Source organism: Mustelus asterias, chromosome 5 (genome assembly GCF_964213995.1).
Source record: "Mustelus asterias chromosome 5, sMusAst1.hap1.1, whole genome shotgun sequence".
NCBI lineage: Eukaryota > Metazoa > Chordata > Chondrichthyes > Carcharhiniformes > Triakidae > Mustelus > Mustelus asterias.
In genome coordinates this window covers 147,055,917-147,128,005 of record NC_135805.1, presented here as the reverse complement: position 1 = coordinate 147,128,005, position 72,089 = coordinate 147,055,917, and the positions used below count along the sequence as shown (strand labels likewise).

General features: G+C 44.0%; 1 protein-coding gene across 1 annotated transcript; it reads left to right on the top strand.

Annotated features, from left to right (window-relative positions):
• The first annotated feature begins 31,415 nt into the window (after positions 1–31,415).
• LOC144494054 (scavenger receptor cysteine-rich domain-containing protein DMBT1-like) lies at positions 31,416–58,343 on the top strand. The gene is made up of 7 exons (XM_078213632.1): positions 31,416–31,520; positions 33,772–34,138; positions 34,674–34,988; positions 50,498–50,812; positions 53,351–53,665; positions 54,181–54,495; positions 57,291–58,343. Exons 1-7 carry the CDS (start codon positions 31,416–31,418, stop codon positions 57,299–57,301), a joined length of 1,743 nt encoding a protein of 580 aa, XP_078069758.1. The 3' UTR covers positions 57,302–58,343.
• Positions 58,344–72,089: the final 13,746 nt, after the last annotated feature.

Here is a 72,089-nt window from a genome sequence, read left to right as displayed (position 1 = left end):
ATGACTCACAGAACGCAATTTTATCTGCTACTGCAGCAGTTCCCAAATAACATTTTGGGAGATGTGCACACGTAATGCTCATTGCAAGAGAGTGGACTCGATTCAATTACATTATTTGCAGGTTCCCTATTTTCGAATTGTCAAATCCAGGTACACGTATATAAAATAAGATTACATAAACAGCTTGTTGGACTTAAAATGCCATTTGGAATTACTGCAGTGTAAATCCATTGCAATCTGCACGTCTATCAGTTATATGGTCACGAAAGTCAGCTTAGACCTTCAATTGACTCTGAAGCAGTATGTTTTGATACATTTGATCATGGCTGAGGTGATGTGCGGGATTCGATTACTTCTCTAAAAATTCCCCAAATCCTGCGAGACAACCGAGGCCCTTTGTCAGTCAAAATTTGCTCTGCAACCCTGGTTACTGAACACATTTCCTCGCCTTTGACTTGCACTCTCAACCGTAATGGAACACATCGTTTCAATTTATGTTTATTTGGATTGGAAAAATGCGACAGCCACGAATATTTTTCCATCAAATGGACAAGTAACGTCAAGGTTGAAGCGTTCCCATGAGATGTACGGCCAATCCTATGGATGGAGGTGTGCCAATTGAGGCCGGTTTTTCACACTCTAAAATGAAGAACACGTTCATGCATTGACTTCAATATCTTGATCCAGACTTGCATATTAAAATTAGCTTCTGTCGACCTCTTTCATGTGAACAATTCCAGTTCCCATAATGCAGTTTATTCAACACCCGTTCCCTGAATTATAAATAATGACTGCATGCCCCAAAGCAAACATCATGAAGTGATGATAACGTAAGGGCGAATGTCAGGTGAGACTAGTAAGACATGGGCAGTGTTTCTGGACATCACAAGTTCCATGACTTTGGATAAAGGTGGATGCACAAGGATAGCTTTCATGATTTGGACTGAGGCACTGCTTGTGTTCTACACGTATGCAAGGTAGAAGAAGATTGTGTGAGCGGAAGCCTCAAGGTTGACTGGCGGGTCAGCCTCGAAAATCCATTTATATTCTGCTGCAAAGTGGCTATTCAAATGTTATGTGTGCGCACACAATAGAACATAGAACATTACAGCGCAGTACAGACCCTTCGGCCCTCGATGTTGCGCCGACCAGCGAAACCAATCTAAAGCCCCTCTAATCTACACTATTCCAATATCATCCATATGTTTATCCAATAACTATTTGAATGCTCTTAATGTTGACGAGTCCACTGCTGCTGCAGGCAGGGCATTCCACGCCCTTACTACTCTCTGAGTAAAGAACCTACCTCTAACATCTGCCCTATATCTCTCACCCCTCAATTTAAAGCTATGTTCCCTCGTGTAAGCCATCACCATCCGAGGAAAAAGGCTCTCACTATCCACTCTATCTAATCCCCTGATCATCTTGTTTGCCTCTATTAAGTCACCTCTTAACCTTCTTCTCTCCAACGAAAACAACCTCAAGTCTCTCAGCCTTTCCTCATATGATCTTCCCACCATACCAGGCAACATCCTGGTAAATCTCCTCTGCACCCTTTCCAACACTTCCACATCTTTCCTGTTATGCGGCGACCAAAACTGTACGCAATACTCCAAGTGCGGCCGCAGCAGAGTTTTGTACAGTTGCAGCATGACCTCATGGCTCCGAAACCCAATCCCTCTACCAATAGATACTAACACATCGTAGGCCTTCTTAACAACCCTATCAACCTGGGTGACAACTTTCAGGGATCTATACACATGGACACCCAGATCCCTCTGTTCATCCACACTACCAAGTATCTTACCATTAGCCCTGTATTCCTGTTACTCCTTCCAAAGTGAATCACCTCACACTTTTCCGCATTAAACTCGATTTTCCACCTCTCAGCCCAGCTCTACAGCTTATCTATGTCCCTCTGTAACGTGCCACTTCCCTCCGCACTGTCTACAACTCCACCGACTTTGGTGTCATCCGCAAATTTACTAATCCATCCTTCTACGCCCTCATCCAGGTCATTTAATAAAATGCCAAACAGCAGTGGCCCCAAAACAGATCCTTGTGGTACACCACTAGTAACTGAACTCCAAGATGAATATTTCCCATCAACCACAACCCTCTGTTTTCTTGCAGCTAGCCAATTCTTGATCCAAACCACTAAATCACCCCCAATCCCATGTGTCCATATTTTCTGCAATAGTTTACCATGGGGAACCTTATCAAACGCTTTGCTGAAATCCATATACACCACATCAACCGCTTTACCCTCATCCACCTCTTTGGTCACCTTCTCAAAGAACTCAATAAGGTTTGTGAGGCACGATCTATCCTTCACAAAACCGTGCTGACTATCCCTAATCAGATTATTCCTTTCCAGATTATTATAAATTCTATCTCTTATAATCCTTTGCAAAACTTTGCCCACAACAAAAGTAAGGCTCACCGGTCTATAATTATCAGGGTTGTCCCTACTCCCCTTTTTGAACAAGGGGACAACATTTGCTATCCTCCAGTCCTCTGGCACTGTTCTTGTACACAATGACGACACAAACATCAAAGCTCTGCAATCTCCTCTCTAGCCTTCCAGAGAATCCTGGGATAAATCCCATCCGGCCCAGGGGACTTATCTATTTTTACCCTTTCCAGAATTGCTAACACATCCTCCTTATGAACCTCAATCCCGCCCAGTCCAACAGCCTGCATCTCAGTACTCCCCTCGACAACATTGTCCCTCTCCTGTGTGAATACCGACAAACAATATTCATTTACTGCCTCCCCTGTCTCTTCAGACTCCACGCACAACTTCCCACTACTGTCCTTGACTGGCCCTAATCTTACTCTAGTGATTCTTTTATTCCTGACATACCTATAGAAAGCTTTAGGGTTTTCTTTGATCCTACCTGCCAAATATTTCTCATGTCCCCTCCTGGCCCTTCTTAACTCTTTCTTTAGGTCCTTCCTGGCTAACTTGTAACTCTCAAGCGCCCAAGCTGAGCCTTCACGTCTCCTCTTAATATAAGTGTCCTTCTTCCTCTTCACAAGAGATTCAACCTCTTTAGTAAACCGCGATTCCCTCACACGACTGCTTCCTACCTGCCTGACAGGTACATATTTGTCGAGGACACGTAGTAGCTGTTCATTGAACAAGCTCCACAATGCAATTGTGCCCATTCCCTGCAGTTTACTTCCCCAACCTATGCCACCTAAATCTCGCCTAATCGTATCATAATTTCCTTTCCCCCAGCTGTAACTCTTGCCATTCAGTATATACCTATCCTTTTCCATTGCTAAGGTAAACGTAATCGAGTTGTGGTCGCTATCACCAAAGTGCTCACCTACCTCCAAATCTAACACCTGGCCTGATTCATTACTCAGTACCAAATCCAATGTGGCCTTGCCTCTTTTTGGTCTATCTACATATTGTGTCAGGAAGCCTTCTTGCACACATTGGACAAAAAATGACCCCTCTAAAGTACTCGAACTATCGGTTTTCCAGTCAATATTTGTAAAGTTAAAGTCCCCCATAACAACTACCCTGTTACTTTCTTTCCTATCCAGAATCATCTTTGCAATCATTTCCTCTACATCTCTGGAACTTTTCAGAGGTCTATAAAAAACTCCCAACAGGGTGACCTCTCCTTTCCTGTTTCTGACCTCAGCCCAAACTACCTCAGTCGACGAGTCCTCATCAAACGTCCTTTCTGCCACCGAAACACTGTCCTTGACTAAAAATGCCACACCTCCCCCTCTTTTACCACCTTCCATGCACTTACTGAAAATCTAAACCCTGGAGTCTGCAACAACCATTCCTGTCCCTGCTGTATCCATATCTCCACAATGGCCACAACATCGAAATCCCAGGTATGAACCCATGCTGCAAGCTCACCCACCTTATTCCGGATGGTCCTGGCTCTGAAGTATACACACTTCCAACCAACTTCCTGTCTGCCAGTACACTCCTGCGACCCTGAAACCTCATCCATGACCTCACTACTCTCAACCTCCTGTACAGTGGAGCTACAATTCAGGTACCCACCCCCCTGCTGAATTAGTTTAAACCCTCCTGAAGAGCATTAGCAAATTTCTCCCCCAAGATATTGGAACCCTTCTGGTTCAGGTGCAGACCATCCTGATTGTAGAGGCCCCACCTACCCCAAAAAGAGCCCCAGTTGTCCAGGTATCTGAAATCCTCCCTCCTGCACCATCCCTGTAACCACGTGTTCAACTGCTCTCTGTCCCTATTCCTCTCCTCACTATCACGTGGCAAGGGTAACAAACCAGAGATAACAAATTTGTTTGTTCTCGCTCTAAGCTTCCACCCCAACTCCCTGAATTTCTGCCTTACATCCCCATCCCTTTTCCTACTGATGTCTTGAGTGCCTATGTGAACCACAACTTGGAGCTGGTCCCCCTCCCCCTTAAGGATTTTAAAAACACAATCTGAGACATCATGGACTCTGGCTCCTGGGGGGCAACACACCAACAGCGAGCCTCTCTCATTCCCACAGAATCTACTGTCCGTCCCCTTATCTATGGAGTACCCAGTGACTAATCCTCTACTTCTCTCCCCCCCCCCCCTTCCCTTCAGAGCAACAAAGACAGACTCTGAACCAGTGACCTGTACACCATGGCTTACCCCTGCTAAGTCGTCCCCCTCAACAGCATCCAAAAGTGTACTATCCCCAATTTCTACTACATTACTTATTTATCCCAGCACTTGAACAGCTCCCTATACCATGGTGCTGTGGTCAGTTTGTTCATCCTCCCTTTCCCTACACTTCTGAGCTGCCAGGCCGGACTCTGCGCCGAAGGCACGGCCACTGTTGCTTCCCCCAGGTAGGCTGCTCCCCCCAACAGCACTCAAAGAGGAGTACTTATTTTTAAGGGACACAGCCACTGGGGTACTCTCTAGTATCTGACCTTTCCCCTTCCAAACTGTGACCCACGTGTCTTCCTCCCGTGGCCCCGGTGTGACCACCTGCCTGTAACTCCTATCTATCAGCTCCTCATTTTCCCTGACCAGACGAAGGTCATCGATCCGCAGCTCCAGTACCATAATGTGGTCCCTTAGGAACTGCAGTTCGATGCAACCAGCGCAGATATGGACGTCCAGGAGGCTAGCTGACTCCAGGAACTCCCACATCCAACGCCGAGAAAAACAAACTGGACTTTGACTCATAATTCCCCTTCGAGTACACTGGTAAAACTACGTGATGAACCTACCGCGCCTCGCCCGTTGAGCCAAAGCCCGTTGAACCAAAGCTCATTGCGCCAAAGCGCTTCAGCCTTCACTCTGCTCCCTCTCACTCCGCCGTCCGCTCACAACGCTGCCCGCTGGATCGTGCGGCCTTCTTTTTAAACCGCCCGCGCGCTTATAAAAAAAGTTGTTTTTCTTTCTTCCCAGGTCACGTCGCGCCCGGCCTACTTCCGCTTTTCCCTTAAACTTGTAAAACAAAAGAAACCCCGCGACAAAGTAATGAAAATAAAGTTAATCATTTACACTTTTCACTGCAGCCACAATCGCTCCACTCTCCCTTGCTCCGGTTGAACAATATAAATGTCCAGCGCTACAATGTGTTTGCAAATGATGAAGGCATGCCTGTGTATGGTGAGAATATTGAGGCGAGTGTTGGCTGATCAGCCAGCAGCGTTACCATCCTAACAAACAGGTACTGATGAAATGTTGCGACTTTGTACAGTCCTATGTGTGTTCTGATGCTAAGATAGTTATGTTACTTCTCATCCATTTGCGTTTGTCAGTTGTCCCGTGTTTGCAGTATTTCTGCCCACCGTCCAGGCCAGCAAAATAATGTCCTGAATCCGGAGAAGTGGACATTGTTCAGCATGCCACACGAGGTTAACAGTAACCGTGAATTCTCCACAGATGCGTATGGAGTCCTCTTTTTGCAGCACTACAACATTGGATGTTGCCGATGAACTATGAGGGTAGGTAACAAGACTGCTATCCTGACCAGGCATTCAAGGTGAGCTTCGAATTGGTTTTACGGTATTTTCTTCTTTCGCAATGCTATAGACTTCTACCCAATTCTACCCAGAATTCTACCCAGCCTTGACTGTTCAACTAAAGCTGGATACTTATTTTGCACCATAAACAACAACTGCTTAGCAGTTTATCTATTTAGTTGCACATTTAAATATGTTCTGTCCATCGTAAGTACAAATTATTCTGTATACATTTTCAGATTTTTTTGGAAGCGTCAATGGGAGATATACACCGCACTTGGGAACAGGGAAACTGTTTCTCCTATCTCCCGTTCCTTATATGTTGATTAGCTCATCAGCAGCGGTGTTACCGTGAAGCCCCGAGACCGTCTGTCACTTACAAGATGTGAAGTGATACTTAATCTTCAGACTCTTTCAATTTGCTGTATATCGTCCAGTTGTTATTTCTTGCCAAGCCATAATACATGTTTAATTTCCTAAGGAATGCCTTGCAACTTCACTGATTTTTTTTTAGCTTTCGCAGGCAGGGTCCATGTGCATGTTCTTGCCACACTGATAGCATTCAGCGCCTCTGCACCAGCATTCAGGTGGATGCTAACGAGGCACTCCACAATGCCAACGTTATTGGCTCCTTGCTCTAATTTGTGCGTGCTCAGCTGCCAGGTTATACACTCGAGTACAGGCAATCAACAGCTATGTTTTTCTTGACAACCACCTCAATTGAGACTCCAACACTATGGCTTTCTGTAAAGTGTGGTTCGACTCCGTCGGGAGGATATGATTTTATAAGTCCTTGAACCCACAATGCTCAACAGCTTTTTAAGTATTGCAACATAATGCACAATGGTTTCCCCTGTTCTTGATTTATTTAGCTATATGTATATATATATATATCTGCTGTGACACCTAGTAACTCTGGGAAAATGCGTATCCAGGATCTTTGTTGTGAAAGGCTGCATCATGCTTATCAATACGCCAAATGTTTACGCTCTTTTGAAAGTTTAAACTGTTGCCACTTTCCTACCAGTATTTATGTCATTTGCAAGAACAGAAAACTCAAATCGTTAAGCAGCGGACCATTTTTCAAAAGTATCATCCAAATGCCCCATAGGTCCACTGTGACGATACTGTGAAACTGTGGATTTAAGAAATATATGTGTACCATGTTACTCGTAAAGGGTATGTTTAAGATTCAGATCTGCTTCGCAAATTGCCAAATTGTCTAAGAAATACTTGAGGTGGATAGTTGGGAGCACAAGATACGTGCACAGTTTAGAACTGGAGTGTGAGTTTTCTGCCATGCAAATGCATTTTGTTAACTTATATTTCCCCAGGGGTTTCAGAGTAGAGTATTGATTAGGTTGATTGGCAGGGACAGAATAATGTGATTAATGGGAGGAGCTAAGCTTGAAGGAGAGATACACAGTTGACCTATCTTTCTTGGAACAGCAGTTACTGCCTGCCTCTTAATGCAGCTGTCTGACTCTCTCTCTCCTGTCGTGTATTCAGAGCTCTAGGACTGTTAATCTAAATATAAACAAGTTAAGATGTGTTTAGCTGACTAAATGTAAAGGTGGTGTTTAGGTCTATGAGAGGAAAGTTACTTTAATTGGGACTTATAATGGAGGGTAAATGTTAACGACTGCATCTTGTGTTGTTAACTTGTGTCTGATGGCTAAACATTATGCCAATTCATTTGTTTAGTTTAACTCTGTTAGTGAGTAAAATTTGTTTTGATATTTGCTTCCCAGTGTGTCAGTAGAATCGTGCCGAGTGAAAACAAAATCTTCCAATTAATTCCAAAGTCGCAAATTGTTGGGGTCTAATCTGGATTCATAGTATACCTACGGATTTTTGAACCTTTCCCGAATACCACTAAGTGCAGTTATTTGTTTCTATGCTTTGGTGAATGCTTTGCCGCTTTAAATGTGATGCAATTTTAAGCCAGTGGCAATTTTGGTTTTAACTTCAAAATGCCACTGCAGCCATTTGCTTTCTGTGCTGTGATTTTCCGGCGATTTTACATGGGACTTTGCCGGGTTCACTGGAAACAAGGCTGCTTTGTTATTATTTATCAAATTCTGAACTTTGTTTCTCCCTGATAACTACATCAATCCCGTTCTGTGGTTTTCAGCTCGCAACTTCATTGTGATTCTGTTTGCGTAGGCAACATTCCTATTTATTAATTTGAATTTCCCGCTCATCAGCTCGACCAGCTTCATGGTCCCGGTACTCCCGCAGCCTGCTGGGATGCTCGTGTTCGTGGTTGATTTGGTTCTGAAATCTTGTGAAACTATTTCCTTCAAATCGGTTTCGGCCGTCGTTTCTTTTCTTAATCCTGCATCCTCTTTGATGTTATACTCTGCCAACCTTAGTATTTGCAGTGTAGTTCAAATACAACTTCGATTTCAGGGCTGAAAGATGTTTGTTCTTTCTTTTGTTTGGCTTTTCGTGTGAGATTACCGTGACGGTTCATTGTCGTAGTTACCGGTTTCTTCTGTTTAAATATTGCTGTCTGAATAATCACGCCTCGGCCCTGAAGCATTGAGCATTGCAAATGGCATGTATTCCAGTTCAGAAATCGAAGTTGCAACATGTATCCTGCGATCCCGTAAGGAACTGGTGTGATAAGTACCGCAATTTAAACAAGGCATACAGTACATAACAGTGTATGCCTCTGCATTTTTGTGTCCGTGAATGTGTATGCGCGTGCGGGTGCATAGATGTATATGCATCATACTGTGTCTGTGTTTTGTTAGTGTATGTGTATCTATGCATATCCGTGAGTGTAGTTCTTTCGTGAATTATTTTGTATTTCCATACTGATAATTATTAATGAAACATACCCAGAAGCTTCTATCTCACCATAACCCTGAACAGCTCCACTATGACTCGCATGGCACTTTAGTCCTATGCTCAAGCAATGAAACTTAACATTCCCATTACTTTCCTCATGGCACAGTAAGTAGTCTCACAACACCAGGTTAAAGTCCAACATGTTTATTTGGTAGCACGAACTTTCGGAAAGCTCCTAAAGCTTGTGTTACCAAATAAACATGTTAGACTTTAACCTGATGTTGTGAAACTACTTACTGTGCCTACCCAGTCCCACGCCGGCACTCCACATCTTTGCTAATGGCTGGCGGCAACTACATGCCTGCTTTCGCTGACTTGTGCAGTGTGACAGCATGTCCCCTTTTAGTTCAGCATTTCTAAATCTATCACAAATAAAATAATAATATGTCATACTCTTTCTGCATCTGAAGTGGATAGCACCATATTTATCCATATTATACTGCATCTGCCCCATTTTTGCCCACTCTCGCAACATGCTCAAATCAGCATGAAACCTCTGAAAATCCAACTCATCTCTTGCATTCCTGTCAAGTTCAGTATGAGCAGTAAACTTTTTGAAAAATGACATTTGGTTCCCTCATTCAAATCGCTGTTGTATATTGTGAATAGCTGGGTCCATGCATTGATCCCAGCGGAAATCCACTTGTCAATTTCTACCAGTTTGAAAAAAATCCAATATTCTTACTTTTTGATTCCTGTTTGATAACTAACACTCAGTCCACGTCAATATATTATGTATTTTAAGTTTGCACACTTAACTCTTGTGTGGGCCATTATCAATAGTTGACTGATAAATAGATACATCACATTATTCGGTTCACTCTTATTGTTTATGCTATTTCAATCTTCCAAAATACTCCATCCGGTTTGAGAAAAATGATTTTCCTTTCTAAAATTCTTGCTCATATTTTCTAGCCCCACTGATATTTCCTAAGTATCATGCAATTGCCTCCTTTATAATAGTGTCCAGCGTTTTCCCTACAACTGATGTTAGGTCAAAGAGTTTCAAATTTCCTGCTTTCCTCCTTGTTTTTATTTGAATTAGTGGGGTCATATCTGCCGCCCGCTAATCTGCCGGGTGTACTCCAGAATCATAATTATATTCTCCTACACCGTATGATTTATCAGGGTTTCTGTCAGCATTCATAGCCATGACGTTTTGCCGAGATTCATTGATTCCTCCATCAAACTTCAGCCTTCCTTCCCGACATCACAACTCTGCTCTCCGCCAGATCCTGCTCTGAAATATTAGTCTGGTCTTTGGCCTACATACATCTTCCTCAAAATATGTTTTCAACTGCTGCTAGTTGTATTTTTAACTGTTCTCTTCAATGTACTTCTGGTATTTTCTGATTCATTTCCTATTGATATGGCCAGCATCGTTCCGTTTTTCATGTTTTGCACACTGGATAGCGGTGATGATTTGCAAACATTGTTAAAGACCCATTAAATAAATATCGTTCTGAAAGTTCCATAAACCAAAATGCAATCACCCACGGTTATTCTGTTATGTACTTTTTCTCATCTCGCATATATCTTTATTCATATAGCTCGGACAAGATGGTGGCCTGGTGGTAATAACACGATGGTGCTCACTGGAGCTGGACTCAAATTGGTATGATCGCCACTATAATTTGTGTTCTGTTAAGAAGAGTACCTGAAATATAAAGTGAATATGAGTAATCAGTAGGTCATAAATATGCATTGGTTCCCTTCTGTCCATGATAAAATGACATATATCATTCTTATGCCATCTGACCTGTATGCAAGTCCAGACCTACACCAACATAGGTCATTTGTAACTGCTACCTCAAATTGTTCGCAAACATCTGTATATAACATAGACGTGAGCAACATACTACGGAGGAGGGAATCAAAAACACGAACATGGGGCGTTTTAAAATAAATACAGGAGAGCTGCTTGGATCTACCAAGAGAGAAACTGATTTAACGTTCGTTTGAGTCCATAGCTACTCCGTCACGAGGGAGAATGTGTTAGAACTGTACACACTAAAACAACAAGGAGGAACGTTAAGAACAAGACAGATGTTATGGTGTGAAGTTGAAAAGACGTTTTTCATTGATGAAATACATGTATGTTAGATTAGAAAAAAAGAATAAAAGAGCAAAAACGAAGGAAGAATTCTCCCTTAAAAATGCCACAGATATATTTCCTCAATGAAAACATCCCTCTCCTCGCTCACGCCAGGCTGTCTGTCTTTTGACCTTAAAATATTTACATTTTTTTGCAGTTTCTATCATCCTAATACATTCTCTCCCGCTTTCTTTTCTGAACAGGATTCTAGTGACTCTTAGAAGCTTAGAAACCCTACAGCACAGAAAGAGGCCATTCGGCCCATCGAGTCTGCACCGACCAGAATCCCACCCAGGCCCTACTCCCATATCCCCACATATTTACCCACTAATCCCTCTAACCTACGCATCCAAGGACACTTAGGGGCAATTTGTAGCATGGCCAATCAACCTAACCCGCACATCTTTGGACTGTGGGACGAAATGGGAGCACCCGGCGGAAACTCACGCAGACACGAGGAGAATGTGCAAACTCGAAACAGACAGTGACCCAAGCCGGGAATTGAACCCAGGTCCCAGGAGCTGTGAAGCAGCAGTTCTTACCACTGTGCTACCATGCCGCCCTCGGAATGTTAACGCTGCTTTGAGTTTGATATTCTCGAAGAGCTGCCGAGTCTTCCCAGGCTCCTCTTCTTGTATTTCAATGCCATGTCGCGATGGGCACAAGTGCTGGCAATGAACGCCAATTTCCTGTGAAATTAGAAAGAAAAATCCGAGAACGAATACCCAGCAAGGATATTTACATTGCATAACTCATTTAGCATCACACATGGATTAATTTGTTAGTTTCATGGGGATTCGTTTTAGAATCACCTATGACTCTGGGACGTTTGAAAGCAGTTGGCCAGCATTTTCGAGAATAAAATGCACAATCGACTGTGCATCGCACAAGCAACGCGTCGCTGCTCAGGAGTAACGGCTCTCGTGCGAGAGCCGCTGCTCAGGAATACGCTCCTCCAGCCGTATGACTTCAGGTGGCTGGCGGAGTGGAGGGCTGTGGATGCCGGGGTGACCAGAATCGGGGACGTGCTCGATGGCGGAGGGGCGGGCTGGATGAGTCCCCGCATGCTGGCTGAGCGCGCGGGCCGACCGTCCGGCACGCGGCCAAAGCCATCCTAGACCTTAGGACGGTTGTGCTCGGCCCCGAAACTGCACGCAAACTCGAGGCGGCGCAGGCGCGCGGTGGGATCCCGGCCGAGCGTTCCCCTGAGCAGACGGAATTCCACATTGGCCCAAAACCTCAACCCCCCTCCCTGGGTGAGGTGCCCCACAGTCTGAGCCGCCTCGCGGAAATGTCCTCCGTGCCTTTTTCTACCGCGCGGAGGCGTTTCCTGTGCGGGCTGCTGCTGCACACCTTCCACTACCGCCTCCTCGCCTGTCGCCCGGATAGACCTTGGCGGGCCTTGTTGCCGCCGGGCGGCGGAGGTCCCCGCTGGATGTCCCTCTACGGAGGGATCTCCCCCAAAGACGTCGGGGACCTGGGGTGGAGGGTGATGCATGCAGCAGTGCCGCACAACCGTAGGATTCACTGGTTCATGGGCTCCGAAGACTGCCCATTCTGTGGACTTGTGGAGTCCGTGGATCATGTCTATGTTGTGCATCTTAGGCTGCACTCCCTTTATGTTTTCCTAAAGAACCCTTTATTGATGTTTTGTTTGCACTTCAGTCCCACGCTCCTGATCTACGGACACCCGGTGAGGAGAGGGGAGGGGAGGGATGACGACCTCCTCGTGAAACTGCTCCTGTGCCTGGCGAAATGCGCCATTTACCGTCCAGGCAGCGGGAGATCGAGGGGGCCGTCCATCCTGACTGTCTGCCCCTCTACCGCGGCTACGTTCGCGGCCGGGTGTCCCTGGAGAGGGAGCATGCGGTGTCCACGGGCGCGGTTGACGCCTTCCGCGCCCGCTTGGGAACCGCAGGGGTTGGGGTGCGTTATCGACCCTAATAATCACATTTTAATTTGATGTTTTTAAGTTTCTTTTGTACTTTGATTTCTGTTCGGGCTGTTCCCCCTCCTTTTTGGGGAGCTGCCCCTTTGTCCTGACTTAACCTGAGTTTGTTTATTTGGTTTGACCTAAAAAGAGGGCAAGGCGTCGCTGGAAAAACATGTATCACGTGGGAGCTTGCAGTAAGTTATTCCTACTGACTTGATGAGGTCGCAGAGCAAACTGGTGGAGAACTGGGATAGAAGTTTTTTTGACTGCAGAGACACCAGCAGGTTGGGTGCGATGAGGAGTTGTGCAATCCCATGGCAAAGTGTCAGAACTGCACGTTGTTGTTCTTTGGATCTCCGAATGTAAGGGGTGGGGGAGGGCGTGAGGGGACTGGTTCTTCTTTCAATCTCTCAACTACTTATTGCCCACTGCAGCATGTATTCAAAGTGGTGCAGCTGCCCCATAATTAGTTGCACAACCCCAGTGTTCTGGAAACCCAGTAATGTTGCTGTCCTTGCAGCTCTAGCCACTGATGGTGTAAAAGATATTAAATGTCTGGAAATTATCACACACCTGAACCCAAAGGTCAAATACATAGCGGAAGAAAATCAATGTTGAAAACGTTTAACCATATATCAGTGGCGTGTATCTTAAAAAGAGCGAGTTTGGGACTCGGTGTTCATTTTTTTAAATGAAATAAAATGAAACGGGCTTCGTGGCTTCTAAACTGTTGAGTTTAAAAGTCGCCGAGGAACGCAAAACAGCTAGCGAAGCAATGTTGCAACTTTCAGAAATGGGGAAGGCAGTGCTGAAGGCAAACACATTGAAATGATGTCTGATCAGCCAAACTGCTTCTTAACAAGACTTGAGTTCTCAATAAGTTCTCATTCCTGTTCCACGAAGTGCTGACCTTAGTGAAGCTACTTAAGTTTAGTTGCAACAGCAAAAAGTAATTTCTCCTTTTGCTGTGGACATGGAAACTGAATATATCTTCACAAGTGCGAAGTAGCAACTAGGAAAAGAATGAAGGAACACTTTGTTCTCTGAATTCGTTTACCCGGATTTCCACGTGACACAGATCATTTTGGGGTCGCAATTCAGCAACATTAGCAACTCTTGTAGGAATTTACGTCCTCAGCACTATACCTCAATTTAACAAGTAGCTAATCTCCATTTTCAAAGCGGCGTGCGACCTCGATGCACTACTTGCTGTGATTAGCTGGAATTGTTAAAATAAAAGATAAACACTCCTGTGTGATGGGCGATTTAATGAGGTCGCATTGAAGCAAACAGTCGTTGCCTAATGTATTCCTTTGGAATATTTTGCGTTTTCCCGAACGACGGAAAATAAAATGATCGCATTATAATTCGACAATGTTTAAATAAATGTAATATGATCAAGTCCAGATAGACTTAAGTGTTTGCTTTTCTGTCTGTACGTGAGTGTGCATGGGTAGGTCTATTAGTATGTGTGTTTGTGTCTGTTTGAATATACGTGAGAGTGTGTATTTATGTGTCTGTTTGTTTTTTGTGTACAGATAATCATACGTGCCGGTAAGGGCATATTTATGTGTGAGTGTACCTGTCTGTCTACGTGGGCGGCACGATAGCACAGTGGTGAGCACTGCTGCTTCAGAGCTCCAGGGACCTGGATTCGATTCCCGGCTTGGGTCACTGTCTGTGTGGAGGTTGCACATTCTTCCTGTGTCTGCGTGGGTTTCCTCAGGGTGCGCCGGTTTCCTTCCACAGTCCAAAGATGTGCGGGTAGGTTAATTGGCCATGCTAAATTGCCCCTTCGTGTCCTGGGATGCGTAGGTTAGAAGAATTAGCGGGTAAATATGTGGGGATATGGGGATAGTGCCTGGGTGGGATTGTGGTCGGTGCAGACTCGATGGGCCGAATGGCCTCTTTGTGCACTGTCGGGTTTCTATGATTCTGTCTTTATGTGTGCCTTTCATATGTGTATTTTTGTGCGTAGGTGTGAGTGTGATTGTACCTGCGTGTGTGTGTTTTGAATGTGTGTGTGTGATTGATTTTGCATCAGGATATGTGCATGTTTCTGTATACATGATCGTCTGTTCGAGTTTTTGAGCATTCGGGTTTGTGTTCATGGAAGTGTGTTTGACTCTTTACGTGTGTGGGGCAGCGTGTTTTCAGTGCAGGCGTGGGTGTTTGAGTGCCTGTGTGCATGACAGTGGTAGGATGTTAGATCAAGTGCATGTTAGAGCATGTGCGAGCATGTGTGTGAGCCCATATGAGTCTTGTGAGCATGGATTTTTGTGTGTGCCATAAAATTAATACAAGTTTTACAGGACAAGACAGGGTAGACGCAGAAAGGATGTCCCCAATATTGCCGGTGCTTAGAAATAGGGTCCATAATCGAAGCATATCAGTTATACATTTTAGATATGATAGCATGAGAAATTTATTCGCCCCGATATTGGTAAGCCTATGGAATTCGTTACCGCAAGAAACGGTTGAGGCGTAAAGATGAGATGTTATCAAGAAGGAGGTAGATATTGTTCTTGGGGCCAAGAAGATCAAATGATACGGCGGAATGTGCAATTTGGCTTTTCAGTTTGATGATCCATGATCATAATGAACGACAAAGTAAACTCGAAAGGGCTAATGGCCTACTGCTGCTGCTTTTTTCTATGAGTCTATATTACAATGTGCGCGATTGAATGTAAGCGTATGTTTGCAAGTTAGCTAACGTAACCACATGACTTAAAAATTGACATAGACATAACAAATGCAATTATGGACAGGTCAACTAGACGGTGGTAGTGGACAGGTTTTCGAGTCCATTATAAACGCTTGAATAACAGCACAGTTGAAAGGACAGTGGCTGGAACAGACAAAACCAACATGGATTGAAGGAAGGGAACTCATGATTGACATATCTGCAGAAGTTCATCGGTATTGTTACTAGTAGAATTGACGAGGTTGAACCAGTGGATGTGGACTTTCGGAAGACTTTCGACGAAATCCCACTTAAGATATTTAGGTATAATGCTGAAGTGCATGGTAGTATATTGAGATTTGAGATGAATGGACAAATTGTTAGCTGACAGTAAGCGAAGAATCGGAACAAATGATCATTTTCCGAATGGCAGCGAGTGACTAGTGGGGAACGTCATGGATCAGTACGAGAATTCCAGACGTTCGAAATGATACCAATGATTTAGCTGAGGGAACTAAATTAAATATCTAAATTTTGCTGGTGACATAAACTGGAGAGAGGATATGCTTTGAGAATGATGCAGAAGATGCTTCAGTGTGAATTGGACAAGTTGAGCGACTAAGCTGATGCATGACAACTTCAGTATAATGCAGATAAATATCAGATTATGCAAAGTAGTTTGATTAACCTACCAGAGGTTCTTGGCAATATAATTCGTAATGTGACAAAATCGGGCATTAGTGAATGAAAATAAATTTGATTATATGAAATACATTCATTATGTCTCATGCGAAAGAAGTCCATGGTATATTTCCAGGTCTGTATTGTGTCAGTGCTCCAGTAAAACTACAAGAAAGTCAACGGTTCATTTCAGGCTGTTGTCTTATGCTGAGTGCGAGAGAAATGTTACTTCAGCCTCAGCTATTCTGGATTACATATGCAGATATGACTGTCTGTAACTGGAATAGATTTGCTGGTAGTATATATTTAACTGGCGTGTAAGCACTATCAAGAAGCAAAGTGGCTTTTTTGGATACAGAGACGGTGAGTGAGATAGGATATGATTTACTGGTTGTTTATGAGGTGTGCTGTGAACTTAAACAAGGAGAAGGATGAATATTGACTGCAGTTTTTGCCAAATGTATCAGAAGGACATATTTGAGGCAGGCGGCGTACGAGAAATGTCAAATGTGCTAGACTGATTCCTTTGATAAGGTTTATTTTTCTTAATTTGAGGAGAGATTGAGTGCAGGAGACCCCTATCCCCAGAAGTTTATAAGAATGAGAGGTGACCAAATTTAATCGTATACATTTATTCTGGAATCCAACAGGGAAATTGCTTCCCCTGAATCGGGACCCCAGACATGCTCTTGCAGTATCAGAATAATGTCCTGGCCAAGTCTAAATGAGCGGACGAGTATAATCCTGATTCGAGGATTACACATTTTTTTACATGATCTACTCCAGGGAAGAAGGGTTGATTATCTGTTTTATAATTTTATAATAATAAGTTTTTTGTGTCGGTCTTCACGGTGGAGGACACAAATAGTATGCCAAATATTAACGATAGAGGGTTGGCAGCAGGAGAAATACTTAATACGATTAATGTTACCAGAGAGGCAGTGCTGGGTAGACTAATGGGACTGAAGGTGGACAAGTCCCCGGGTCCGGATGGAATGCATCCCAGGGTATTGAAAGAAATGTCAGAGGTAATAGTGGATGCGTTAGTGATTATTTATCAAAACTCGTTGCATTCTGGGGTAGTGCCGGTTGATTGGAAAACGGCTAATGTTACGCCGCTGTTTAAAAAAGGAAGGAGACAAAAGGCGGGTAACTATAGGCCGGTCAGCTTAACGTCTGTAGTAGGGAAAATGCTGGAATCCATTATTAAAGAGGAGATAGCAGGGCATCTGGATAGAAATGGTTCAATCAATCAGACGCAGCATGGATTCATGAGGGGAAAGTCGTGCTTGACGAACATGTTGGATTTTTATGAAGATGTGACTAGGGCGGTTGATGGAGGAGAACCGGTGGATGCGGTGTTTTTGGATTTCCAAAAGGCGTTTGATAAGGTGCCCCATAAAAGGCTGCTGAAGAAGATTAGGGCACACGGAGTTGGGGGTAGTGTGTTAAAGTGGATTGGGGACTGGCTATCCGACAGGAAGCAAAGAGTCGGAATAAATGGGTGTTTTTCCGGTTGGAGGAAGGTAACTAGTGGCGTGCCGCAGGGATCGGTACTCGGGCCGCAACTGTTTACCATTTATATAGATGATCTGGAGGAGGGGACGGAGTGTAGGGTAACGAAGTTTGCAGACGACACAAAGATAAGTGGAAAAGTGAATCGTGTGGAGGACGGAGAAGATCTGCAGAGAGATTTGGACAGGCTGAGTGAGTGGGCGAGGATATGGCAAATGGAGTATAACGTTGAGAAATGCGAGGTTATACACTTTGGAGGAAATAATAACAAATGGGATTACTATCTCAATGGAAACAAATTAAAACATGCTACCGTGCAAAGGGACCTGGGGGTCCTTGTGCATGAGACGCAAAAGCCCAGTCTGCAGGTACAACAGGTGATCAAGAAGGCAAATGGGATGTTGGCCTATATTGCGAGGGGGATAGAATATAAAAGCAGGGATGTCTTGATGCACCTGTACAGGGCATTGGTGAGGCCGCAGCTGGAATACTGTATGCAGTATTGGTCCCCTTATATGAGGAAGGATATATTGGCATTGGAGGGAGTGCAGAGAAGGTTCACCAGGTTGATACCGGAGATGAGGGGTTTGGATTATGAGGAGAGGCTGAGGAGATTGGGTTTGTACTCGTTGGAGTTTAGAAGGATGAGGGGGGATCTTATGGAGACTTCTAAGATAATGCGGGGGCTGGATAGGGTGGAGGCGGAGAGATTCTTCCACTTAGTAAGGAAGTTAAAACTAGAGGACACAGCCTCAAAATAAAGGGGGGTCGGTTTAAGACAGAGTTGAGGAGGAACTTCTTCTCCCAGAGGGTGGTGAATCTCTGGAATTCTCTGCCCACTGAGGTGGTGGAGGCTACCTCGCTGAATATGTTTAAAGCGCGGATGGATGGATTCCTGATCGGTAAGGGAATTAAGGGTTATGGGGATCAGGCGGGTAAGTGGTACTGATCCACGTCAGATCAGCCATGATCTTATTGAATGGCGGGGCAGGCTCGAGGGGCTAGATGGCCTACTCCTGCTCCTATTTCTTATAAGGAAGTTAATAAACAGCAGTTAATGTAGGATTTTCTTTTTGTTCGGTTGCATTGTCTACCATCTTGCTGACCGGCAAACAGGTGTCAGTGAGAAAGGACCCACTTCTCTCTAATTTGTTACCGTATCAGGATCAGGGAGATACCTTTAACTAACATCTAAAAGACTAAAAGGGACGTCGACTAGCGCTCGTCCCAAAATATTGCCTGAGGTCAACGTATTGTGCCCCGAATTTTCTGTCCCGCCCTCTACAATTCCCGTGGCGGGTGGGACCTGAAAGTTCCGCAGGGATTCTGACGGAGGAGACTGAAAAGCATATGGACGGGTTAGAACAAGGTGAAAGATTTAATCATGGGGATGTATTATCGGGGAAGTAGAAAAGGCGAAGATCAAATCATCACAAATACCTTAGAAAGTGACCGATGCGTCAAATTGAAGTTTTATTCTGTAGGGAGGCAGTCACATTTGGAATACATTACAGCGGGAATAAAACACAGGATTGCGGCGTGTCCCAGCAGGCCAAGGTATAATTCATAACCGCTCGCTATCTCTATTATTTCCAATTTGAACATTAACACCATAAAGTTAAACTCCTCTTCAGAATCAGGTAGCAAATAGCACAGGCTTGTGTGAATTGCAGCTCCTCTTGCCTTTTAACACCTCTGACCAGAGATACAGTGAGGCACCTGCCTTCTGACTCTCAGATAGCAGCCTCCGGAAAAATACCTGTCTGCAAATGGCAGAACCTCAGAGAGAATGAAGAGGAGCAGAGTAAAAGCTGTTCCTTTCAAATTCGAACAGCAGCTGCGTGCCCGTCCCTCTGTCAGCCGAGGCTTGTCCGTTCACATGACATCTCTTCTTGTCAATTAATCTAACTAAACCCTACTCTTAAATCCCAGGGGTAAACACTAGAAATAACAAGAATGCATTAACTCAGATTAAACAAACAACCCATTAACTGGGAACAATTGCTCCTTTGCATTCTCAGCATGTGCGTGACTGGTTGCAGACGGTCGGCACCGTAAACAGAGATGAAGTATAAAACATCCCTTCAGCATAAACATCTAAGGATCTTCAGGTCTTTAGAGGCAATGGCTGATTAGGGACAATCAGCATGACTTTGTGAGTGGAAAATCATGTCTCACGAATTTGGTTGTGTTTTTTGAATGGGTGACCAAGAAGGTAGATGGGGGCTGTGCAGTCGATGGTGTCTACATGGACTTTAGCAAGGCCTTTGAGAAGGTACCGCATGGTAGGTTGTTGCATGAGGTTAAATCTCACGGAAGCCAGGGTGTGGTAGCCAATTGGATACAAAATTCGCTGGACGACTGAAGGCAGCATGTGGCTGTAGAGGGTTGTTTTTCAAACTGGAGGCCTGTGACCAAAGGTGAGCCTCAGGGATCGGTGCTGGGTCCACTATTGTTTATTTATATTAACGATTTGGATGAGAATGTATGGGGCATGCTTTGTAAGTTTGCAGATGACACGGGGATTGATGGCATAGTGGCAATTGAAGAAGGCTATCTTGGATTGCAATGGGATCTTGATAAATTGGGCCAGTGGGCCGATGAGTGGCAGATGGAGATTGATTTAAAGAAATGTTAGGTGATGCATTTTGGTAAATCAAATCGGGGCAGGAACTATTCATTTAATAGTAGAGCGTTGGGAAAGTAATAGGCCAAAAATATTTTAGTGTACATGTCCATAGCTTATTGAAATTTAAGCCACAGGGTGGTGAAGAATGCGGTCGGAATGCTTGGTTTAATTGGTCAGGACATTGAATACAGGAGTTGGGACGTTTTGTTGAAGTTGTGCAAGACATTAATCAGGCCAAACTTGGAATACTGTGTAGTTTTGCTCACCCTATTATAGAAAGGATATTATTAAACTAGAAAGAGCGCAGAAAAAAACAATAGGATACTATAAGACCATAAGACCATAAGACATAGGAGCGGAAGTAAGGCCATTCGGCCCATCGAGTCCACTCCACCATTCAATCATGGTTGATTTCAACTCCATTTACCCGCTCTCTCCCCATAGCCCTTAATTCCTCGAGAAATCAAGAATTTATCAATTTCTGTCTTGAAGACGCTCAACGTCTCGGCCTCCACAGCCCTCTGTGGCAATGAATTCCACAGACCCACCACTCTCTGGCTGAAGAAATTTCTCCTCATCTCTGTTCTAAAGTGACTCCCTTTTATTCTAAGGCTGTGCCCCCGCGTCCTAGTCTCCCCTGTTAATGGAAACAACTTCCCTACGTCCATCCTATCTAAGCCGTTCATTATCTTGTAAGTTTCTATCAGATCTCCCCTCAACCTCCTAAACTCCAATGAATATAATCCCACGATCCTCAGACGTTCATCGTATGTCAGGCCTACCATTCCTGGGATCATCCGTGTGAATCTCCGCTGGACCCGCTCCAGTGCCAGTATGTCCTTCCTGAGGTGTGGGGCCCAAAATTGCTCACAGTACTCCAAATGGGGCCTAACTCCCGTGACTTGATGGTTTGAGTTATAAGGAAAGGGCGGATAGTCTTGGAATTTGTTTCCCCTGGACTGTTGGAAGCTTAGAGGTGATCTTATCGAGTTCTATAAAATAATGAGGAGCACAGATAAGGCAGATATTCAAAATATTTTCTCAATGTTAGAGCAGTCTAAAACTCGAGGGTTTCTTACATAGAGGGTTGTGGGTGCCTGGAACCTGTTGTCGGGGGAGGTAGTGGAAGCAGATACGGTCGTGACTTTTAAAGTGCGTCCTGACAAATACATGAATGGAATGGGAATAAAGGGATATGGTCCCCGGAAGGGTAGGGGGTTTGAGTTAAGTCGGGCAGCATGGTCGGTGCAGGCTTGGAGGGACGAAGGGCCTGTTCATGTGCTGTAATTTTATTTGCTTTTTGTTCTTTGTTCTAGAGAGCATAGGTTTAAGCTCTGAGGTGGTTGATGCAAAAGGGTCCAGAGCGGCATTTGTTTCACACAGAGGGTGGTGAGTGTCTGGAACAAGCTGCCAGAGGTAGTAGTAGAGGTGGATACAATTTTGTGTTTAAAAAGCATTAGACAGTTACATGAGTAAGATTTATTTCGAGGAATATTGGCCAAACATGTAAAATTGGGACTAGCTTAATGGTAAAAACTGGGCGGTATGGCCAATTTTGACCCAACGTCCTGTTTCCATCCTGTATACCTCTAACTGATTTCCTAAGGGCACAATATCATCAAAAAAGTGGAAACCGGATTCTGAGTGAGGATTCTTATCACCGATGCACATAATGAATGAAAAGGAGACTCAAAGGGCTAAATGGTCGAACCCTGCTTCTATTTTCGATGTTTCAATGTACATATGCCACTTAATGCTGTCCCTATACAGGGACGCCCACATCAATTTTTTAAAAATACTGGGCATGCTGCAAATCTGAAATAATTCCCTCATTCCGGAACTCAGTGAAAAAGCAAATTTCACTCGAAAGGTTAACTTTGTTTCTCTTGCCACAGGTGCTCACGCAACTGTCGAGGATTTGGAGAATTGTCTGTGTTTCACAGCTATTTAGTTGTAACTAACTATCGTTTTGCAGCAGCTTGTCAGCCTGGATCAATCATTAATTTGTTTACACTAGTTTTTTTTAAAAGTGCAATCTTGATTTCTTTGTTTCTCTCTTCCTTTTTGTTCTCAGGACCTAATCCAATTCCTCAAGTTAATGCAAATGGAAGCATAAACAACGAAAGGCAATGAAGAAATATTGTGTTCTGCGACACATTCCTGTCACCATGATTTGTTTGACATTCGTGATTGGTACATGAAGCATGATTTCAATTATATCAGTATTCATCATTAGTCATCTGCAAAAAATCACTGTTGGGTACACGAATTGTCTGAATTCTGCGTTCTGACTGCATAAAATAAGAATACATTTAGAGCTGGGAAAGCAGTATATAATTATAATTTATGCAGTTTTTCTGTGCATATACATTCAGTGTAACCATCGCACTATTTCTATATAAAGCAGGCAACACCGGAAATGATCTGTTAAGTGTTGCATGTTGAAGATTTGACGGAGAAGCAAGCGTTTGTCTATTCGTCCGTCCTTCAGTCACTCCATTCTTCTGTCCCTCTGGCCTCACGTGCATTCGTTCATGAGTCATTCCGACTGTTTCCCTCTCTATATTGATATACAACGATCGAATTTTACAACTATCCATGCATCTACTTATTTATCCATCTACTCACATGTCTTTCTGCCTGCCTGCCTGTTTCTCTGTCTCTATATCTAACAATGTAACTATTAACGATCGAATGTTTCACCCGTCCGGAAGTCTATCGATCTATTCATGCAAAAACCCATCTGTCTTTCTGACTGCCTGTCTATCTATCTGTCTGTCTATCTGTCTCTCAGACTGTCTCTATATGTCTGGCGAGACAGTGATGCTCGTAATTTTATTTAACAGCATCACCCTCCATGTTTCAGCAACGTTAATTTGATGCACTCATGTCAAGATTAAAATGATTGTAAATAGATTTTTTGTCCGTGAACAGCTTAAGACAGGATGCGGAGTAGTAATGTAGGGACCTAGGGTACTGCGCTGGAGACTAAGATTTGAAGCCCAACACAGCAGATGGTGAAATTTAAGTTCAGTAAAAATATGGAAAATCAAGTTTAACGATGTCAGTGAAACTATTGGCGATTGCTGTTGAAAACCATATGGCTCGCTCATTCCCCTAAGGGAAGGAAATGTACCACCCTAATCTGGTATGGCGTGCATATGACTCCAGACTTCAGTGGCTCATACTGAAGGGCATTCTGAAGTCGTTCAGTTCACGAGGAATTAAGGATGGGCAACAAGACGCCCACATCCAGTGAAAAAAAGAAAAAGAAAACAAATAACCCATTACATGTATTTTTCTTATTTCAGTCACAGGGTGCTTCTTTGTAATTTCATGCTTGCAGATATTACATGTTGTTACTTTTTAAGTTATTGACTTGTTTGTACTATTCTGATTACGATCTATTATTACTCTTTCAGCGCAGTATATTGTCATTACTACCACTCATCATAATACCGCAAATTGGTAATTGTAAGTGTAGCGTGAGTTCTGATATCGTATCAAGGGACATTCAAGGTTGTGACCTGGTATTTAGAGTGTCAAAACAATTGTCGTACAATTAATACGTGCAAGAAATGTAGGTACAGATTTCAGCATTCTTCAGATTGTACATGAAATAGTAATCTCAAAACTGAAATTGAATTTACATCATGAACACACCACATTCCAAAAGGAGGGGTATCAATGCACACGATCATTTCAAATATTTAGGCTAGGACACCCATAGTTTGGTCAAATAAGTAGGATATAAGCAGCATAAAAATAAAGGAGACTGTGGCATTGAGGCGGGGAATATAGAGAATAAATTGTACAAGTTCAGGTGGATCACACTTTGGGCCATAACTGTCAACGAACAGTTCAAATCCATGCCAGGTTATAATGACAAGATAGTAAAGCGCACAGACCAGATGCTGAATAATTCCCTCAAACCTCCTTTGGCTCGACCTGCTGAGAGCCGGCAGCGAAAATAATCCCTGAAGGCCCAAATTTGTTGTAACTCCAACTAAATCAGTGAGGACTTGCAATCTTTTTTTATTGCATTAACTGACAGAAAGCATATCATTTAATGGGTTCAGTTAATGTGACATACCTAGGAGCAGGTCAGTGATTCGAATTTAACGGTGTGTACGGGGGTGTGCGAGTGGAGTCCAAGATCAGAAGGGTGATTGTCGATCCGCTAAGGTGCGGGATAGTATTAGGCACGCTGCAAAGGCTGTAACTTGTCGCCTTTCCACCATGGGGAAGGGAGGCGATGCCTCCGGGTGGTCCAGGTTTATAGGTTTCCAGGTCGGATCTGGTGATGGGTCCCACTTGGCGAATCATGGTGCTGCTCATGTCGGACGGGTGAGCTCTTGGTTTACGTCGTGTCGGTGGCAGTTGGAGTTTTCCCACAGTGAGAGATTGAGTGGATTCGCGTTCAATTCGAGCGGTGGATGTGGGGGTGGTATAATTCCATTGGTTGCGGGAGAGGTAGGGAAGGGTGGAAATGTATTGAGCGCGATTAGCAAAAGGGTAATCAACGATGTGGGCCTCTGTTTTGATATTTTCAAATGTTATACTTAGTTAGGATGTGTTTTTGTCTTTTTTGCCTCTTTCGGAGTAACTGCTGGTGTAAAACCGACAGCAATATCAGATCAAGACGATTTAAATCGCTTTGTCCGATCGCAATTGTCTAGCAGAAGTCAGCACTCATCTACATTGTCCTGAACTGGATAATTCCAAGAGGGATTCCTCAGGGAGCTCCGATTTCATCCCACAGTCCAAAGGTGTGCAGGTTAGGTGGATTGGCGGTGTTAAATTTGCCCTTAGTGTACCATGATGTGTAGATTCAGGGGATTAGCGGAGAAAATGTACGGGGTTAGAGGGATAGAGCGTGGGGAGGGCCTGGGAAAGATGCTCTAATGAGGAGTTGGTGCAGGCTCGATGTGCCGAAAGGCATCATTTTTCACAGTAGGGATATGCGATGTATGAATATAGATTATACAGCCGTCCCCTTGTTCCCTGTGAAAACGCTTTCAGCAATTCGAGTGTTTCGCTTGAATTTGAAAAAGGCTTAGAAGTCCCCAAGTGATCTTTCTACGCAATTACGAATCCAATTGCACAGTGAACCAATGGACACCCGCTTCCCATGCATCGCTTTATTGCAGATATTCTTGTGAACTGGCGGGGTGTGTGCAAGGAGTTAATTTTTGATAGCCTGTCTCTTTTCATCAATAGCTTTTCTTTTCAAAATACCTGCTTTAGCTGATCTTCCAGTGCGATTAATTGATGGAACAGCCAATTGTTCCGGAAGAGTGGAGGTATACAACAACTACACTTGGGGAGCAGTCTGCGATGACGATTGGGACATACTTGACGCGGAGGTAGTCTGTCGGGAAGTGGGCTGTGGACGAGCCACCTCGGCACCAACGGGTGCTCACTTTGGTGAATCAGCAGGGTCTTTCTGGTTGGATGACGTTAAATGCAAAGGGAATGAATCGCACTTGTTTGAATGTCTGTCGCAACAAGTGGGAGAACATGACTGCTCACGTAGCGAGGCAGCTTCTGTTATTTGTTCAGGTAAAGTTGCTTTGTATCAATAATTTAATGAAAGCATGCTGTTTGATTCCGAGCAGAATACTCCACCATTCAACTAGCCTTCAGCTGGAAAAGGATCGTTCAAATATTCAGAGCAATATTTAACAGAAAACCGGACTAAATGTTCTGTATTAAAAATCGACTATGTCAGGAATAAAAGTTTGGATCGCTCTTCTTAGCTGTTCCGAACACTCTGGAATTATTATCTATTGGCTTTTCTTCCACGAATGATCTTGTCCCAGATCAGATGTAGTCTTCAAGCGAGACCTCAGTTGAACGAAATGAAGCAATTACAGAAGAGCAGAAACACTGAAGAAGCACAGTTTTAAATAAGGTCATAGGAAGTTCAACTAACGTGCTAGAGCTGGTGAAGTTTCCATTATAATGGGTAATTTATGTTAATATATCTGTGGTGTGGTCCTCACGATAAATAGGGGCAACATTATCAATCGCCCGGACAGTATGTTTTACTTAGAAAGCAAAATTAGAAAGCATATTTTTCACAAAGGAAATATGAAATACAGCTGCCCTTCTCGAGCTTTTTGAAGAAGTTAAACAATGGGTTGATAAGGGCAAAGTTGAATGATGTGGTGTACAAATCTGCCTAAATGGCGTTTAATTGGATGACACAAAATGAACAGAAAGCAAAACTTATTCAGGAAATAAAAGGGACAGTTTCAATATAGATATGGACAGGCGATGCGACAGGAATCAAGAAATAGCTGTTACTGGATATAATTTCGGCTGGATAATTTATTTTAGTGGAGATTACTAGAGATATGAATTGTAAGTTTTACTCTGCCTGATATTATAATGATCCAGATCTTGTTGTAGAGGGAAGTGTCTTATTTATTTTTTGCGGATGGGCAAAGGCTCAGAATAAATGTTAACGGCGAGAAGGATACATTAGATCTTCAAAAGGTCAATGAAATGTGAGGGTGGATGGCCTAGGGAATAATAATTTTGGAAGAATGAACAACTTTGGAGGTACAGTGCTACTTTAGTGCATCAGCTGATGGATCTGTGCATCTATGTGCAGACGTTATGGAACGTGCTGGCAGAATGGTGAATAAAGTGTACATTTTGTTGAATATGATTAATTTAGATCGAGTGCCATAGAAACTGTTATGTTTAAAATGTATACTACATTTTTGGGCACTTGCAGGAGTACTGCACCCAGTTCAGGGCTTCATGATTAAGAAAGTATCCGATTGCATCGCAGAGTGCAGAGAATATACACTTTACTGTTTCGTTGGAGGAGTTTCAATTATTAAGATAGATTGAAGAAGTTAGAAATGTTTATTTTGCAAAACGAAACACTGATTCGAAAGTTCACCGCGATATTCAATGCCAAAAGGTGTCTGATCTGAACATATAGGGGAATTTATTCATTCTCATGGAATGATCGAGCACCAGATACGTTGATCCCAAAAGCGATATGACTAAAAACTTGCTCATGCATCAGATCATTAGTGTCTGGAATATTCTGCCATAAATGCTTCGGAGTTAGGTTAAATTGAATCGTTCAAATGGAATTAGACGTATCTTTTAAACAATAAGGAATGTGGAGTGCTATGGAAATTGCGTGGATTAAACTCGTAAATTGCTCGTTTGCGAGCTGGTGTAGATACAGTGGATACGTAGCCTCCTTCAGTGCCCATGATTCTGTGCTTCTGCGATTATATTAATGGATGTAATGGTAGGTCAGATATAATTTGCTGCTCTTGATCCATGCAGTGTTTAGAGCTCAGGTTTATGATATGTAACTTAAAGTTATCACAACGTACCTAAATAATATCAAAATTCATTATGGAAAATAATTCTAACATAAACCTGGAGCAATGAAAAGTATGTTTGGCAGTGAACGCCGCGATAAGACATGGTCTCCTTCATTTATACTAATTAGGTGCATAACAATGAAGTGATGGCGGAGTTGCTGATCGGGCCTCAGGTTGAGATTCATCAAGCAAACCGACAATTTGATGTGGTCAACTCAAATAGTTCTGCATGCTTTTTTGTCATAATGGGGCGTCAGGGTGGCACAGCGCTTAGAAGTGCTGCCTCATTGTGCCAGAGACCCAGGTTCAATTAGCGATTTCTGTCACTGTCTTTGTGGAGTCTGCGCGTTCTCCCCTTGTCTGGGTGGGTTTCTTCCAGGTGTTCCTGTTTCCTCCCACAGTCCAAAATACGTGCTGGTTAGGTGGCATTGGACATGCTAAATTCCCCGTTCAGTGTACCTGAGCAGGAACTGGAGAGTGGCGACCTCAGTGCCATGTTAATATAAGCATACTTGTGACGTTTAAATAGACTTTTAAAATCGCTTTCTTGAAATGACCTGTTTTCAGTGTGAATAGCAAGCTGTTCCTTGAAAATTAAATTACTCTGATCTTCCTTAGGGAGATTTGAAGTGAGGCTAGTGGATGGTGAAAACGCATGTTCAGGAAGAGTGAAAATCAATTACAATGAAACCTGGTCCGCCCTATGTGATGATGGGTGGGACGAAGCAGATGCCGAAGTTGTCTGTGCAGAGCTGCATTGCGGGTATGCTCAATCTGTACCTGATAACACCAAGTTCCGAACAGAGAATTCATCGACCTTGTTGCGCTCGTTTCACTGCCAAGGTTCAGAGTCAAACCTCTGGCAGTGCCGAACGAAAGACTTTGCTGGACATTACTGCAATCAACTTAAGTACGCCTATGTGACTTGTTCAGGTACATAAACCGCCTTGTTTCAAATGAAAAGGAAAGTTAAACATAACGAACACATCTTTGCAGAGAGTAGAAATAAATGGACGACTTAAAGGAACATGGAAGTCTCCTTTCGGTTGTTGTCCTTGAGCGGGATGTAATGTAAGCATGATTTTGTCCATTGTTGTTACAGATAGACCTCGAAAGCCTATTCTCTCTCCGGGAAACAAACTAGGCGTTTTCCTCAGAAGACAGACAGTACAGTTGACTTGCACGATTTTCAGTTTTTACACCCGGAGTACATTTTATTTGCAAAAATCAGGTGATGTCAACTACATTATATCCCAATCTGTTCCAAATGGTATTCATAGCGTCACCTTCTCGATCAAGAACGCAAACGTAAGCACAACTGGGAATTATACGTGTTCTTTTCAGTCAATCAAATCAGGAAAATTTGCAAACTCAACGAGTAGCGAGCCAGTGTATATATTCGTAACAGGTGCGTGTTAACCACAACTACCATATTAACCATAACTACGTAACCACACAATGATTCTCATACACACATAGAATCATAGAATCCTACAGTGCAGAAGGAGGCCATTCGGCCCATCGAGTCTGCACTGATCACAATCACAACTAGGCCCTATCCTCATTGCCCCATGCATTTTCCCTAGCTCGCCCTCCCCTCCCCCTCCACCCCTTCCCCCTCCCCTCTCCCCCCTCCCTCGCCCCCCTCCTCCCCCCCCTTAAACTTGTGTTGTAAATTGAAGTTTGTGTTCACAAAAGCTCCCCAGTTTGTTATGAAATCACGCCTGGAGCAAAACATCCTATTCTCACATTTGTGCCAAAATGGAAAGATAAATGGTGCCCAAGTCTGACTTCATAGTATGCATTGGGGTTATGATTTAGCATCCTAACAACTGGCACGCAATAAACTTTGACTAATGCATACACGCACGTGTGTGCATACTCACATTCACACACCCAAAGAGAATTACAGACTCTCACACACGGACACAGATTTCACCAACTTTGAAACAGAGGAAGTTGAGAATTATTTATCCATATCAGACAATTTCAATATTTAGCCATTTTCACTTTCCTTTACAACAGATCATATTCCAATACGATTAACACATGGATTAGATGCATGTTCCGGAGCGGTGGAGGTGTTGTATGCTTCAAGCTGGAGAGGGGTCTGTGATGATGGTTGGGACCTAGACGATGCCACCGTTGTGTGCAGGCAACTCGGCTGTGGAATAGCAATATCAGCTCCAGGAAGTTCTTATTTTGGAGAGATATCTGGGTCATTCTGGATGAATGACGTCAGTTGCAAAGGCACAGAAACTCAATTACTCCAATGTCCCTCAAACTCGGTCGGAGAACACAATTGCAGTCCTGGCGAGGCAGCGTCTGTCTTGTGTTCAGGTAATATTATTTTGTGTTATCAATGTGATAAAGCAATTTGAATTGTGTGACAAGTAAGCATGAGGAACTGTTTTCAAAATGTGCCATCACGCTTTGACACCAGATACCGGCAGAACAAAGGTACCAGGCAAGCTCATGCCTTCACGTCTTTATTATGGTAGTTATATTCATTTCTGGTGGCAAGGAAAATGGCAGCCTTTGGTATTCTTCGTTTACACATTCGGTTCAACCGACTTCCATTTTCTTTGGATGGAATCAAACAGAATATCTTAGTTAAATTAAATTAAATCGCAGTTGATTTGTGTTTCAAGCACATCTGCGTTTTAATCCAGTAATTTCACAATACAACGCTTACCTAATAATAAAACAACGTTCTTTTTAATTCAGCCATTGTATCTGAAGATCAGGACTTCAGGTAAATGGCTGCTTCATTGGAGCTGTTGTGGAATAATAAATGTGTAGAACATTCTTATTGCTAGCAAAGACAAGGGTAGGTCAGTGGTTAGTTATCCTGCGGAGAGTAACTACCTTCCTGATTCCCCTAATACGTCCACATGAACAAGGCACAGGTCAAGGGCCAAGTGGGATACTCTCCACTTCGTTGGATGAGAACAGCTCCAACAACAGTCAAGCAGATGGTGTCCAACCAGGACAAAGTAGAGAGCATTCAAATATCATTCACTCACTCAGACGCACCGTGGCAATATTGTATACCATCTTCAAGATGTACAGCATGAACTCACCAAATTCTTTCGGCTGTACCTGCTAAACTGACGATCGCCAGCATCGAGAAGATCAAGAGTAGCATGCAAATAACTCAGCAACTCTTGCAAATTCCACTACAAACCACTCACCATCCTGACTTAGAAACACATCGCCGTTCCAACAATGTCACTGGGTCACATCCTGTCCTTCCTTCCCATAAGGCACAGTAGGCGTTCCTAAACCAGAAGGTTGAGAAAGCGAGCTGACAGAAACTTCAAGAGATAAAATAATTTTGGGAAAAAAAATGGGCCTATATCCGGACGATAATTTAAAAAGCAGTATTAAAAATGAAAGCTTCAAAGGAAACAAAACTCTTAATGTTGTTGGTATTTCGCGCAGAGATATTTCAGAACTTTTCCACGTGTTTTTACTCATTCCTCCTTTAGCCCAGTTCCCCGTGCGACTGTTCAATGGGACAAATTTGTGTTCCGGAAGAGTGCAGACATACCATAACGAGACCTGGAAAGATGTCTGCCACGGTGGTTGGGATTCACACGATGCTAACGTTCTGTGTAGGCAAGTAGGCTGTGGACCCGCTGGAGCAGCTCCGGGAAGTGCAGATTTTGGAACAGCATCGGGACCTTTCACGTTGGATAATGCTCAATGCAAACGGACTGAGCCCACCTTATTCCAATGTCAAACGAATTCGTTTCGAGTGCACGATTGCAGACCTGAAAATGCAGCGTCTGTTATATGTTCAGGTAAGTGTGCATTTAATAAGTTTACAATGACATGACAAAATTCGAAGTAACATAATACAGAGAAGTGTGGTGAATTATTGGATCGTTGAGCATCACGTTTTCTACCTTGGCATTCCTCCAAATCTATTGATGAACTATATTGTTGCGTGGGATTAAACTTGGTTTCCTGATCAAAGGCAAGACAGACACTAATGTGTTGGCGTGCCATTACAAGTCTCAACGGATGAGTTGACATTTCTGAGACTCCACAAGGGGAGCTGAAGAGCAGCTGATGCCGGAGTCGGTTTATATGATTATTGTATGACAATTACAAGTAATTGTGGCAGTAAAGAGGCACTTGAATGGATCAGAAAGAACGAGAAAGTAGGACCGAGAGTCGGCTATTCAGCCCTTCGAGCCTGTTGCGTCATTCCACGTGGTCATGGCTGACCCTGTATGTCAACGCCATACAACAACGCTCTCCCCATTCAGTTCGCCAGCAACAGAGTCTCGACGTTTACCTATTTCATTTTTAAATGCATTCAATGGCTTTGCCCCGCAGCCTTCTGTGGTAGAATATTCCGCAAATTCACCACCCACTGAGTATTGAAATTTGCCCTCATATCTGTCCTAAGTTTTGTTACCCCCGATCCTGAGACTGTGACCTTGTTCTTGACAGCCCAGTAAAAGACGTTACACCCCTGGATTCAGTCTCTCCAGCCGTGTCAGAATTCTAAACGTTTCAGTTCGATTCCCAAAGTTCCAACGAACACAAATTTAGTCGACCCAATCTCTCCTAATTCGAAAATCCTGCCATTCAAGGAATCAGGCTGGTGGAACTTCGCTGAACTACCTGTATGATTAAAACCATCCTTTCGTAGGTAGGGATAGGAGGTGAGATCTTGTCAGAAAAAAAACAGATGCCGTCTTACCAAGACCCTGCACATTTGCAGTAAGACTTCCTTGCGCCTCTACTGAAATTCCTTTACAACATATATTTAGGAAGGCCAACATACAATGTGCCTTCCAACATGCTTGCTGCACCTGCGTGCCTGATTTCAGTCACTGTGTACTGTGACACAGAGGTCCAAATGAGCATCCTCCTCCCGCCCCCCCCCCCCCCCCCACCCCCAATCTATCCTCCTTTAAATAATACTCTGCCTTTCTGCTAATCTTACCAAACTGGATAACTTCACATTAATTCATTTAAACTTCAATTGTCACGTACTTTCCCACTCAAATTGCAAAAATCGCCTTGAAACCTCTGTCTGTCCTCCTCATTATTTACGTTTAAAGCAAGCTTCATGTCATCGGTAAATTGGAAGTATGATTATTTTTTCTACCCACATCGAAGTCATTGATCTATATTTTAATTGTTGAAGCCGAAGATATGATGCCTGTGCGAATATTAGTCGTCACTTCATACCACTTCTAAATTAACCATTTTATTCCTATTTTTTTTCTCAGCATCAGGAACAGCCTCAATTCATTTCAACACATTAATATCAGCACCATGTGAATTAGTTTTAAACACGAACCTCTTATGTGGGTCATTACCAAGGCTTTCTGCAAATCAGGATGTGGAAATGCCGGCGTTGGACTGGGGTGGGCACAATAAGAAGTCTCACAAGACCAGGTTAAAGTCCATTTGGTCATTTTGCTGAGAGTCATTTGGTATAGCAAGCTTTCGGAGCGCTGCCTCCTTCACCACCTGATGAAGTAGCAGCGCTCCGAAAGTTGGTGACACCAAATAAACCGATTGGACTTTAACATGATGTTGTCAGACTTGTTTCTGCAAATTCGCATGGACCACGTCTGCTACTTCACCAGTATTCATTCTTCGGGTTACTCCCCGAAAGATTTCCAGGAGCTTTGTCAGACATGATTTCCCTTAAATCAATCTTTGTTCCCGTTGTCGAAGATAGTTGAAATGTCGTAAGTATTTTGTAACCAAAATTTTATAATGGATATTTGCATTTTCATTATTACTGCTGTCAGGTTAACCGGTATGCAATTCCCTGCTTTAACCGTCCCTCATTTATTTCCTAAATACCGGGATTGATTTTGCCACCCGCCATCTGGAAGAATTATTCCAGAATCAAAAGAAAATATTGGATGATGTCAACAGACACGTTCACGTTATTTTCTCATGACCACCTCTTTATTTCGCTGGGATGTAGATTATCAGTCAATGGGGAATGAGTTTTTAGTGTCATTAATCTCCCATTATTATTGTTATTACGAGTAATAATAATCACGCTGTAATTCGAAGAGAACACAAATCAGGATGCAAATGATTCGGCTTGCACGCTTTCTTCCTTTAGGTGACATCCCAGTGCGCTTGATCAATGGACCCAATTCTTGTTCCGGTAGTGTGGAGCTATATTTTAATGACACCTGGGGAGCCGTCTGTGATGATGACTGGGATATAGCAGATGCGAAAGTTGTCTGTCGACAGTTGGGCTGTGGACACGCTGAATCAGCTCTCAGCAATGCTCATTTTGGAGCTGTGTCTGGAAATTTCTGGTTGGATGATGTTAAGTGCAAAGGGACCGAGTGGAATTTATTCCAGTGTCGTTCGAACTCCGTCGGAGAGCACAACTGCAATGCGGGCGAGGCAGCGTCTGTAATTTGCTTAGGTAAACAAACTTTCGTTTTACCTACAGAATTATTATATCAGAACAGAAATATGATGGAAATAAAATCCAATGATCGCGATTGAATGGATAGGCTAATAATAATTTCTGACATGGTACTGGTGGACATGTCAAACCAATTAATATTTTTAAGCAACATTCCAGTGCACGAATCCCAAGCAAAATGAATAGTTCTGAAAAAGTTAACTGCAACACAAGATAGCCGTGGACTTGTGCTTTTCTCCAAGTGATATGTTGTGACCGGACTCTGCACAGGCAACCATAGCTTTAAAATGATATTACCATCTCTTAGAATTCGACTCAATAGGAGATACTTCCTATGTAACGTGAATAACTGTTGGTACAACACGTAGGGAATAAGGTCTGTAAATAGAATAAAGAAAAACAATAATAAAAATATGCCCAGGCCAATATAGGGAAAATCAAGATTCTCTGATTGCTGAGATTTTCTCACAAACGAAAATAGATTCGATAAAATGAAATTGGTCATATTTCCCCCCAATATTATTTATTTTAGCTGACTCCACATTACGGTTGACAAATGGTTTTAACTCTGCTTCTGGAAGAGTGGAATTATATTATAACAACACGTGGGGAGCGGTCTGCGATGATGGTTGGGACAAACATGATGCAGATGTTGTATGCAGGCAACTGGACTATGGACCCGCCAAAACAGCTCCGACAGACGCTTATTTTGGGGACTCACCTGGTTCTTTCTGGCTGGATGATGTAAATTGTACCGGAACCGAGAACAACTTACTGCAGTGCCGAACAAAAGCTTTGGGAGAACACAACTGCCGGCCTGATGAGGCGGCGTCTGTCATTTGTTCAGGTAAAAAAAATGTTTACGCCAATAATTTAATGATGGGCACAACATTAATATCAAATCGCATGTGCCATTTTCAGTTCTCTGCTCAAAAGGTGAGAATGGTAATCCATGGGTAGGACATTGAAGCGAACCTCCTTTTCAAAGAAATGTGATGTGATATGCAAATTATTTGGCGGTCGTTTACTAAGCGAGACTTGAACTGTAGGGTTATTATCTCAGCGTAGGTATCATTTTTAGCACAGTGGTATAGCCAATAATGGCGTGGAGCTGGTGTTGGTCATGCTCGGGTCTCAGACAAGGTGCTTTGGATAGTGAAACCAGTTGTGAAGTGCTGTAGTCAAGTCAGGGATGAGAGCCGAGCCCTTAGATTTGGAAGGGCGTAACCCCAATCGACGGAAGGCGGAGGAAATCCCATCAGGAATGGGGAATGCTATGGATTGGTGATTATTGGGGATGGGATGATATGGCATACCAGCGCATGGATTGATCTAGGTTTTTAAAGGAGTAAGTTTTTAAAGGATAAGCTGGAAAATGTTTTGTTTGCCTTGTAATTTTAGCTGGTGCAGCAATTGCCGTAAGTCAGGTGGAATGATCCAAAGTTAGCAATGCTATTCGTATGTTGGGATGGCTGTCAGTGCAACACAATTGTCCAAATATTTTTATTGCTTCTAGGTTGTTGCATACAAATACTTACCTTGAATTTTTCGAGATGGATTGCCCAGCAGACCTGGTTGTACCTCTCGAATCCGACACCAGACAGAGAGCTATAGCCCAAATGGCTTTGACTATTTTTTCCAAATGATAATATCATGTCGCTCGTCACGCTGCTAGGCCCAGTGAGAGTTCTGTGCGTGCAAATTATGTCACATCTCATTCATTATCCGAATTTCCAGTCAGTGCAACCTTGGTGTCCACAAGCTCTTCTCATTTGAGAGTGTCACCATTCCAGGGATTAATTGGCGAATCCTCGTTGCATTCCCTCTATTGCAAGTACGCTGTTCTTAAGATATGGGGACCAGAGCTGTGCACAATTCTCCACATTAGATTTCGCCAAGCTACAATACAACTCCAACAGTAATTGTTTGCTCAAATCATCCCTCAAGGACTCTGACATAGGATTTACCTTCCGTATTAATTGCTGCAACTGCATGCAAAATGTTTGTGACAAGTGAACACACTTGGGGAGGCGATGGCCTAGTGACATTATCGCTCGACTATTAATCCAGAAACCCAGAAAATGTTGTGGGCACCTGGGTTTGAATCCCGCCACAACAGTTGGTGGAATATGAATTCAATAAAAATATCTAGAATTAAGAGTCTACTGGCATGAAACCTTTGTCAATTGTCAGAAAATAAATTATCTGACTCACTATTCTCCATAAGGGACGGAAGTCTGCCAGACCTTACCTGGTCTGGCCTACATGTGACTCAAGAGCCACAGCAATGTGGTTGACTCTCAATTGCCCTCTGAAATGGCCGAACAAGCCACTCAGTTGTAAGAATCTCTATACAGAATCAACAAAGAAATAAATCTGGACGGACCACTTGGCGTCGACCTAGGCACCGGAAAAGAGAGCAGCAAAACAAACAGCACTGTCGACCCTGCAAAGTCCTCCTCACTAAAATTTGGGAGCGAGTGCCAAAATTGGGAGAGCTGAGTCACAGAATGGTCAAGCAATATCCTGACATAGTCATTCTCATAGAATCATACCTTACAAAAAACACACCAGACACCACCATTTCTATCCCTGGATATGTCCTGTCACACCGACAGGACAGACCCAGCAGAGGTAGGGCCACAGTGGTATACAGTCGGAATGGACTTGCCCTGACATTCCTTAACATTGACTCGGGACCCCATGAATCTCGTGGCTTCTGGTTAACGATGGGGGACGAAACCTCTTACTGATTTGCACGTACCATCCTCCTTCGGCTGATGAATCAGGATTCCGCCATGTTGAACAACACTTGGATGAAGCACTGAGGGTAGCAAGGGGGCAAAATATGCTATGGATGGGGGATTGCAATGTCCACCACCAGGAGTGGCTCTGTAGCAGAGCTGCTGATCGAATTGGTCAGATCATAAAGGATACAACTGCTAGACTGGGTATGTAGCAGGTGGCGAAGGAACCAACAAGAAGAAATAACATACTTGACCTCATCCTTACCAAATTGCATGCTGCAGATGCATCTGTACATTACAGTATGGGTAGGAGTGACCGCCGCACAGTCCTTGTGGAGACGAAGTCCCGCCTTCACTTTGAGAATAACTTCCATCGTGTTGTTTGGAACTATCACCATGCTAAATGGGACAGACATCGAACCGACCTAGCAACTGAAGGCTAGGCATCCATGAGGCGCGATGAGGTTTTCAACAACAGCAAACCTGTACTCCAGCACAATCTGCAACCCCATGGCCCGACATATCCCCCACTCAACCAATGGCATCAAGCCAGGGTATCAACACTGGTTCAATGGAGAGTGCAGAAGGGCATGCCAGGAGCAGCACCAGGCATACATAAAAATGAGGCATCAACCCGGTGAAGCTTCCAAACAGGACAACTTGCATGCCAAATCGCAAAAGCGGCAAGTAATAGACTTGATAGAGCTAAGTGATCAAAGGATCAGATCTAAGCTCTGCAGTCCTTAGACATCCAGTCGAGAATGGTGGTGGACAATTAAACAACTCGCTGGAGAAGGGGGCTCTACTAATAACCCCATCCTAAATGATGGAAGAGTCCAGCCCATCAGTGCAAAAGTTAAGGCTGATGTATTCGCATCAATCTTCAGCCGAAAGTGCTGAGTGGATGATCCATCTCGGCCTCCTCCAATGGTCCCCAGCATCTGAGATGCCAGTCTCCAGCCAAATCGATTCACCCCACATGATATCAAGAAATGGTGGAGGCACTGGGTACTGCAAAGGCAATGGGCCCTGATAACATTCCGACAATAGTTAGGGAGACTTGTTCTCCAGAAATTGCCGCTCTCCTGGCCAAGCACTTCCAGTTAAGTTAACCCCCTGACGTCTACCCAACACTGGAAAATTGCCCAGGTATGTTCTGGACAGAAACAGCAGTAGAAATCCAACCCGCCCAATTCCCGCCCAAGCAACCTACTCTCGATCATCAGTAAAGTGATGGAAGGGGTCATCCACAGTGCTATCAAACAGAACGTGTTAACCAAAAATCTGCTCAAGACGCCCAGTTTGTTCTTTGCCAGGGTCACTCAGCTCCAGACCTCATTTTTGCCTTGGTTCAAACATGGGCAAACTAATGGAATTCCAGAGGTGAGGTGAGAGTGACAGCCCTTGTCACTCAGGCCGTATTCGACTGAGTGTGGCATCAATGAGCCCCAGCAAGACTGGAATGAATGGCAGACACTGGGCAAAGTATCCGCTGGTTGGAATCATACCTGGTGCATTGGAAGATGTTTGTGGTTGTGGAGGGTAAGTCATCTCAACTCGAGGACATCTATGCAGGAGTCGTGTCCTAAGCCAAACAATCTTCAGCTGCTTCATCAATAACCTTCACTCCGTCATAAGGTCAGAAGTGAGGATGTTCGCAGATGATTGCACAATTTCAAGCACCTTTCGTGATTGCTCAGATACTGAAGCAGTCCATGTTCAAATGCAACAATATCTGGACAATATCCAGGTCTGGGCTGACAAGTGGCAAGCAACATTTGCGCCACATAAGTGCCAGACAATGACAATCACCAATCAGAGACACTCCGCCCCATGACATTCAATGGTGTAACCATCACAGAATCCTCCACTGTCAACATCTTGGGGTTACAATTGACCAGAATCTCAACCTGACTCACCACATGAACACAGTGGCTGCAAGAGCAGGTCAGAGGCTTGGAATTCTGCGGCGAGTAACACACCTCCTGACTCCCCAAAGACTATCCACCATCTACAACGCACAAGTCAGGAGTGCGATTGAATACTCCCCACTTGCCTGAATAGGTGCAGTTCCAACAACACTCAAGAAGCTTGGCACCATTCAGGACAAAGCAGCCCGCTTGATTGACACCACATCTACAAACATTCAATCCCTCCACCACCGATGTTCAGTAGCAGCAGTGTGAACTGTTTGCAAGATGCACTGCAGCAATTCACCAAAAATCCTTAGACAGCATCTTCCAAACTCACGACCACTTCCATCTAGAAGGACAAGAGCAGCAGATAAATGGAAACATGTTCCTCTTCAAGCCACTCACCATCCTGACTTGGAAAAATATCACCGTTCCTTGGCAGTTACTGGATCAAAATCCTGGAATTCCCTCCCGAAAGGAATTGTGGATCAACCCACAAAAAATGGACTGCAGTGATTCAGAATGCAGCTCACCACCACCTTCTCAAGAGCAACTAGTGATGGGCAAGAAGTGCTGGCCAGCCAGCGATGCCCATATCCCCCGAATGAATAAAAAATGAAACACGTCTACCGAGGTCCATTTAAACGTGTGAATATTCGAAACTCCCGTCATTTTAGAAATATGCTGATTTTCCATTATTTCACGCCCAAAATGGATGACTGTAGACATCTTCATGTGATATTTAATCTGCCATATCCTTGGGCGTGCATGTAACCAGTCCAAATCTTCTTGAAGTCTGCTTAGATTCCCCTCAGAACTTATTTTGCCGCTCCATTTTGTGTCTTCAGCATATCAGGATATGTTACAATTGGTTTCCATATTCACATAATTGATGTAGATTGTGAAGATCTATGCGCAGGTAACTGGCACTTGCAATAGTACAGTGGTTAGAGTCTGCTATTTGCTTGTTCCTTCCCTCTGCTCTGTCTGACAGCAAATTCTTCATGCATCCTAGAACATTTTCACCAATCACATGCTCTCTATTTTTACGTTCTCATCTCATTTGTCGGACCGAATCAAAATCCCTCTAAAAATGCAAATGCAGCACCTCCCCCCCCCCCCCCCCCCCCTCGCACTCCGAACACACACACAAACACACGCTACATCCCAACAGAGTTCTCAAAAATTGGCAACAAATATGTTAAAAAAGATTTCCCCAACACAGATCCATTTTGACCATGCCCAATCTTTTTATTAGTGCGCACATGCTTGATCATCGCATCATGCATAGGTGATTGGGAAATGCGCCTTACAAATTGTACCAAACTAACAAATCCCTTTCACATTCTCGCTGCCTTATTAAATAATTCAGCTAAATATACTACTTTGTAGCCCTCAAGCACCTTTTGAGAAATGTTGCCCTTTGACAATTAAATACTTTCAGATCGTTTATCCCTTTAACCACGTATTTCAATAATCTCGAACGAAGTTTGCCTTGTCCAGGGGATATAACAATCTTCAAGACAACGAACGTTTCTCGTGCTGTTTCTTTACTAATGCTAACGTTTTTCATTGCCCCGCTTTGACAAGACCCATGTGTACATAGCATTTTCCGAAGATCGCTGGAACTTCTTCGTGAAGACTTGCTCAAAAGTAACTGTTCAGCTTTTCTGCCGTTTCCCTCTTAATACTATAAATCCACCTGCCGCCACCTGTAATGGACAATTTCATTTTATTCCCCCTGGCTGATTTTGCATTTCTTTCTGCCATGCCGAAATAAGCTGCTACGGTTCGCCTCTGTGATCCTGGTTTGTTTGCGTTCATTTTCCCCCTTTACTAAATGTCCTCCTGTACTCTGTTCTAATTTTTTTCTCGTCCTCACGGCTTAGCTATTTTTGGCACATCTATTGGCGAATTGAATAGATTGAACGCAATCTTCAGCTACATTTTTACTATGATTGTTTAGCATTCTCGTTTGCTGTTTGTGCCTTGTATGAAAGTGTGCCTGCTGAAATCACATACCATACTTCCAAAGTTACTCCTATATCGTCCAAGGTATAAATGAAGTACCTCAATGCATCATAGCTAATTGTCCCTTACACATTCATGATGTATTTTCTACCATTTCAAGTCCCCAGTTTCAGAATTATCTGATTGCATCCAAACTTAACGTGAACTTATATCATACTATGATATAAGGATCATTTACAAGTAAGTTTTTCACGGGGTGTTAGCATCACACAACACTAAGTCCAGAAGAGCTCGATTCCAAAATTGTTCCGAAACATGCTGTAACAGAAACCATCTTGTACAGACTCTAGGAATTCCACCCCGCATCATTTATGTTGATTTGGTTAACGTACAGTACATTTAAGTTATTCTTTATTAAAGCATCACCCAGGATACATCTATATTCCCTGATTTAAACCAACCCACGAATAGTAGTTTTATTTGTTAGTTACCCATGCTATTTCTGATCTCATTACGAACTTTGACCCTTCAATGTAGGACTACTCTTGATAAATTATTGCTAACTTCTCTTTTTAAAAGTGCAGCGGCAGGTGCGTTTCCATTTTACAACTCAATTCTAAGTGCTGAATTTTGTTGGATGATCATTCCCATTTTTGGTCACATTTTGAACACGACGCATATTGACACTTAAATCGTACCGCATTACTGAAATTTAAGCATTCAAATCGCCAACCTTATTTTTAAATGTTTCACACATTCAAAGACAAAAATCCTTGCATCCTTATTGCTAACTTTTCTTTCCATTTTTCCCTTCGATTTGATACGTCCGACTCGTCAGTTCTCCACTTTTAATGTCTAATTTTCTACTATTTGAAACATACCAGTTTGCATCCTTCGAATCTGCAATTCCTCTCAGGTCCTTATTGCATTGCTAATCCAGTCCAACGTCTCTCCAACAGTGCTATTGTAACACCCTATGGGGGGCATGAGTCCCGGACATAATAATATAACGCCATTACACATTGTACTATTTCCAACTGCCCCTGGACTTGTCCCAATGACTGTGAAAAGAAAGGATGACCTCCTTCCTGCGCCAATTCTCCATCACTACCTTCATCCTCTCATTTCTCCTATGTTCATTCTCGCTAGAAATTGGGACAGGAAGTATGTTGTGATTTCGTGTTCCAGAGGTCATGCATTTCAAAATCCTTCCTGGCGCCCTGAAACTGAATTGCGGACCTCATCATCTTCCCCATTTAATCTATTGGTGGTGACGTAGCCCACAACGTCTGACTGTGCATCTTTCCCAGAGGAGTGTCCTCTTGCTGCTCCATGACATCCTTGAAAGTTCCACGAGAGATCAACATTAAATCCTGGGGTCATGGTCAAAACTATGCCTGTATGTTAATCTTACTAACGGATCCCCCACTTCTAGGGTTCCTCCATCCTTCTTCTCCTTCTGTTGTGCAACTCTCCTTCCAGATGTGTATATATGTTGTTGTTCCTGACCGCTCTTCTCAATGGAATCAACACCATCACCAGCTAACAAGCAGGACCTCGGGAAAACCTGTAACATGCATCTGGTCATGTCGGATTGCTTGCTCGTCACAAGATCACTTCGTGCTTTCTTGCTCATAAGCCGCGGTGTGACCTAAAATCTGACCATACTATCAACGCAGTTCTTTACCTCACCGAGTCTAATTATGCTTCCTACCGCGTAATTTATGTTTGCTTTAGCCTCTTCCACTTAGCAGTTGCAGATGAAATCCATACGAATAAACGTATGTTGTAATATGTTTTTAGAAAATTGATCCATTAAATCTTCCTCAGAAAAATTCCAAGTCAGACTGATGGAAGGGGAAAGCGCATGTTCAGGAAGAGTGAATATCTATCACAATGAAAGCTGGGGCACCGTCTGCGATCATGGCTGGAACATTTCCCATGCAGAAGTTGTTTGTAAAGAGCTCCTTTGCGGGTTTGTTAAATCTGTGTTTTCTAATCCCACGTTTGGAAGTGGGATCTCACCCTACTGGCACGCCGCTTTTCAATGCAACGGTGCAGAGTCAAACCTCTGGCAGTGCCAAACAAATGAGCTGAATTGGAATATCTCCACTTGCCAGCAAGATATCTCCATAGTTTGTTCAGGTACAGTACGCCTTACTCGTTTTTAATTATGCATGAAATTAGTGAAACATAATAAACGTGATCAGCAGTTACAGACCATACAAATGAAGGAACGATAATGGAACGCGGGAACGGAAAGTGAAAGGTTTCAACATTAAAATGTTGAGTTCTCTGCCCTACAATAATTGTCAATTTTTAGTTGCTGTATATCTACGTGTGTGTACTTGTGTGTGTGTGTATGTGCATGTGTGCGTCTGTGTGTGTGCGTGTGCACACGCGCGTGCATGTGTGTGTCTGCGTGTGCGCCTGTGTGCCTGTGTGTGTTTGAGTGTTGAATGATTTTCGAAGAGTGGACCATGCAGATAAAAATTGTCTGGGTGAAAATGACATTAAGCAAGCAGCTGAGATCTTGATTGAGGTGGTACATTCGGGTAACCATTTATTTACCTCCATTTAGATTAAGAGCTAAACCATCCTTTCAAACATTGTTGGTTTAGGAACATTGTTAAACAGTGAGCTGTTTAAACTGATCACTCCCTTAATCATGTGAAAGCATGCTTCCAAATGGAAGCATAAATTTTGTTGCAGAAAACCGAGTTGCTTAGATGCCACGCATTTCAAAGAAACATCGATACATGAAGAATCTGCTACTTACCCACATAGCTTGGGGACGCACGTGGCACAATGGTTAGTAATGCTGCTTCACAGCGCCAGAAATGTGGGTTCGATTCCTGACTTGGATCACTGTTTGTATGCAGTCTGCACGTCCTCTCTGTGTCTGTGTGGGTTTCCTCCGGATGCACTGGTTTCCTCCAAGAGTCTGAAAGAGGTGCTGGTTAGGTGCATTGGCCATGCTAAATTTTCAATAAATGTACTCGAACTGGCGCTGGTGTGTGGCAACTCGGAAATTGTCACAGCAACTTCATTTCAGTGTTAATGTAAGTCTTTTATGACTAATAAACTAACTTTAAACAGTCCATAATGATGGTTGAGATGCGTTTGAAGCTGAACTTCTCAACATGATACTACGGCCGGCTTGCTCCACCACTGCATGTTCATTATTCACTGATGTTCACTGCATTGGCTCGCATCCTAACCTGTGGCAGTGGCCTTCATTACTGCTGGAACGTTACATTTCTGATCCTGCCAATATGCGTCTTTAATTTGTTCAGGCTCATAATTCGGTGTATTGATAACCAGTCTAAAATTCAACTAATAATTTACAGAAACAATAAAAGCAACGTTCGATATGATCCAAACATAAAGTTAAAAAACAAGATGAAACAGTTGTAATGTCTGGCAAATGAAATTCCATTTTGTTTCTCATCTATTCATCAATCTTTGAGTTTTTGATTCCCTTCCTTTTTATGAAATACAGGGGTATGTAACTTCCACACAGCTTAAAAATGTTACTTCTGTGAAACTGAGTTTCCACTTTTATTTATTAGGTTCCGATGGAATATTAATATTTTGCAATTATTGCGAAAGGTGGAAATTGCTTACTCGATCATTTAGAGTCATAGAGTCATAGAGGTTTACAGCATGGAAACAGGTCCTTCGGCCCAACTTGTCCATGCTGCCCTTTTTGTAAAAAACCCTAAGCTGATCCCAATTGCCCGCATTTGGCCCATATCCCTCGACACCCATCGTACCCATGTAACTATCTAAATGCTTTTTAACAGACAAAATTGTACCCGCCTCGATTATTACCTGTGGCAGCTTGTATCAGACACTCACCACCCTCTCTCTGAAAAAAATGCCCCTCTGGACACTTTTGTATCTCTCCCCTCTCATCTTAAATCTATGCCCTAGAGTTTTAGACTCCCATACCTTTGGGAAAAGATATTGACTATCTAGCTGATCTGTGCCCCTCATAATTTTATAGACTTCTCTAAGATCTCCCCTCAGCCTCCTACGTTCCAGAGAAAAAAGTCCCAGTCTATCCAGCCTCTCCTTATAACTCAATCCATCATGTCCCGGTAGCATCCGAGTAAATGTTTTCTGCACCTTTTCTAATTTAATAATATCCTTTCTATAATAGGGTGACCAGAACTGCGCACAGTATTTCAGGTGTGGCCTTACCAATGTCTAGTACAACTTCAAAAAGACATACCGACTCCTCCATTCAATGTTCTGTTCGATGAAACCAAGCATGCCGAATGACTTCTTCACCACTCTGTCCCCCTGTGACTCCACTTTCAAGGAGCTATGAACATGTACGCCGAGATCTCTTTGTTCTGTAACTCTCACCAACGGCCTACCATTAACTGATTAAGTCCTGCCCTGGTTCAGTCTACTGAAATGCATCACCTCACATTTGTCTAAATTAAACTCCATCTGCCATTCGTCAGCCCACTGGCCAAACTGATCAAGATCCCGTTGCAATTGGAGGTAACTTTCTTCACTGTCCACTGTGCCACCAATCTTGGTGTCATCTGCAAACTTATTAACCATGCCCCCTGTATTCTCAGCCAAATCATTAATATAAATGACAAATAACAGTGGACCCAGCACTGATCCCTGAGGCACACCGCTGATCACAGGCCTCCAGTTTGAAAAACAACCCTCTACAACCACCCTCTGGCTTCTGTCAAGAAGCCAATTTTGTATCCATTTAGATACCAAATCGTGGATCCCGTGAGATTTAACCTTATGCAACAACCTACCATGTAGACAACATCAACTGCACTGCCCTCATCTACGTAATTGGTTACCCCTTCAAAAAACTCAATCAAATTTGTGAGACATTATTTTCCACTCACAAAGCCATGCTGACTGTTCCTAATCAGTCCTTGCATCTCTAAATACCTGCAGATCCTTTCGCTCAAAATGCCTTCCAACAATTTACCCAACACAGATGTGAGGCCCACTGGCCTGTAGTTCCCAGGCTTTTCCCTGCAGCCATTTTTAAATAAAAGTACAACATTTGCCACACTCCAATCTTCAGGCAACTCACCCGTGACTATCGATGATTCAAATATCTCGGCTAGGGGACCCGCAATTTCCTCCCTAGCCTCCCACAATGTCCTGGGATATACTTCATCAGATCCTGGGGATTTATCTAACTTGATGCGCTTTAAGACTTCCAGCACCTCCTTCTCTGTAACATGTACACTCCTCAAGACATCACTACTTATTTCCCCAAGTTCCCGAACATCCATGCTTTTCTCAACAGTAAATACTGATGAGAAATATTCATTTAGGATCTCACCCATCTCTTGTGGATCCGCACATAGATGACCTTGTTGATCCTTAAGAGGCCCTACTCTCTCCGTTGTTACTCTTTTGCCCTTTATGTATTTACAGAAGCTCTTTGGATTCTCCTTTGCCTTATCTGCCAAAACAATCTCGTGTCCCCTTTTTGCCCTCCTGATTTCTCTCTTACCTCTACTCCTATACCCCCTATACTCTTCAAGGGATTCACTTGATCTATGTCATGTGCCTCTTTCTTCTTCTTGACCAGGCCTCAATAACCCGAGTCATCCAGAGTTCCCTACATCTGCCAGCCTTGCCCTTCACTCTGAGAGGAATGGGTTTACCCTGAACCCTGGTTAACACACTTTTGAAAGCGTGCCACTTACCAGACGTTCCTTTGCCTTCCCAAATACTCCCCCAATTAAATATTGGAAGTGCCTGCCTGATACCATCAAAATTGGTCTTGCCCCAATTTCGATTTTTAACTTTTGGGCCAGACCTATCATTCTCCATAGCTATCTTAAAACCAATAGAATTATGGTCACTGGTCCCAAAGTGATCCCTTACTAACAGTTCTGTCACCTGTACTTCTTTATTTCCCAAGAGGAGGTCATGTTTTGCCCCCTCTCTAGTCGGGCCATCCACATACTGAATGAGAATTTCCTCCTGAATACACTCAACAAATTTCTCTCCATCCAACCCTCTAATACGTTGGCTGTCCCAGTCAACGTTGGGAAATTTAAAATTTCCGACTATTACCAACTTATTTTTCTTGGAGCCATCTGTAATCTCCTTACATATTGGCTCCTCAATTTCTCGCCGACTATTTGGGGGCCTATAGTACAACCCTATCAAAGTGATTTCCTCCTTCTTATTTCTCAGTTCTACCCATATAGACTCAGCGGCCGAACCCTTGGATATAGCCCCTCTCAGTACGCCCGCGATGCTTTCCCTAATCAAAAGTGCAACTCCCCCTCCACTCGTACCTCCTGTTCGATCGTTCCGATAGCTTCTGTACCCTGGAACATTGAGCTGCCAGTCCTGTTCCCTCCCTTAGCCACATTTCAGTCATTGCTATAATATCCCAGTCCCAAATACCCATCCATGGCCTGAGTTCATCTGCCTTGCCCGTCAGGCCTCTTGCATTGAAATAACTGCAGTTTAATCTGAACTTCCCTTGCTCTCTGTCTTGCTTTTGCCTGATCTGTCTGATCCGAGGATTTTTGACACTGCCTTTACTACTTGATGTGCTCTCTTTAACTTCTGTGCTGTCTTCAAAATTCTCTTCTGTCTCCCTACTGCTTTGGATCCCACCCCCATGCCAATCTAGTTTAAACCCTCCTGAGTGGCTCTCGCAAATCTTCCCGCCAGGATGTTAGTCCCCCTCCAGTTCAGATGTAACCCATCCCTCTTGAACAAGTCAACCCTTCCCCAGTAAAGATCCCAATGATCCAAAACTCTAAATCCCTGCCCCCCTGCAACAGCTCTCAAGCCAAGCATTCATTTGCCTAATCCTCCTGTTCATACTCTCACTCGCACCTGACAGTGATAATAGTCCTGAAATTACTATCTTCGAGCCTTCTGCCTAACTCTCTATGTTCACAGTTCAGGACCTCATCCCTTTTTCTACCTATGCCGTTGGCATCAATATCTACAACGACCTCTGGCTGCTCACCCTCCCCCTTAAGAATGTCCTGCAATCGCTCAGAGCCGTCCTTAACCCTGGCACCAGGGAGGCAACACGCCATCCTGGAGTCTCGATTGCGGCCACAGAAATGCCTGTCTGTGCCTCTACCGAGCGAGTCCCCTATCACTATTGCCCGCTTGTTCTTTGCCCGAACCTGTCTCACAGCAGAACCAGCTGTGGTGTCACAGGCCTGGCTGCTGCTGGTATCTCCCCCTGACAGGCTATCCCCCTCAACAGTATCCAAAATGATATACCTGTTTGAAAGGGGAATAGGCACAGGAGACTCCTGCACTACCTGCCTGCCTCTCCTGGCGTTCACCCATCTACATGTCTGAATCCATGGTCTCACAACCTCCCTGTAACTTGTGTCCATCACACTATCTGCCTCATGTATGCTCCGCAGTGCATCCACCCACTGCTCCATTCGAACAATGCGGTCTGTGAGGAGCTGCAACTGGACAAGATTGCTCCCTAATTGCACACATCTGGCAGGAGGAGCATGCCTCTCCGCTAGCTGCCATTCTGCCCCAATACAGGTAAAAAGGATAAAAGAATCTCAACTCACCTCTCCCTTGCTTTAAGTCAGATTCAGCATGCAAACTGTAGGTAATGTCATTGACAGGTAATTTGCTCTTGCAGTGTCATTGTCATTCCCACATCAAAATTAGTGATGTGCAGTTTACGTCATAAAAGTCTACACTGCATTCATGGGGACATAGCAGAAAAGTCTTAACTCTAACAAAATAATAATCAATAGAGTGGGACCCGCATATAAATGAATAATTTCGCCGAGTGGCAAAACCATTTGCTTAATTGCCGAGCACCTCGACTCAAATACTGGACAACATGGGTTTTTGTTTCACCCTGGCCAAAGATGAAATTCTGATTCAGTTCATAATAGCATGAATTAAATGCTTGTAATGGTGACGTCATTACAATATATTTCTAGTTCATTGATGTTCTTGAAGAATGGGAATTTAGGATCCTATCCTGGCCTGACCAAATCCACAGCAATGAAGTTGACTTTAAAATGCCTTTCGAAATGGTTCAGACACCTGTTGAGTCAAAGGAGAAACTGGACGTTTTGAAGAAAGAAATCCTATCCAATAGATCAGAGTCTGTGTTTGTCACTTTTCTCATCGGCTGGAACGAAAGGGACCAGATACCACAGTGAGACAGATCAGTGACTATCAATTGTGAACACCTCAAAACATAATTCGAGCTATTTTAATGTTTTCTACCCCATGTAGTAAAATTTGTGTACTAGTCATGCAATGTTGGAGGGATTCCAACTGGTGGTAACGTATTTTGTTTCTTATTTGCTTTACAGATCGCCAACTAAAGCCTACCCTCTCCCTTGAAAGGTATCCGGGCATTTATATAAAAGGTGATACAATAACATTCAAATGTACTGCATTAACCTTTTACGCAGGAAGCATTTTTCATTTGATGAAATCCGGGTATGGTCACCCTATTGCCACTAGAATAGCACCAGAAGGAGTTTACACAGTTACCTTCTCAATCCAGGATGCATGCTGGAGCAACATTGGAAACTACACGTGTCACTATCAAATAAGTAAAACAGTAAAACATACAAACTCAACAAGCAGCAATTCCGTGCAAGTGTTCATAACAGGTAAGAAGAAACAAACCCAGCGTTGGATAGCACTTACAGGGCTGTTACGTTACCAGTATTGTCTGCCACGCGAAGCACCACGGGTGGGACAGAAAGTTTGACGGACGTTTGAAATATCCTTTGACCACGAGTGAGAATTTCTAGCCTCTGGGTCAGCTGTTCAAGTCCGCTCCACTCATCTCATACGGGGAAATAAATTATACATTTGTGTGGTTCTGAATCGCGCTCTTCTTTATTAGAAAATGGCCTTCTTCACACGAGGATTAAACGATTATGGCTTGAATTCTCTGCACTCGTTCGATCAGCCACAGCTGTCAATGAGAACGGATCATTTAGCGCTCATTCAGGTCAGAAATTTCCGACCTCATCCGCGGCTGAGATACTCTGCTGTTAATGGTGATTTGACTGAGCTACACATTTTGTGTTCTCACTGGCTGCGGTGGCAGAGCGCAGAATGCGGAGAATTCCGGCCAAGGACGATGTTGAAGAATTCTGGATGGTGTTGCCACTTAACTTGTGGAACAGAAACAGGCTAGGAGCCCACATATATCGGCTTCTATGTTTATTCTAAAACTGGCCTTCTGCTACATCTTACCTTGCGCTATCAAGAATGCGCTAACCTAAGCACCCCACGTGTCACCAAGCTCGATACTCTTCCAAAGCTCTGGTTCATGTCGTTTCTTCTGAAAGCAACGTCATCAGTGACCACAAAAAATGATTGGCCCCAGTTTTGGACCCAGACGAACACCTAGTCCCTACAAAAAAAAAACACACAGCCGCAATATTATTTTATTTTCACTAACAACGACATGTATTTCCCCACCTTCCCAACTGGAACTGCTGAATGCCGATGTAATTAAGTTGTGTGGTATTTTGAGTGGACTTGGCTAATGTACAATGGGGCCAATTGATTGCTCATGTGCGAAAATCCTCAACGTTTCAGGTTGTTGCATGTGAACTCAGATAGTCATAAGCATTGGCCCGTGTCTCAATCAAAGCGGTATCTGTCAGTACAGTTTATTAGCCCTTCCCTTTTTGTAAGTGATTCAAGAGACAAATGTTGACCATGTTCATCTACTTCAGATGAGATCCCAGCGAGATTAATGAATGGAAACGATTTCTGTTCCGGAGGATTAGAGGTATATTATAATTCAGTATGGAGAGGAGTCTGTGCTGACGATTGGGCCATACATGACTCAACTACTGTCTGTCGGGAACTGGGATGCGGACCCGCCAAATCATTACCTGGAGAAATTCGCTTTCCTGGAAGATATGAGTCTATCTGGAAAATTGATGCAAACTGCAAAGGGGATGAGACAAAATTATTCCAGTGTCCGGTGCTATTATTTGGAGAACATAACTGCAGCAATGACAATGTCGTGTCTCTTACTTGTTCAGGTAATGGTAATGATCATGATGTATGTCGTATTGTTAATGATAATACGTGACGGTTATTGACAAGATGGCGCTGATGAAAATCAATGTCTTGGTGATGACGGGAATGACAACTAAGGTTTTCAAGATGATGGTGTTCAACATGATATTATGATCATAGAATCATAGAATCCCTAAAGTAGAGAAGGATGCCATTTGGCCCATTGAGCCTGTACAAATCACAATCTCACCCAGGCTCTATCCCCGAAAACCCACGTTTTTACCCTGCTAATTCTACTGAAACAAAGGGTTAATTTAGCTTGACCAATTAACCTAACCTGCAAATGTTTGGAGTGTGGGAGGAAACCGGAGCACCCGGAGGAAAGCCACGCACACATGGGGAGGACGTGCAAACTCCACACAGACAGTCAACCGAAGCAAGAATCAAATCCAGGCTAACCACTGTGCCACCTGATGATAATTTGATAGTGAGTTGATGAAGAGGGTGATAATGATGTTAATGTTAATGATGATGAAGATCATGATTCATATTATTCTCGTCATCAATACCATGTAATCATCACATCAGAGTTGAATCACGACATTACCCACAAGCATAAATATGTTACCTTAGCTCATATAACATTATGTTCTGACAATTGTTTCACATCTAGCCAAAATCTCAAGGTAGCTGATATCTTCAGGTAAGCTGGTGTTGGTTGTAGCATGCTTTATAGATCAGATTCAAAAGGGATCCAGCCTCCGCGACGCTTAGTTCCATTGAAAGTCGTGATGGAGTAAAGTATGCCGCTGACATATCGCCAGATTGGATTTCATATTTCGGCCGAATATCTAAGCAGTGACCTGAACAAAACAATTTACTGAAATAAGTATGATGTCCATACTGCGAACATCATAGCATGATTTGAAACAGTACACATTCCTTTTATTTCGCAAACATACATAAGAACAGAAGAAATAGAAGTATGAGTATATCGCATGGCAGACAGAGTTTTCTCCTCTATTCAATACAATAATGTGACATGAAACCCCGCTCATGCAAAATTCGAGCGCGTTCAAACCTGAAGCATTGGTTTCGCTTGGTGTGCAGTTCCTTTTTGGATATTAGCGAGAAACGTTGGTGGAAAGAGTGACAAGTTGGTCATTTCTTCCGGTAAACAAGAACATCAAAAATGTAGAATAAAACAATCTTTCACGTTGGCGAACGAACAGTAAGCACTTCGTCCCCCAAAGAGTGAAAAGTTCAATGCAACAGCTTCCCTCAGAATATTATACTCTCCTGGCACCCCGTTTCCCCCAAAAAAGCTGTAAAGCTAATGGATAAATCTAGCCAGTGACAGGGACATTATGCAGCTTAAGTAATCATAACTTGGGAATGGGCTTTGTTACAAAAGAAACTGTTTCTGTTTTTCACAAACTGCCATTCAACACTTGAGCTCTTTCCAAAGAATAGCTATCCCTCTCCCCGCTCTTCTATTGCATCCAGCCACCTTTCTTCATCTGAACTAATTCGTTAAGGTTTGCTCTCTCTCTCTCTCCCCCCACCCCCACCTCCACCCCCCCCCCCCCCCCCCACTACCCCACCCGCCCCCCCCCCCCCCCGCCCTCCCGCTCCTCTCTCTCTCTGCTGCTTCTTCAACACCTCATCTGTGCCTGAACTGCTTCCTGGCTCATCATACCCTGACTGCTAATTGCATTTGTATCAAGAAACACCGTGTTCCCCGTTTTCGCTGTTATTTCCTGTCTCGTATTTGCTGCCGCGACATGGTTTATAAAATAGATGACAGTTTGATTTTACTTGTGCAAAAAAACTTCATTTTAATAGCATCCTAACTTATATTGACACATGGCAGAATTGGCATCAACTCCATCTAACCTTATCGATGCACAAGATTTTTTTTATTTCCTGAGAGATGTACATTTGTCAATTCCAGTCCTAAATGCATCCAACGGTGTAGCATTCATTACACCTTGGAATACACAACCACAAAATAATTACGAACCTTTCAACAAATTTCTGCTGAACATATTCCAAATGATCGGGTCCTTATTCTTGCATTTATATTCTATGCTGCACTCCCCAGTTAGTTGAAACCCTCGCTCAGCGCTTACCGTGTCAATTCCCCTCAGAATTGTGCAGCTTTCAAAGATATACATTTTTTTAAGATCCAGGAAATATTAAAGGATTGTCTTAGCCTGTGATCTTAGGACAAAACTCATGACAGGGACAAGTCTGCTGGAAATTTCTAGAACTGTCATAAGGACAAATATGTTATTTCCAAAATGTGGAGACGCATACTGCATCCACAATATCTGATGCTGTCTCAACAGAACCCTGTGTAACTGAAGAAAGATGTAGGTACTCGAGTATTAATCGAAGAGGTATCGGTATTACAGGATTTTTTTTATTACGTTTAATAATGATATTAATGCATAAAGTTATGGATACACGCGAGTTGGAAGTTCTGGAGGCTTAATCTTGCATACTCGCAAAGCCCAATTGAAGTAGATTTCAATTTTCCCCTCTTTTCTTCCTCGAAGCTTCGATCCCAGTGCGAGTAGTGAATGGGATGGACTCCTGCTCTGGGAGAATTGAGATATATCACAATGACGTTTGGGGATCAGTTTGTAATCACGATTGGGACATAGCTGATGCAACCGTTGTGTGTAAGCAACTAGGATGTGGATCTGCCAGTTCAGGTCCGGGAAGTGCTCAATTTGGGGCATCTCCTTCAGTTTTCTGGCTGGACAATGTTCAATGCAAAGGAACTGAGATGAGCTTATTTCAGTGTGAAAGCAATCTGTTGGGAGAAAAGGAATGCAGCCCCGAGGATGCAGCATCTGTTACTTGCTCAGGTAAAAAAAAAGAAATATTTATTTAAAAGGCGTTATGATAGCCAAGCAGCATTATATTGCAGGCCATCCACTTGTGTGATATCATGGTCTGACACTGGATATATCATCTTAGGGACCATGCAAAATTGGCTCATGGAATGTCCTGAGTTGGTTTCGGACTGGATCTAATGTTTCAAGGTGATGCAAAATGGGCAGTTGGCAGCTGAATTTCCGCATGTCACTCTGCAAAAAGCAAAGGAAAGCAAATTAAAAATAAAACGTGCCTCCAGTTTGCCGGCACTCTCTCCTAAATTCAACCCATGGAAAGCAAGGATGTACTGCAACAGTATTAGGAAATGGTGCCACATAAACTCCTGTTAATTCAAAAAATGAACCTGCAAATATATTCGAAGGAAAACGTAGTTGTGGTGCTGATGGCATGGGTGGTGATTGGGAGCTGTTGGGGAGACGGGGTTAAAGTCAATTCCTCAGACACACACTATTGTTCTTCTTTTTTCCACACATTCCTCGTTTAGATCAAATCCCTATGCGATTGATAAATGGGATAAATCCTTGCTCAGGAAGTGTGGAGATATATCACAATGGCACATGGGGAGCAGTTTGTGATGACGATTGGGACCTACTTGATGCGAGACTTGTGTGTAGACAACTTGGCTGTGGACCTGTCAGAGCAGCTCCTGGAAATGCCTATTTTGGAGAAGCCTCTACATCCTTCTGGTTGGATGATGTCAAATGCACTGGGGCTGAGTGGAACCTATCCCAGTGCCAGACAAACCCCATGGGAGACCACAACTGCAGCCCAGTTGAGGCAGCGTCTGTGATCTGCACAGGTAAAAATCGTTCGTGTTATAATCAAATAAGGAATTCAAATATTGAGTTTGACAAATGACTGGAGAGAACACAAAACGATGAGAGGCTGTCCGAGCACGGTATAATTCAGGATTTCAGCATAGTAAAGAAATCTGATCCACTGAGATATTGATCTAAGGTGATACTTGGTTAAATATCATCTCGTAGGTGGTTCAACCGGAATGTTACTTCTATAGCCGTTTACTATATCGTGAACGAACATTCACGCCCTTTGAATTCACTGCATCCGAATATGGGATCAAAAGTTTTACCGATAGCCGATGACATAACTCCAAGTTTGGCTTTCTGTTGAAATCGATGTGACTGCAGTCATGTTTCTGAGCTAGTGTTTCCTGAAACACCCTGAAAGTTAGAATAAATGCCTCTTGCGTCATGCCCTATATATGTTTCCCAAAATATGAAATTGACGAAAGGATTTGCCAATTGAACCAGGAAGCCTATCATATTCCCGCCTCAGGGAAACTTTTATTTTGAGGCGATCCGGCTAAGGCCCTGTTGAACTCAGCAAGCTGAAGGGAGCTGAGTTCACTTTCAAGATGGTAGCACTTGCATAACATCACCATTACAGAATAATTCTTTTCATGGCCTCTTTACTCTGCATTCTCCTGTTTCGCCGACTTATTCCTTGGACAGCAATGCTAACCAAAATGACATTTGGCATAGAGCCAAGCAGTTGAATTTCACGGCAAGTGTCAATTTGCCATTTTCAACAGATTCCCTGACTTGCTCAATCCATGATGTGGAGATGCCCGCGTTGGACTGGGTTAAGCACAGTAAGAAGTCTCACAACACCAGGTTAAAGTCCAACAGATTTATTTGGTAGCACAAACCACAAGCTTTCAGAGCGCTGCTCCTTCATCAGGGGAGTGTGAGTTCTGTTCACAAATAGGGCATATAAAGACACAAACTCAATTTACAAAATAATGTTTGGCATTCGAGCCTTTACCGGTAATCAGGTCTTAAAGGTACAGACAATGTGAATGGAGAGAGGGTTAAGCACAGGTTAAAGAGATGTGTATTGTCTCCAGCCGGGACAGTTAGTGAGATTGTGCGAGCCCAGGCAAGTCGTGGGGGTTACAGATAGTGTGACATGAACCCAAGATCCCGGTTGAGGCCGTCCTCATGTGTGTGGAACTTGGCAATCAGTTTCTGCTCAGCGATTCTGCGTTGTCGTATGTCGTGAAGGCCGCCTTGGAGAACGCTGACCCGAAGATCAGAGGCTGAATGCCTCTGATGCCTCTGCTAAATGCCTCAGCAGTCACGGGCATTCAGCCTCTGATGTTCGGGAAAGTGTTCTCCAAGGCGGCCTTCACGACACACGACAATGCAGAATCGCTGAGCAGAAACTGATTGCCAAGTTGTGCACACATGAGGACGGCTTCATCCGGAATCTTGGGTTTATGTCACACTATCTGTAACCCCCGCGACTTTCCTGGGCTTGCAAAATCTCACTAACTGTCCTGGCTGGAGACAATACACATCTCTTTAACCTGTGCTCAACCCTCTCTCCATTCACATTGTCTGTACCTTTAAGACTTGATTACATGTAAAGACTCGCATTCCAACCATCATTTTGTAAATTGAGTTTGTGTCTTTATATGCCCTGTTTGTGAACAGAACTCCCAATCACCTGATGAAGGAGCAGCGCTCTGAAAGCTTGTGGCTTGTGCTACCAAATATAGCTGTTGGACTTTAACCTGTTGTTGTGAGACTTCTTGCTCAATCCAAACAGGTCATAATTTCCTGCAACTCATTTCACTCTCACTACTCTGCCTGTGATGTGGCGAAGAGCCGATGCACTGAAATGCCTCTACTTAGTACGTCGTCCATGCTATAATCATGGTATCATTTTCTTCAAACCCTTTAACTTTTCGGTGCAGTCTGTCCAGTTGAGGCCAAATGAGTGGTTTGCAAAATTTAGCCAGGAATCCTTGTTTTATATATAATTGCACAAATGTAAAGAAAGTTCCAGGTTTTTCAATGTGCAGTTTCTTAACATCTTTACCAATGTGTTCTGATATTTTCCATGACCCGTATCCCTGAGTCTTTTGAGGATTTAATTAATACGATAGGAACAAAGGGGCATGGTCTCCGGAAGGGTGTTTTATTTCAGAAGGGTAGCATGGTCGTTGCAGGCTTGAAGGGCCGAAAGGCAAGTTCCTGTGCTGTAATTTTATTTGTTCTTTGTTCTTTGAACGTAAATGCGTCGGTTGCACCACCCTACAAATAAATTAGTCAACACTTTATCAGCAATGGATAAACCTCAGCCGGTTTTCCAGCAAGGACGTTCGTAGACCGAAAAAAACCCCAAATGAATTAACATATTAAATTATTATTACCCGGGAAATGGAGTTCTCTGGCAAGACAAACTATTGTTGCCCATGGATAATTGTCATTGAATTGAGTCGCTTGACAGACTTGTTATCAATCTTGGGTCACATGTGGACAAGCATAAATCAGATTGCATTCTCGAATTCGTATGGGTATTTTTATGACAGTCATCGAGCAAAGCAAAAAACAAATGCAATTGCTTTCATTTTCATTCAAATAGAAGAACAAGAAAGAATACTAGCAACAGCATTATATTCTAAATAGTCTCTTCCGGAGATATACATCAAATTACTTTCCACAACAAACTTATAGATCAAAATTTACCATCACGGTGAATGCGATTCTTGTGAGATTCACCTTGTTACCACACTATTGACGGGAAAGCAACAATTTAACTTTCAATTAATATGTTTATCTCTGACAGAAAAACCATAAAACAATATTATTCCACGAAAGACTGTCTTCTTCGTCACAGAAGACCAATGTGAAGGAAAATTAATGACGGCGATATCACACTGAACTAACAGATTGAGCGAAACTCTTGTGATTTTGTTCGGGATGCAATTTGGATGCGAACGGTCATATCCAGCACTTCATATCGTTCTGCGAAGCGAGTCAGCTTTTTGATTAGCGCTTACCACTAATGCATCTTTATAATATGTATTGTAAAATGATTCACCTCCATACTTACATTTGAAGTAAGTTTTTGATTCAATCACATATTTTTCATGACAATTTCCTGCATCCACATTTCTAATGCGTTTTACGAACAGCCAACATTGTGTAATTGTACATTCCTGTTGATGGTCAGTATTAAATGCCAAGCCCGACCATCCATGCATCTCACACTAATGTCAAAGAAATCTCCTTGGCTTGGTTTCCTTCTTGACAATGATTCAACTATATTCAGTGAGCAATACGGAAAATATGTGTTGCAAAACTGAACCCAAGACTTAATGTTTTAGCTACCTTTCCTCAGTTGCTCAGAACCCAGTGTTGCAGCATCCCCTAATGCTCTCACGTGCTCCCTGTTGGAGCGTGAATTTATCTACAATGAAACCAAATGGATGTTTACAGTGACAATAACATTGCTCTGCTGGGCTTGCGGTGAAAGGATACGGCTTGAGCGTGACATCTTGCAAAGATTGATTGATTAGCACTTTGGACACATGATTTTAGGTATGAAATCAATAACTTACGCAAATATTTTACTAATATATGCATGTTTGTGTGGCTACGTACCACTACCAGATCTTTCCAGTCGGTACACTCAAGTTCTTAAGAAAATAGCCTTGTCTACCAGCATCGATATTTTGCTTCATATTATTATTAAGTGCCATTCTTGCATAATGTGCAGGGATCTGCAATTCGATAATGATGGTGAAAATGGGATATAAAGCTGAAGTTCGGTCACGTGCAAACATATTCAAGGAATGTAATCGAAAGGAAATTAAAATAAACTGCTAAAACTTTTAATTAAAAATGTATCGTATTGACACTTGTATTTTTAATTACAAACTTGCATAAGTAACAGATCTATATGATCCCGAATAGCTCATCAATTAATATTATATTACTTTAGAACACGAAACACAAAGCAATATAAAAAGCAATTTTCCCCTCCCACATCAAAGAACAAACAAAGAACAAAGAACAATACAGCACAGGAACAGGCCATTCTGCCCTCCAAGCCTGCACCAATCATGTGTTCCTAACTAGACCATCCGTTTGTATCCCGCTATTCCGAGTCTGTTCATGTGGCTATCTGGATAAGTCCAAAATGATACTAGCGTGTCCGCCTCAACCACCTTGCCCTCGTTTTAGGTCAAACCAAATAAACAAACACAAATTAAGTCAGGACAAAGTAAAGGGGCAGCTCCCCAAAAAGGAGGGGGAACAGCCCGAACAGAAATCAAAGTTCAAAGGAAACTTAAAAACATCAAATTAAAATGTGATTATTAGGGTCGATAACGCACCCCAACCCCTGCGGTGCCCAGCGGGCACGGAAGGCGTCAACCGCGCCCGTGGACACCGCATGCTCCCTCTCCAGGGACACCCGGCCGCGAACATAGCCGCAGTAGAGGGGAAGACAGTCAGGATGGACGACCCGCTCGATCGCCCGCTGCCTGGACCGATAACTGGCGTGTTTCGCCAGGCACAGGAGCAGGTTCACGAGGAGGTCGCCATCCCGACCCTCCCCTCTCCGCACCGGGTGTCCATAGATCAGGAGCGTGGGACTGAAGTGGAAACAAAACATCAATAAAAGGTTCTTTAGGAAAACATAAAGGGAGTGCAGCCTAAGACACACAACATAGACATGGTCCACGGACTCCACAAGGCCGCAGAAAGGGCAGTTTTCGGAGCCCGTGAACCAGTGAATCCTACGGTTGTGTGGCACTGCTGCATGCATCACCCTCCACCCCAGGTCCCCGACGTAATTGGGGGAGATCCCTCCGTAGAGGGACCTCCAGCCGGGACCTCCGCCGCCCGACGGCAACAAGGCCCGCCAAGGTGTATCCGGGCGACAGGCGAGGAGGCGGTAGTGGAAGGTGTGCAGCAGCAGCCCGCACAGGAAACGCCTCCGCGTGGTAGAAAAAGGCACGGAGGACATTTCCGCGAGGCGGCTCAGGCTGTGGGGCACCTCACCCAGGGAGGGGGGGGTTGAGGTTTTGGGCCAATGTGGAATTCCGTCCGAACAGGGGAACGCTCGGGCGGGATCCCACCGCACGCCTGTGCCGCCTCGAGTTTGCGTGCAGTTTCGGGGCCGAGCACGACCGTCCTAACGTCTCGGATGGCTTTGGCAGCGTGCCGGACGGTTGTCCCCGCGTGCTGGCTGAGCACGCGGGGATTCATCCAGCCGGCCCCTCCGCCATCGAGCACGTCCCCGATTCTGGTCACCCCGGCGTCCACAGCCCTCCTCTCCACCAGCCACCTGAAGTTATACGGCTGGAGGAGGAGATTCCTGAGCAGCGGCTCTCGCACGAGAGCCGCTACTCCTGACGGGGGGGAGCTGCGTCGCGAGGCGACCGTGTTCCAGACAGTGAGGAGGTCCCTGGTAAAAGATGGGCAACTCCTGCAGGGCGGTCGAAGCACGCCCCAGTTCGATATGCAGGAGCTGCACGTCATAGTTGAGGCCGTGCCACTGGCGGAAGAAATACATCGCCATGGCACACCATTGTGGAGAGGGCTCAACGTAAAGGTACCTCTGCAGGGCCTGGAGGCGGAATGTCGATATCCGAGCGTGGAGGCACACCAGACCTTGTCCGCCCTCCTCAAGCGGGAGATGCAGAACCGCAGCAGGGACCCAGTGCAGTCGATTGTACCAGAAGAACCGCAGGAGGGTTCTCTGGATATCGGCGACAAAGGCAGTGGGAGGGGTCAAAGGGACCAGCTGGTACCACAGCATGGAGGCGACCAGCTGGTTTATGACGTGAACTCGCGCCCCATAGGACAGCACTCGGAGTAGTCCTGTCCAGCGATTCAGGCGGGCGGAGACTTTGGCCTCCAGCTCCCGCCAGTTCGGCGGCCAGGATTCGTCAGCTGGGCAGAGATGGGCCCCCAAGTAGAGGAGGTTAGTCCTGCTCCAGGTCAAAGGCCTGAGTTCCTCCGGAAGGGAGTCCATTTCCCAAGGACCGACAAGGTGTCCGGAGCACTTGGCCCAGTTGATCCTGGCGGAGGACGCTGCGGACTACACCGCCTGGCATTCTCGCATCCTCCGCTGGTCAGCCGGGTCTGTGAACATGAGGAGCACGTCGTTGGCGTAAGCTGACAGGACCACCCCTACGTCCGGTCCGCGCAGGGCCAAACCTGACAACCTCCTCAACAAGAGGTGCAGGAATGGCTCCACGCATACGGAGTACAGTTGGCTGGACAAGGGGCAGTCCTGCCGTACTCCTCTCCCAAAGCGAAGGGCCGCCGTCAGGGACCCGTTAACCTTAATCAGACACTCTGCAGCAGAGTACAGTAATTGGATCCGGGCGACAAAATGCGACCCGAACCCGAATGCCCGCAGAGTCCCGAGTAAATACTCGTGCTCCACCCTGTCAAATCCCTTCTCCTGATCTAATGACAAGAAGACCCCCGACAGACCAGCCCTCTGGGTATGATGGATTAGGTCCCGGACCAGGTGGAGGTTATCGTGTATACAATGGCCCCGGACCGTGTAGGACTGGTCAGGGTGGATCATGTGGTCCAGCACGGATCCAAGGCATGAAGCTATAGCCCTGGCAAAAATTTTATAATCCGTGCTGAGGAGGGAGACCGGGTGCCAGTTCTTCAGCAGGTGGAGATCCCCCTTCTTGGGCAGCAGGGCAATGATGGCTCTGCGCCACGAAAGGGGCAGCTCCCCGGTAGCGACGGTCTCCTCCAGGACCCCCACATAGTCGCTCCCCAGGACATCCCAGAACGCCCTGAAGAACTCTACTGTCAGCCCGTCCAGCCCAGGGGCCTTGCCTCGACTGAGGCCATTGAGGGCGCCGGTCAGCTCGGCCATGGTGGTAGGGGCCTCGAGCCTGCCGACGCCCTCCGGGCTGACCTGCGGCAGGTCCTCCCACAGAGGTCTGCGGGCATCCTCATTGGACGGATCTGGAGAGAAGAGCGAGGTGTAATATTCCCGGGCAATGGCCCGGATGCCCTCCGGATCCGAGACCGGGGAACCGTCGTCGGCCAGCAGCGTAACGAGCTGCTGACGGTCTTTCCAGCGAGTGGAAGAAGGGGGAGCCACGGTCCAGGTCCACCTGGAACTGGAGCCATGACCTCACGTACGCGCTGCAAGACCTGGCAAGCTGCGCGTCCCACAGCGCGCCCTTCTTCTCCCTGTCCTCCGAACGCAGGGCCGGGTCCGCGTCGGGCTGACTGAGACGTGCCTCCAGGTCGAGCACCTCCTTCTCCAAGTCCTCAAGCCTGGATTTCCGCCACTTTGTCGACCCCCTCGCGTACTCCTGACAGAATGTACGGACGTGAGTCTTGCCCACATCCCAACAGAGCCTCAAGGAGGGGAAGACTCCCCGCTTCCTTCTCCAGCCGGCCCAGAATCGACAGAACGAGTCCAGGAAGCGCTCATCCTCCAGCAGCGTGTTGTTAAAGTGCCAGTACGCGGACCCCTGCCGGACGCGAGACGGCACAAAGTCCGCCCTCACCAGGTTGTGGTCCATGCACGACACCGGCCGCATGGAGGCCGAAGACACGCCGGACATGTGCACCCTCGAAATGTAAAGGCGGTCGAGCCTGGACGCTCCAACTCCAGGCCTCACGTAAGTGAAGGCACTGGAGCCAGGATGGAGATGTCTCCAGATGTCCAACAAGTCGTGAGACCCGAGCAGGTCCCGCAACTTCACCACCGCCGGCGTGCGCAGCCAGGGGCTGGTGCGGTCCCGTGCCTCGAGGATGCAGTTGAAATCTCCCCCGAGGATAATGCATTCGCCCCCCCCCGCGATGGTCTCGATGTGAGCGGACACTTTCTCATAGAAAGTCGTTTGCTGCGGTCCGCCGCCCGGGGCGTAGACATTCAGCTTTTGAATGACCAGGCCCCCTCACGGGCTGTCAAGTGCAGCAACCGGCCTGGCACCGGCTCCTTGGCCCCCAAGATCTCCGGCTTATAACACGGGGCCAACAAGATAGCCACCCTGCGAGAAGCGAGCGCGAGGTGGCTCATGTAAACCCCCCTCGCCACTCCAGGAGCCATTGGGCTTCGTCTCCCGGAACGGTGTGGGTTTCCTGCAGGAAACACACCGCATACCTCCCGTCACGGAGGACTGAGAAGTTCTGGAACCTGCGGTGAGGCTCACTGCTGCCATTGATGTTGAGGTTGGCTATGGTCACCTTCATGTCAGCAGCTTTGTGCCACCGTCACCACCTATCTAGGTGTTTGGCGGAGCGCTGGCGCAATACTCACCAGTCCTCTCCCCCCCTTTTCGAGCGCGTGGAGGAACCGCAGTACCCAGCGCCGCTCTATTTTCTCCAGGCCCGGGGAGGCATGCGAGCATGCCCTCATGGACCAGACGAGCCGCGCCAGGTCCGGCCAGCGGCCGAGGGCTAGCCGGATGATGTCGGAGCGACCGGAATGACTGCGGATGAAGATCCTGAGGTCCCTGGAGGGGATGAGGGACGACTCGGTGGGGGGCACGAGGGAGTCCCCCGCCTCGCTCTGGGCTGACTCCGAAAGTGTCCCGGTGCCCTTCACCGAGCCGCTGGCCTCCTCAGGGCGGTCGCCCCTCGACTCCGAGTCCCCCGCCGCAGGACGTACGGCGGGCGGCACGGAGCGAGCCCCTCCCCGATCCCATCCCCAGGATCGGCAGAGGAGGGGTTCCCCCCGGGCTCACCTTCCCCGGTTTGCGGGCCCCCGTGCGACGGCGGCCCAGTCACCCCCTCCGCCCCAGACGCTCGGACACCCCCCAGGTCCGGTGTAATCTTCGGACTGAGGTTGGGGATGTCCAGCGTCCAAGGTCGGGACGGAGAGGACGAGTGGACCGTTTCCTCGCCGCCGCCGCACGGGGACACAAACATTGGGGTGTTCCCCAGTCCCCCGACATACTAAAAAAGAAGTCCGGGTTGTGATCGGCCGGGTGGAACGGAGCCGCAGGGGTCCCGCTGCCACCCGGCCCCAGGGACTCCTCGCCGGAGGACTGAGGCACACCTTGCTCGGTAGTGCATTCCAGGCCCCCACCCCCCTCTGTGTAAAGTACCTCCCCTCATATCTGTATTGAACCTTGCTCCCCTTACCTTGAACTTGTGACTCCTTGTGTTTGTCATTTCTGACTTGGGAAAAAGCTTCCAACTGTTCACCCGATCTATGCCCTTCATAATTTTATATACTTCTACTTGGTCGCCCCTCAACCTCCATCTTTCCAGGGAGAACAACGCTAGTTTACTCAATCTCTCCTCATAGCTAATACCCTCCGTACCAGGCAACATCCTGGTAAAGATTACATAAGGAAGTGATTCCAGAAATAATGGACGCATTGATGGTCGTCTTCCAGGATTCTATTGTCTGAGGAACAGTCCCAGCAGATTGGAGGGTAGCTAATGTTACTCAAATATGCACAAAGAGAGGTAGAAAGAAAACAGGGAATTATACACCAGTAAGCTTAACATCGGTAGTCGGGGAAATTCTCGAATCCATTATCAAGGACTTTATAGCGGAGCATTTAGAAAGCAGCGATAGGATCAGGCAGCGTCCACATGGGTTTATGAAGGGAAAATCATGGTTGACAAATCTTTTGGAATTTTTTGAAGATGTAACAACTAGAGTTGACAATGGCGACCCAGTCGATGTAGTGTATTTGGACTTTCAGAAAGCTTGGCAAAGTCCCGCATCAGACATTATCGTGCAAGATTAAAGCACATGGATTGGCGTAAGTGTATTGAGATAGATAAAAAACTGGTTGGCAGAGACGAAACAAACAGTTGGAATTAATGGGTGTTTTTCAAATTGGCAGGCAGTAACTGGTGGCGTGCCATAGGGATCAGTGCTGGGACCCTAGCCTTTTCGGATGAGGGAACAAAATGTAAAATCTCAAAGTTTGCAGATGATACCAAGTTGGGTAGGAGGGTGAACTATGACGAAGATGCAGAGACTTATAAAATCCGAACAGGACTAGACAGGGTACAAGCAGGCAGGATGTTCCCGATGATGTGGAGTACAGAACAATGGGTCATAGTCTTAGGATTATGGGTAGACCATTTAGAACGGTGGTGAGGAGACATTTCTTCACCCAAAGAGTGGTGAAATGCATTACCACAGGAAGTACTTGATGCTAAAATATTGAATGTATTCAAGAGGCGGCTAGATATAGCACTTGGGGCGAACGGGATCAAAGGTTATGTAAAGAAAACAGAATTATGCTTTTGAGTTGGACGATCAGCCACTATCGTGACGATTGGAGGAGCAACTCGAAGGGCCAAAAGGCCTCCTCCTGCTCCTATCCTATGTGTTTCTATGTAAATTAAATCAAGCCTCCACACCACATTGATTCTGTCAACTTCCCAACCACCCTCCTCCTCCCTCACTCCTCGCCAGCAATAAATATTGTAATAGATTCCCCTCTTAGTCTTATTTACTTAATTGAATTCATGCATGCCTTCTCAATCTATTCACTTTAATGTAATGCATACATTCCAGATATTTAAAGAATCCTTCTTTGCACGTCACTTGACATTTCCGATCATTCCTTAAACAAAAAGACTAATACTGCCCACTGTATTCTGGATGTCGTCTCACTACTGCCCTGTACAAGTGAAGCCTAATCTCACTAATCTCACTATTGTTTTCCCAATTCTCTAAAAATTATCAAGAACTTTTGATGAGTGTTCTCAATTTCATGTGTACCTGGATACTAGCATTTTTTGATTCACAACTTCGGACACCACATGATGTTGAAACCAGAGATCTGCAATTCCTCAGCATTTAGGCAATTCTCGTATTTATTTTCTCTTTATTCTTCATTTCATCGTGGATGGTTCCATATTTTCCAAGATTGCACTGCATTTGAAAGTTCATTTGGCAATGAAATGAGCAACAACATTTAATATTTCCAGCATTGTCATTTCCGCAAGAGACAAACAAAATGGAAATGCATGGGGAGGACCCATACACCCCAATCAGAAATGAGAGGCAACAACACCCCTTCTACAATCATCCTCAATACCTGTGTCCACAATTTTGTGTCCCCAGACACTTACTGTACTCCTTATACACCTACTACTGCATGGCTAAATTTCACTCCAAATCAATTTTTAAGTTTGCTGGTGACACCAGCGGAGTGGGGAGGATCTCAAACAACATGAGACGGAGCACAGAGAAGACATAGAGAATCTGTTGAATTGGTGCGACAATAATATCTCCCTCAATGTCAACACAACAAACGAGATAGGCGTAGATTTCACGAAGTGGAAGACATGCAACTGTGTACATCAACGAGAAGAGCTCCAGGTTTCTAGGTGTCCAGGTCACCAACTACATGCCCTGGTGCCTCCACGCCGACGCTACACGTAAGAAAGCCCACCAACATTTCTCAGGGGGCTAAGGATATTTGGCATGCCTGTTACGACTCTCAACAACTTATACATATCCGTGATAGAAAACATTCTTCCTGGTTGTACCACATGCTGGTATGGCTCAAGCTCTGTCCAAGACCGCACTAAACTACAAAGCGTTGTGATCAAAGTCCAGTCCATCACACTGACCAGCTTCCCATCCAGTGACTCTGTCTACACTTCCTGCTGCATCGGAAAAGAAGCCCGTATAATCAAAGACCCCATGCACCATGGACATATTCTCTTTCACATTCTTCCATCAGGAAAAATATACACACATCAGAAGTCATGGAGTCAAGCCGCTCTGGAACAACTTATTCCCTGCTCTCCTCTATCTTTTGATTGGAGCCACGTCATATTAAGTTGATCTTTCTCTACACCTTAGCTGTGACTTTAGTATTTCATTCAGCACCCTCTCCTTTTCTTCTCTATGTATGGTATGCTTTGCCTGTATAACGCGCAAGAATCAATACTTTTCACTGCATGCAAATACATGTGATAATAAAAAATCAAACCAAATCAAATCTATTAGAAGTGCCCAAATCGCATCAGAGGCATCAATCATGTTTTACGCCCTACTCTGTTTCTTTATTCGTGATATTCTGTTATTCAATGACCAAATGAAATTTAGTACAAAAACCACAATCCTAAAATATAGCACTTACAGGCGAGCAACAGCAAATACAAAAAAAGCTTAACCATTGTATCACTCAATTGCAGTCTTTAGAGGCGAGAGCGATTTATAGTCATAGCACTTTAAAATATTTGAACCATGTAGAAAATACTTTGGCATCTATCGATGGCACAGTGAGTTCCTACAAAGTTAACTTCGTGAAACACACGGTGATCGTTTTCTTTTGCTTCTTGATAATGGTTCATGAAAAATCATTGGTCATAACACTGAAAAGATAAGCTATTCTCTTCCTGAGATTCTGCCACGAGAACGCCATGGCCAATCTGGAAGGGTAAGAAGCACGTCACTTTCAAGATTTTTTTAGACCCTCCGCATCTGAGTGTTCAACCAACCCTCATGCCTGCAGAGTTCCTTTTTTGTTAATTACGAATTGATCTCCCTATCCTTGGAAGCGACATTTGAAATGATAATTAGCTGAATTATCAGGTGATGTATACGTTCACCTATGGATTAGGATTAACCAACAATTGTCGTGATAATAATTATACCAGTTAGCCAGCACAGACCATTCCACGTGTACATAAATGCTGTTTGTGTCTCTCGTTACTTGTTGACGAATTGCAGGTTGGTTTTCGAGCCACACTTACATTTAAACTCTATGTGTAGGGTCCTAACTGGAAATATCTTGTGGGAAAGAGTGCATTAATAGTAGGCAGTTTAAACACAATTAGTATGATGATGTTTCAGTTTGAGGAGGAGACTGAAAACCAGGCACATGTAAAACACAGATTGCGGTCATTAATAATTTTATATCTGAATTGTTTTACTGCGCACATCATCAGCCCTTAAAATCGACCCAATCTGTGCAAATCTCTTTCTCTCCCTCTCTCATTCTCTGTCTATTGCTCTCTCTCTCTCTCTGTTTCTCATATTATCTCTTATTCATCCTCACTCTCTCATACACCAAATTAATTTAATGTCTCTCATAATTGTACTTCTTAAGGCTCCCTAATGCATGAATTCAAGGCAAAATATGCAATCTCTTTCTCGAACTGTAAATCTTGGTTCTTGGGGATGATGCTGGGTGAAAGGCCATAATGATAATGTATTTGCCAAATGTTCAGTTGGCCTGATTCCTGAATATGTTCCAACGACAACTTTGTATTGCTTGCATAAGTTTCCCAGCCTCGTACTTCCCAAGCACTTTTCTCTATCAATGTTCTTCATTGAAAGATCTGAACCTAATTCGCCTAATTGGCCAATGAACATTTAAGGGCCACTGCTCGTTTTTGCTGTTAATTCGCACAGTTGGCACGAAAGACAAACTTGATGCCACTTCTCTATGATACCTATTCATATGTCAGTTCCCCTCTCCGGTTTCTTGATAATCACTGGTCAATAAACTCATGGACTGTTTTGATAGGAAACTTATGCATATTGAAAATGATCCTCATGATCAATATCTCTTTTTATTGCTGAGAAATTCAAGCTTTAATTAAATTCACAGCCCACTACGTATATATATTTAACATTTACATATATACATCTCTTTGAACATACGGCTTCAGCACTTGTACGCTATTGCTTCAATCAATCTTTATTTTTAGGAGAATATTTTTCACGTGTTCATGTGAGATCGCATACCTATGTTTATGCAACTTAATATTTATTTCATAAGCATGCTGTTCCGATGCTGTCACATGGCTTCCATTGGTTTCATCTGTAAATGTGTTTTGATTGTTGTGTTTCAATTTTCAGCTAATCTGTGTCCACATTATTAATTTCTGCGAGGTCATTCATAGTGCTTCACGAAAAGCTTACACAATTAAATATATCTCCATAATTAAGTGCTACAACACAAACCTATCAATGGCACACATTCTTTCCTGGAGTGTTGTAAATTGCAGTCAAATGATTTTTAGTAGAGTAATCATCCACAATCCATTCAGATCCATGAAAAATTTGACTCAATCCGTTTAGTCCAACTGCAGAAAGTGCAAGGATAGGTGATTATTATCTTCAATGTCAAAGAATGCGAAATATTAGAACGTGGAGATGAGCCAAAATTCAGGTGAGACATTTCTAAATTAATGGTGGAGAAGGGTCCAGAGGATGAATACCCTATTAATGTTCCTCATTCCTCTGTTCATATTGTTTTTAATATGTGATTTTTATTATCAAAATATATTTAATTAAATTACCGACGCGCAGAATGTATATTATAGGAGAACATTGAATGTTCCCGCGCGCTTACGTATTCCAGCCTCAAAACCTCTACCCCACACAAGCTCTTGCTATTTTTAGCCCGAGGCAATTCCATGAGGTCCCACACATGTTCCCAGCAACTATCGTTGTCATGTAGTTACATTCTGCTGGAATGCATTGTAGGTTGGGGCTGTGGGTATTAATATATATTCCATTGTGAATGAGGCAACAATTTTCCTGATTTCCAGAATGCACTTTTCCGTCAATAGCCCTTCCTGACTTAATATTCACCATGCATAGCATGCATATGAAATAAGATACATAATGTAATTAGTTAGCTGTTTCCCGAAACATGTACATGCAAAAGGATGCGTGTGTGTAGGTATACGAGAGCGCAAAAGAGAGAAAGAGCAGAAGAATGTAAAATCAAATAAATTAATATTCATACTTGATATTTTAAATTGAGTCTGTATTTCCTACATTGATCAGATATTCAACAATGAATATCGCAGAAAGTAGAAACAACACGCCACTAAGTGATATCCGAATCAGGGGCTCCATGTAACACGCCACTGTGGGTTAACATAGGAAGAATAATAGTTATTAAACACTTGGTTCCCATAAAATACTTGCTTGTATATTGAATAAATTAAACACATGATAGAAGGATACGGTTTCTTTCATCGCATGACATAAAATGCTTACTGGGTTTTTGACATGCAAATAGATCCAAAATCTAGTTTGTGGCCTTTTCTGAAGGCGATTGGAATGCGAGATAAATTTGTCGTAATAGAATGGACAGTTTTTCTTTGAACATTGTCCACAGTTTTGATCTCGACATCTAAGGACTGAAATGCTTGCACCGGAGGTGCTCCATATAACGTAAATAAAGTTGATTATTTGAAAGAAAGAGTTGCCATATGAATAGACGCCTCGGCAATCGGGCCTATACACGTTTTAATCGAATGGGGCGACGACAGCGCTACAATCGTAAGCCCCTGAAGGGGCGGGCCAAGTTAGACACTGGAATTATGTTTTCATTTTCTGCTCGATACAAATAAGCAGGGGATATGTCCCAGGGTAAGGTATAGAGCAAGTAACATTACAATTAGAAAATGTTATTTTCACTCAGAGTTATAAGTCCGTTTAAATGTTTACCCCAGTCTGTTCTAAATGTGCCATCAATGAGGATAAAAAATTAGGAGATAGAAATACTCCTGTTATCTCTTGATATTTAAAAAAAAGAGATGGGCGTAACATTTGACACTGAGGCACAAAATCAGCCATGGATGTTTTGCCTGTTGTAATAGCAAGTATTTAGTTATTAGGCAGCTTTCCCACGTTCTATCATACGTTTTTTTTATCGTCTCAAATAGTATGAATGCTGTGTAAACACAGCAAATTCCGGGCAGTGCCTTAAGGACCACCCCACTCGCTTCCCATCCCCACCCCTCCAAAAAAGGAATTCGCACTAATACTCAATAATACTACCCTAGACAAGCAACTTCGCTGAATCTTCCAACCAAACATGAAGCATGATTGAGGCACGTTTACACAATTGAAGTTAAAAAAAATTATGGTTGCCTCAATGGTAGTTCTGTGCTTTAATTCATGTGGACTTTTGTACCTGTGTAATTACAGGGCGGTGTGACAGAACAAGTGCCATTATCCCATGAAGAGTTTTCAAAGTCCATTTCAATTTCTTCTGTTTGTGTAAAGTCTGTGATATATGATCAACACACATTATCAGAATATCTTCCATAAAACTATTCCAAACATAATCAGATCTCTTCACGAATTAATCACATACAAATTGACAAAACAGCAATCTTGAAAAAGCGCTGCCCTGTATTCCTTTCAAAATTGATATACAAAACAGGGAGCGAGAAACAGTTCACATCTCTGAATAGTATTTAGTAAATAAAAAGCGAAGTACAGGCTACAAATGTAGTATATACAGTGAATGTGAGGTGAAAGATGAAGACAAATTTAAGGGGAGATTTGATAGAGATGTTGAAAATAATCAGTGTACCCGACTGGGGTGAACTGGATCCATTTTCAGGAGTGATAAAAGACGGGCATATGTAAGGAATGTGTAAAGAGAAAGTCAGTCGGATACATGTTTACCTGTTGTAGTGGGGAAGAGAAAGGGATAGTGGTGATGTCACTTAATTATTACTGCAGAAACCCTGAATAACTTTCTGGGAAAGGACTCAGTGATATTGGCCAAGAAAGTAACTTGGGACACCGTTAAAATCGCTTTGGTTTATCAATGTCCATCGGGAAGGAAATCTGCCATGCTTACCGAGCCTTGTCCACCTGAAAATCTACAGCCCAATGAGGTAGTTGCCTCTTATCTTCCCTCTGTAAGTGGCCTAGGAATGCACTCAGGTTACGGGGAATATGTAATATGTAGTGTCTGCATAATGATTGGACAAACCAAACAGGTAATTTTTTAAAATGTGGACTGCATGAGCGATTGCTTTTCAGAGCAATACGTTGTGGAGCCTAACAGGAAATGTAAAACCTTAGAGTGGGTTTTGTATCAGGAAGAAGGTTGAATAAGGGATTTTGTGGTTTGGATATGGCAGGATGTAGTGACCACATTGTGATAGATTTATGAATTAATAGGAGTTTGAAGGCAATAGGTACATAACCAGTGCATGGAAATTAAACAAGGGCAATTATAATGCAGGGAGGCAGAACTTCTCTAAAGAGAACTGGGCAAACAAGCTGAGATAAAGATGAGTAGATGGGTTGTTGCAGATATTCAAACAGCTGGACCAAAATGCTCAGAAGTCGTTTAAAACAAATCAAAAGAGGGATTCAACGAAAAATCAAAATCCACCGTTAACAAAGGAAGTCAAGGATAACGTTACACTGAAAAGAGGCATATACAAAATGATAGTGGTAGACGAGAGGATTGGGCGTTTATTTAATATCGAGTAACAAAAGAACAACAACTCATAAAAACGAGGAAAATAAGTTTTGAGAGAATGCTTGCAGGCAACATTATTACAAACAATAAGCATTTACATGAATGTATAAATGTCAAACGGTGGCCAAGGTAAATGTGGGAACACTACTGAAAAGTCAGGGTAATTGATGATAGCAAACAAAGAAATGGTGTGTATGACAAATATATTTTTACATCAGTATCACAGGGGAAGACATTGCAAAATCATGAAGTTGTCAGATGTGCTGATTTCAAGTAATATATTAGAAATTACAAAAATCGCTTTCACAAGAGTATGAGAGAAAACTCGAGGGCGAAACGTGGACAAGTTGCCGAAACCCAATGAAGTGCACCCTAAGGTTTTAACGAACGTGGCTGCAGAGATAATGGACCCA

Bases quoted from the DNA above. Each gene is read 5' to 3' on its own strand.
- LOC144494054 (XM_078213632.1), top strand. From the start codon at position 31,416: ATGCTCAATGCAAACGGACTGAGCCCACCTTATTCCAATGTCAAACGA. The intron at 50,813-53,350 runs GTAATGGTAATG...TCTTCCTCGAAG, and splicing joins CGTGTCTCTTACTTGTTCAG to CTTCGATCCCAGTGCGAGTA. The intron at 53,666-54,180 runs GTAAAAAAAAAG...TTCCTCGTTTAG, and splicing joins AGCATCTGTTACTTGCTCAG to ATCAAATCCCTATGCGATTG.